This window comes from Phyllobates terribilis, unplaced genomic scaffold, assembly GCF_046119375.1.
Source record: "Phyllobates terribilis strain yellow unplaced genomic scaffold, ASM4611937v1 Scaffold_7__3_contigs__length_470593459, whole genome shotgun sequence".
NCBI classification, from domain to species: domain Eukaryota; kingdom Metazoa; phylum Chordata; class Amphibia; order Anura; family Dendrobatidae; genus Phyllobates; species Phyllobates terribilis.
The window spans coordinates 342485704-342557792 of NW_027362767.1; the positions used below are offsets into that span (position 1 = coordinate 342485704).

The 72089-nt window shown below is 40.6% G+C and overlaps 1 protein-coding gene and 1 long non-coding RNA gene across 8 annotated transcripts; one reads left to right on the top strand and one right to left on the bottom strand.

The window, feature by feature from the left end:
- Positions 1-9280: 9280 nt before the first annotated feature.
- LOC141154809 (uncharacterized) lies at positions 9281-38784 on the bottom strand. Its single transcript, XR_012247482.1, has 3 exons — positions 38368-38784; positions 37718-37802; positions 9281-9969 (listed from the first exon to the last, which is right to left on the bottom strand). It is a non-coding gene; the product is annotated as an uncharacterized lncRNA (long non-coding RNA).
- Positions 38696-45653, top strand: SLITRK4 (SLIT and NTRK like family member 4). Of its 7 annotated transcripts, XM_073641237.1 has the most exons (4): positions 38697-38939; positions 39077-39592; positions 39947-40083; positions 41921-45652. In XM_073641237.1, the coding sequence occupies exon 4, from the start codon at positions 41921-41923 to the stop codon at positions 44474-44476; it is 2556 nt and encodes an 851-aa protein (XP_073497338.1). In that variant the 5' UTR covers positions 38697-38939; positions 39077-39592; positions 39947-40083; the 3' UTR covers positions 44477-45652. The 7 variants fall into 7 exon arrangements, with proteins under 7 accessions (XP_073497340.1, XP_073497341.1, XP_073497338.1 ...); XM_073641239.1 differs by lacking the exon at positions 39947-40083 and having other exon boundaries at positions 38696-38939; positions 41921-45653; XM_073641233.1 differs by having other exon boundaries at positions 39077-40083.
- The last annotated feature ends 26436 nt before the right edge of the window (positions 45654-72089 follow it).

Consider the following 72089-nt stretch of genomic DNA (forward strand, 5'->3'; position numbering starts at 1 on the left):
ACAGTTGTTGTAGAGATGTGTCTGCTGCTAGAACCCTGTGTGGCATTGGCCTGGTCTCTAATCTGAGCTGCTGTTAACCTGCAATTTCTAAGGCTGGTGACTCGGATAAACGTATCCTCAGAAGCAGAGATGACTCTTTGTCTTCCTTTCCTGGGGCGGTCCTCATGTGAGCCAGTTTTTTTGTAGCGCTTGATGGTTTTTGCAACTGCACTTGGGGACACTTTCAAAGTTTGCCCAATTTTTCGAATTGCTTGACCTACATTTCTTAAAGTAATGATGGCCACTCATTTTTCTTTACTTAGCTGCTTTTTTCTTGCCATGATACAAATTATAACAGTCTATTCAGTAGGACTATCAGCGGTGTATCCAGCTGACTTCTGCACAACACAACTGATGGTCCCAACCCCATTTATAAGGCAAGAAATTCCACTTATTAAACCAGACAGTGCACACCTGTGAAGTGAAAACCATTTCCAGTGACTTCTTCTTGAAGCTCATCAAGAGAATGCCAAGAGTGTGCAAAGTAGTCATCAAAGCAAAAGGTGGCTACTTTGAAGATCCAAGAATATAAGACATAATTTCAGTTGTTTCACACTTTTTCGTTAAGTATATAATTCCACATGTGTTATTTCATAGTTTTCATGCCTTCAATGAGAATGTACAATTTTCATAGTCATGAAAATATAGAAAAATCTTTAAATGAGAAGGTGTGTCCAAACTTTTGGTCTGTACTGTACGTTGGGATCTCTCTTTTTATACACCCTAAAATCGTGTTTGCTTTTGTAGATGCTGCTTGACATTGAGTACTGCTGTTCATCTTACTTGTAATCAGAATACACAAGTCCTCTCCTGTTCTGTAGTCCCGAGTATACTCCCATTTAATATATATGCAGCAATAGGATTACTCCGTCCTAGGTGCATTACTCTGTATTTATCTACATTAAACCTCATTTGCCAAGTGTTTGTCCATTCAGACATCTTATCCAGATCCTTTTTCAATATTGTAATGTAAAAATCAGATTTTAATATCCTACATAGTTTGGTGTCATCAGCAAAGACAGACACTTTACTCTCAATCCCATCCAGAAGGTCATTAATAAAGAGGTTGAAAAGAAGCGGTTCTAGCATAGATCCCTGCGGCCCCTACTGCTGACTATATCCCATTTAGAGAACGTACCATTTATAACGACTCTCTGTTTCCTGTCATTTATCCAATTCCTTACCCATCTGCATATAGTTTCCCCAAGTCCATGCTTCTGTAGCTTCACTATAAGGCTGTTATGTGGTACAGTATCAAATGTCTTTACAAAGTCCAGATAAATCACATCAGCCACAATACCAACATCCAGATTTCCACTTATTTCCTCATTGAAACCAACCTGTTGCTTAGATACAACCTATTATTCATGAATCCGTGCTGATTATTATTTATTATTTTATTCTCTGCGATATAACTCTGCAGGTCATCTCTTATAACACCCTCAAAAACTTTGCACACTACTGATGTCAGACTTACCGGACGGTAGTTAACTGGATCCAACTTCTTACCTTTCTTAAATATTTGTACCACATCAGCAATCCTCCAATCCTGTGGCACCACCCCTGTTACAAAAAAATCTAAGAATATGAGATACAGTGGTCTGTCAAATACTGAGCACAATTCCCTCAGTAGCCGTGGATGAATGCCATCTGAGCCGGGGGATTTGTCAATGTTTAATTTGCTCAGACGTAGGCGTACTTCTCTTTGTGTTAAACTAGTTATATCAGGTGGTGAACTTTGATTTTTGCCCTGTTGAAAGATCCCTGGAAAAGACGGTTCATTGGTGAACATGGATGAAGAGTGCCTGTTTAATATCTCAGCCTTTTCATTGTCCTCTATAATTATCTTGTTATTATCATCTTTTAAGGGGCCGATGCCATCTGATTTTTTCTTTTTGGCATTGATATATTTATAAAATATTTGGGAATTTAGTTTAATATCGCTGGTGATTTGATTCTCTATAGCTAACTTTGCTAGCTTGATTTCTTTTTTACATTTTTTATTTAGATCTTTATACTCCAGAAATGCTATTTCTGTATTTTTGGCCTTCAAAATTTTGAATGCCCTTTGTTTTTGTCTTATTAAACTTTGTACTGTCTTATTTATCTATAATGGTTTCTCTTTATTCCTGGACATTTTATTACCAGAGGGTATAATTTTTCTACTGGATTCTAGTAGTATTTCCTTAAACATGCCCCATTTATGTTCGGTATCCCCAGTTACCATGACATGGTCCCAGTTTACACGATTAAGCTCTTCCCTTAATTAGTTGAAATCAGCTTTCCTAAATCTCAAGGTTTTTGCATTTCCCCTTTTGAATGTTTGATTGAAAATTATCATATTATGGTCACTGTATCCCAAATGCTCCTGGACCTGAAGATCTGAAATTGTATTTGGTCTATTTGACAATACCAAATGCAGCAGATTACCTCCTCTGGTTGGTTCATCTAAACTCTGAGCTAGGCAATTGTCTTGAATTGTGGATAAGAACGTGTACCTTTTAGCACAACCAGAAGATTCTTTGTCCCATTGAATATCTGAAAAGTTAAAAAAACCCATAATAAGGACCATATTACTAATTGCTGCATTTTTAATTTGCTGCAGCATTTTATCCTCTACCAGTTCTGCTATATTAGGAGGCTTGTAACAAACTCCAATTAGAAGCTTTCCATTATTGCCATCCCCATATACATTTACTCATACTGACATTATCACAGCTCCTCCCAATGTCGTCATTGAGCACAGGTTTTAGGTTGGATTTAATGAAAATACACACTCATGCACATATACACAGATTTAGTATAAATAAAATATAGATTGGAGGGCTTCTTGAAGCCACTCAACTTTTTTCTGAGTGAAAAGTTCCTTAACTGTCATGAATTCTGTATCATTGATAGACCGAAAATAGTCAACAGTCAAATTCCAAAATTTCTCACGCAGCCATTAATATTTTTCACAACAATAAAATTGTTTAGGAGGATTTCCCTAGCTTAAAATAAGCAGTGCCAAAAAGAGGACCCTCACTGTGCCACCCTTTGTGGCTTTACTTCTGGAACATAATGAAGAATATGCTACAAAATCAGATTTTTCTTTTGTTCCCATATTGTTCTCTTGAGAAAGAGAGGTAACTAAAGCCTGTGTGCTTTAAAGATACACTCTTCTGAAAAAGCACAGTAAAATAGTAAGAATTTCAAAGACACACGTTCATCTAGTTCAACCTATTTTCTTCTAACGTTGAAATAGAAAAGTAAAAATACCTTCAGCATTTTTTGTCTCTCCTCAGAGAGTCATCAAGAGACTGAAGAAAGAATTCAGCCACTCTATGGCTAGCGTCATCTATACAAAGATAATTGGAAATTCTCTACAGGTGCTGAAGGGTTACACAGCTTGTTTTCTCTTGTTCTGTCATTGGGATACCATGAGTGCAACCTGCGCAACTGGCATAGAGGCCAAAGAAGTAAGGGAGCCCATTTCTACCTCCAAAGCAGGTTCTGCAATCTGAGAATCTATTGCACTGAAGAGAGCCAATACGATATTCTTGCATAGGAGGCCTTATTTTTCTTTGTCCGCCTTTGATCCAAGTGATATCAAAAGTCGATTTAAATGATAAAAAGATTTGAAAAAGAAAGTATCCATAATATTTCTAAAATGAGGTGTGCTATCTATGCACTGCATTAATTTTACTACCAGAACTTAAACTTCCATGGGTCTGCTCATACCTAGAAAAGGAACCTCTGGTCACGGGCAGGCACAAAAGCCATATATGCTATTGAAGCTGGCTCTGTCTTGTTCTCAAAATGGACAAGACTAGTGCAATTTGTTTTACACATGAATTGTCAGTCCACATTGACTTGCATATTAACATATATCAGCCAGTTATCTGTCAATGTGCAGTCCATTGTGCACATTTGGACTGAACGTAGTCTTAGGCTGTGTGCCCACGTAGCATTTTACAAGCGTTTATGCTGCGCAATTTCCGCAGCATAAACGCTTGGGAAACGCTTGGTAATCCACCCCCCATGGTCCCCAATGACAAGCCGCAGTTTGAATGCCCATGTTGCGGATATTTCCGCAGCGTTTATGCTGCGCTCAAAAATCCGCAGCATGTCCATTAATTTTGCGGACACGCAGCGTAATCGCCGCCATTGACTTGCATTGAAACGCATAATATCCGTGTCAGTACATTTGTACACACGGATATTATGCGTTTCTATGTGCGGATGGTACCCAAGTCTGGAGGAGAGAAGACTCTCATCCAGACCTGGGTACCATAGAAAACTGTAAAAAATGAATTTAAAATAAAAAATAAAGTTTATACTCACCTACCGATGTCTTCCCGGTGTTTTGTCTGCTCCGGGACGGTGTTTTGCAATATTCGCGTTGATGTGAAGGACCTGCCATGACGTCACTGAGTCATGTGACCCATCATATGGCTCAATGACGTCACCACAGGTCCTTCACACTACCACAAGCAGTGCAAGACACCGGACGGAGCAGCAAAACACCGGGAAGACATCGGAAGGTGAGTATAAACTTTTTTTTTTTTTTCGCCCTTCTTTTTCTTTTTTTTAACTAACTTGGTCACACTACTATGAATCCATGCCGGTTGCATGGATTTATTTAGTGTGAACAAGTTGTCAAGTACTTTTCCAAGTGATGCTAAAATCGCTTGGAAAAGCGCTTGATAACCCGCATGCAGAAATGCATGCAAAGACGCTTCACAAACGCTTCTACCTGGCGGGAAAAGCGCATGTAAAATCAGCATGTGTTTTTACTGCGAGGGAGAAGCGTAAAAAATATGCTTTATTTCCGCAAACTGGGCACATAGCCTTAGACTACGTTCTGATGAGCGTCTTTTCAGTCCGAGTGCTATCCGAACATTTTTCTGCATTGATAAATGATCCATGGGTAAAAGAAATGCAAAATGAGCTAAACGTGTCTGGTTTTCTCATGTTGACCAATAGAGACCACATAAACACTATTGATTTGCTTTTCATATAAACTAATCAATTGAAAAAGTTGCACAGGCAAATTATTTTTCTTTTAATTCTGCACATTCAGATGGATGTCAAACAGTTGTCAAAAACAGATAACCACACTACTTTTGGATTCGTACATACAGAACACCATATGCAGTGACTGGCAAAAGTATTCACCCCCCTTGGCTTTTTACCTATTTTGTTACATTACAACCTGTGTTTAAATATTTTTGCTATCCGATATGCGTGTGATACATCAGCACTAAATAGTCTAAATAGCCATGACATGCTACTACATGGGGGTTAATATTCTATACTGACATTTGGCGATGCTTCCACCTTGATTTGGACATTTTATCCAGGGGATGCATGAGGCACTTTATCAATAATGTCACTGATGTCCTGTTGAGGAGCATGCACAAGGCACTTTATCAAGAATGCCATCACAATCTCCATAAGCTAAATGACCTATTGGTTATGCATTTTGCACTTTAGGAAGTTATATAGTATGTGGCTCCTAATAAGCCGATTCTTAGGAGAAATGCATAGAGTATTAAATGCTTTGTACTTTTTTTGAGCTTACATTTCCTGTACTGTGTGTAGGATTAGCACCATACACCGTTTGTGTTTTTTCTACCTTCAGCATACCTGGTGTGATGCATTAGTAGTTTTTTTTTACATATTATATGGGATTTTTTTTTAGGATTATTAGCCTTACTATTGTTTGCATCTTATGTGCACAAAAATACAACCTTTCAAGTTTATCACACTTTGATGACTTTTTCAGCACTCTGCTATAATGATATCCTGTTACAAACTATGTACATATAGGCTATAATCTCTAATGCGGTTGAATCAGCTATATTGGTGGTACAGTGCGGTAGGTCTGTGTTAGCATTTGGTTATTAGTTACATATCCAGCTGGTGTGGGTTGTGACCGCAGGGCAATCTGTCAGACCTTGATTGAAACAAATCCTGAAAATCACATTGTCTGATTTGGAAAGAAATTATTTTCAGTGGAGGCTTCTTGCAATATCTTTTTGCTATTTTTTTTCATATTTAACAATAAAGTGTATCTTTAATCATTAAGCTGGAATCTATTCCCATCTAGCAGCTTGGTTATTATTGCTGTAATAGATATAGGTGTTTTATTGAATAGTGAACTGTTTAGCATAATTTTTTCTTGCACATACATGATTACCGGTAATTATACATTGTCTGTACATGTACATTGCACTTTTCTTTTTTTACTGAATACTAATCAACGTGACTTTAAGGGTACAGTCCATTCAAACTTACATCAGATAGCCACCACTTTTACATGGCTCTATTGGTTATCATGCCTGTTACTGGTTGTTTCCCAGTGCCAATTTTTGGCCTAGGAAAGAAGTTCTAGCTCAATGTGTGCAATCTAGAAAGTTTTTATTTGTTTTGTTTAGTGTTTTTTGTTACTAAAGAAACATTTACATTGTTTAAATATAGGACGTGTAACTGATTATTTGAATGTGTTTTTTGTCGTTTTTATTTGATTTGTCCATACTAGATACCATTGTAACTTTTATATATTTTTATGTTTGCTGACACTTCACTTGGTCAGCACATACTTGTATGCAATCCATCTTGTCTCCTCCTGCTGTGTCTGTCACCTCCCTTATGTGTCTTATTTATCTTCAAATCTTTATTATATGTAATACAAAATAATAATAAAGGAGATCTTACTTTTTTGCAAGTATAATTTGTGTTTATATACCATTTCTGTACAGGTTGCTCTTCGCTTTTTTGTTTATACCCAATTTATATACAGTGTATATATATTGTAGGGCGGCGGTGTTCACACCGTGCAGTAACTGAGGCAGTGACCCAAGCAAGACCAACATAAGCAGCTTTTATTCAGCAAAACTTACAGGTAAACAGAAAGTCCTCCAGTTCTCAGCCGGGTTAACACAAGTTCATAACAACGGTTGCCGGGGGCAACGGCCGCGCCGACCCGCTCAGAGCCTAATGGGTGCAAAACCTTACCAGGCGTGGGTTCAGGTGCTCACACGCCCGCCCAGCTTTCCTACTATGTTTCTAGCAGGTCCCAACACTGAACAACACTAATCCTTAGTGCAGGGTTTTTAAAACCCCTTCAGGACCCAGCCTATTTTGACCCTAAAGACCTTGGCATTTTTGTCAATTCTGACCAGTGTCCCTTTACAAAGTAAAAACTCTGGAACACTTCAACGGATCCTAGCGATTCTGAGTTTATTTTTTCGTGACATATTGGGCTTTATGTTAGTATTAAATTTAGGTCGATAATATTCGCGTTTATTTGTGAAAAAATCAAAAATATGGCCAAAATTTTGAACATATTTGAGCCGATTTTCCATTCAATTTGTTAGCGGACACCATGTCGCGTTTGGAGAGCCCTTGTGTGCCTAAACATTGGAGCTCCCCCACAAGTGACCCCATTTTGGAAACTAGACCCCCCAAGGAACCTATCTAGATACATAGTGAGCACTTGGAACCCCCAGGTGCTTCACAAATTGATTCATAAAAATGAAAGAGTATTTTTTTTTCCACACAAATTTTCTTTTTTCATTTTTACGGATTAATTTGTGAAGCACCTTGGGGTTCAAAATGCTCACCACCCATCTATATAAGTTCCCTGGGGGGGTCTAATTTCCAAAATAGGGTCACTTGTGGGGGAGCTCCAATGTTTAGGCACACAGGGGCTCTCCAAACACGACATGGTGTCCGCTAACAAATTGGAACCATGTCGCGTTTGGAGAGCCCCTGTGTGCCTAAACATTGGAGCTCCCCCACAAGTGACCCCATTTTGGAAACTTGACCCCCCCACGGAACTTATCTAGATGCATAGTGAGCACCCCCAGGTGCTTCACAAATTGTGTAGTGTATGTCAGGTTGGTGTGCGGTGTGGTATAGTGTAGTGTATACACCACACACACACAACCTCACATACACTACAACACACACACCAACCTGACATAGCCTCCTCAGATGAGTACGCCCTAGACTGGGATGAGCGGGACGGGCAGGACATTTTGTGTGCTGTGTGCGTGTGTAAAAAAAAAAAAAAATCAAAACTTTATTATAGTGTGAGTGTACATGTGTGTGTGTGTGAGTGCTTGGTGTAACCTTCTGCAGTCACGTGTGGGGGCGGTCAGGCGTAGGGGACAGTCAGGCGTAGGGGACGGTCAGGCATAGGGGTAGCAGGAGGGGACGCGCTCAGGCACACGATGCACACTCAGGCACACGGGGCGCATGAGGGGGCGGTCAGGCATAGGAGGGGGCTGAGGAGATGGAGGAGCCAGCAGCAGCAGTTTGATTTCAGTTTGTAATAACCTGCTAATGCTTATAATTTCAAAAATGACCATTTTTTTTGTTCTTTATTAAAATGAAAAGGTTGAAAACTCTGCTGTGCATAATAATTTGGAACATGCATTTTGAGTGCAGTTTGAGTGTTTTATTTTTTAAAAAATATACTGTTATCATTGGCAGTTTTTACAAAAACCTTTCAATTGTACTCTAATTGTTATTTGACTGGAAAATTACAATGACTGCAATTCATATAGGTAATTTGGGAAAATCTGAGAAAATATTATTTGCATAATAATTTGGAACACAGTGTAGTTGTTTGCACCTGCCCTACTGGTCATTTATTTTACACTTTAGGCCTACCTCTTTCTGCCTTCTTGTTGGTTCTCCTTGTAACTTCCACCACAGCTTTCTTCTTCTGCAAAGCACATTCACTAGGCTCTGAATACCTTCAGCCAATTCACAAAGGTCTGAAATTTGTTTTATCTGTAATGCAAATTCTATAGATACTAAATGTTTTCTCAGTTACACACATTACTCTAATCTCTGCCCAAACTTCGGGCAGCATGAATCAGAGCCTTGCTGCTCAATGCCGGACCGGTAATTTTATCCTCTGAAATACTCTTGTGTTTCAGAGAAAATATACTATGGGAAAGACCTGCCAATCATCTGTTGCTCGGGGAGTAGCACTGAACTAGTCTGGTCCCTGGTTATGGTCCACAGCTGCATCTTTAAAGTACATTTTCTCTGAAACACTCGAAATATACCGAGCTGCGATCTTGCAGTTTTGGCAGCATAAATCAGGAGACAGGTCCTATTTAAGCACACATGAATTGCAAAAGCTGTAACTAGGCCAGTGTAGAATAAAATACAATGTACAGAGAAAAAGATACACTAGGGGATGGAAACATACCAACTTATTTTTGACAAACAAGAAGACCCGTTTCTCTCATTCTACAAGTTTTATTGCAATTTAAGGTATTAAATGAAACCTATCAAGTGATTATTGTTGCTCGGACAACAGTGACTTGAAGCACAGACAAGATCCTTAAAGGGAATCTGTCAGCAGCTTTTTGCTATGTAATCTGAGGACAGCAGGAGGTAGGGGATGAGACACAGATTTCAGCTTTATTAAGCTATGTGCTGTTGTTTTCATATAATTAATGTTTTATCACCAGGAGATTATCACTGCCTGGTGGTAAGTTGTCCGACCCAATTCTCTTATAAGCAGCTCATTGTCAGTAGACAATGTACATAGAGAACCTCTTTTGGGTGGGGTTAGCATTCTGAGCTCTGCTACATGTTTTATCTACAAACTCTGATTGTATCACAACGGCTGCACCCAGTAAACTAAGTGACATATCGCTGGAATCAGGGTCTCTTTTCCTACATTTCGCTGCTCTCAGATGAGGTAGCAAAATCTTGATGACAGATTCCCTTTAACCCCTTTACCACCCAAGGTGGTTTACACATTAATGACCTGGCCAATTTTTACAATTCTGACCACTGTTACTTTATGATGTAATTACTCTGGAATGCTTCAACGGATCCCCCTGATTCTGAGATTGTTTTTTCGTGACACATTGTACTTCATGATAGTGGCAACATTTCTTTGATAACTCTTGCGTTTATCTGTTAAAAAAACGGAAATTTGGTGAACATTTTGCAATTTTCAAACTTTGAATTTCCATGCTCTTAAATCAGAGAGATAGGTCACACAAAATAATTAATAAATAACATTTCCCACTTGTGTACTCTACATCAGCACAATTTTGGAACCCAAATTTTTTTTGGTTAGGAAGTTATAAGGGTTAAAAGTTGACCAGCGATTTCTCATTTTTCCAACAAAATTTACAAAACCATTTTTTTAGGGACCACATCACATTTAAAGCGACTTTGAGGGGCTTCAAAAGTGACACCGTTCGAAAAACTGCACCCCTCAAGGTACTGAAAACCACATTCAAGAAGTTTATTAACCCTTCAGGTTAAATTAAAATTTATTTATTTTCGCAAGAGTAACAGGATGAAATGGACCCCATAATTTGTTGTGCAATTCCTCCTGAGCACACCAATACCCCATATGTGGGGGAAAATCACTGTTTGGGTGCACAGCAGGGTTTCCAAAGAGAAGGAGCACCATTTGACTTTTTGAATTTAAAATTTGCTTGAATAATTAGTGTGCGCCATGTTGCGTTTGGAGAATCCCTGATGTGCCTAAACAATGGAAACCCCCCACAAATGACACCATTTTGGCAACTAGACCACACAGTGAACTTATCTAGATGTGATGTGAGCACCCTGAACCCCCAGGTGCTTCACAGAAGTTTATAACATTGAGCCATAAAAATAAAATTTTCACATTTTTCCCACAAAAATATTTTTCAGCCGTCAATTTTGCATTTTCATAAGGGTAACAGGAGAAATTGCGCCAAGTTATTTGTTGTGCAATTTCTCCTGAGTAAGCTTATACTCCATATGTGGGAGAAAAACACTATTTAGGCACACGGCAGGGTTCGAAAGGGAAGGAGCGCCTTTTGACTTTTTGAATATAAAATTTGCTTGAATAATTAGTGGATGCCATGTTGCGTTTGGAGAGCCCCTGATGTGCCTAAACAATGGAAACCCCCCACAAGTGACACCATTTTGGAAACTAGATCCCTCAGGAAACTTATCTAGATGTATGGTGAGCATAGTGAACCCCCAGGTGCTTCACAGAAGTTTCTAACGTTGAGCCGTGAAAATAAAAAAATCAAACTTTTTCCACAAAAATTATGTTTTAGCCTCAAATTTTTTATTTGCACAACGGTAAGAGGAGAAAATGGACCGCAAAAACTTTTGTGCAATTTCCCCTGAGTATGCTGATACCCTACATGTGGGGAAAATACACTGTTTGGGCGCACAGCAGGGTTCAAAGGGGAAGGAGCACGGTGTGACTTTTTGAACTCAAAATTGGCTGGAATTGAGAGCGGATGCCATGTCTCGTTTTGAGAGCCCCTGATGTGCCTAAATAGTGGAAACCCCCCACAATTGACTACATTTTGGAAGCTAGACCCCTCAAGGATTTATCAAGGGGTATAGTGAACATTTTGAACCCAGAGGTACGACACAGAATTTGATAACATTAGGTCATCATATTGAATAAGTTGTCATTGCAAGTGTTCACTATATGAGTTTGCATCGGGTACTCAGGTATGCACCATGTATCGCGGGAGCTCAAATGACATGCTAGAGTCCCCACCCTGCATGTTTCACAGTTGTCAGACACCCCAAAAAAACATGCGGGGATCGCTCGTGCATGGCAGGCGATCCCTGCTAGGTTTTTTTGGCTGCGAAGCATATGGGACGGAGACTCTATCATGTCACTCGAGCACCTGGGATATTTGGTGCATACCTGAGCACCTGATGCAAACTCAAGTAGCGAGCACTTGCGCTCAACACTAGTCGCCATATCGTCATCATTTATTTTTTCTTTACTTTAGAAAAAATCCCAAACCCCATCACAACACTAACCCTAGCACAACCCCAACCCTAGCACAACCCCAACCCTAGCACAACCCCAACCCTACCACATCCCCAACCCTAGCACAACCCTAACCCTAGCATAACACTACCTTTAGTCCAACCGTAACCCTAGTGTTCATTTTTTACGCCGTTCCTCGTGTGGTATAAGTGATTAGACGACTTTATTCTACGGGTCAGTGCGATTACATCGATACCAGATTTATAGCGGCTTTTATTATTGACAGCTGTCACACACTAAAAGACATTTTTTTTTGCAAAGACTAGTTTTTGCATCGCTATATTTTGAGAGGTATAATCTTTCCATATTTTGGCTGACAGAGTCATGTGATGGCTTGTTTTTTGCGGGAAAAGTTGACATTTTTATTGGTACAATTTTCAGGCATGTGACATTTTTTGATCGCTTTCTATTCTGATTTTTGGGAGGCAGAATAAACAAAAAACAACAATTCAGGAATTGTTTTTTGTTTTTTTATGCCGTTCTGCATGTGGTAATATTGATAAGGCAGCTTTATTCTTCGGGTCAGTACGTTTACACTGGTACCACATTCATATTGTTTTTCTATGTTTTGGTGTTTTTACACAATAAAAACTATTTTATAGAAAAAATAATATTTTTTGCATTGCTTTATTCTGAGAGCTGTAACTGTTTTATTTTTCTACTGATGGAGCTGTGTGGCAGCTTGTTTTTAGCGGGACAAGATGATGTTTTCAGCGATACCATTTTTATTTATATTTGTCTTTTTGATCGCGTGTTATACCATTTTTTGTTTGGCGGTATGATGATAAAGCATCGTTTTTTGCCTTTTTTTTACCGTGTTCACTAAAGGGACAAGTGGGATACTTTTATAAATCAGGTCATTCCAGACGCGGCGATACCAAATATGTGTACTTTTATTTTATTTTTTTTTCAAAATAATATTTATTGATGGGTACATTACATTTTTATTTTTGGGGGAATATTTTTTTGATTTCTTTTTTATATTTTTCAAATTTTTTTTTTACTTTTTTATTTTCTAACACATTTTTTACTTTTTTACTTTGTCCCACTATGGGACTTTCACTTTTTTAACTCTGATCGCCAGGATAGCATAGGGATGGAGCATCATCCAGTGCTATACAGGATGTCAGCACAGCAGAGGCAGAAGATACTTTGATCGTGCACTGCACATGATCAAAGTATCTTCCAGTTGTCTCGTGACCCGGATGTTGTCATGACGACATCTCGGTCACCATGACCACCATGGGACCCGACCTCAGTCAGCGCGGGATGCCGGGGAAGAGGTGAGTACCAGGGCTTACCTCCGGAATGTTGCAATCGACTTCGATCGCAGCATTCTGGGGGTTAATGTGCCGAAAGTGGTGCGGCACCGCTCCCAGCACATAGTACTGGGTGTCAGCTATGACAATCAGCTGACACCAGGCGGCGATCATGCCCGCACAGCTCTTAAAGCACAGGGCGCAGGTACGTATTAGTACATCCTGGGCTTTAAAGGGGTTAATTGCAGATATATGTTTTGCTCTGAACCATTGCTTAACCCCTTTTTGCAAAGTGACTGGGGTCCACAAGTGTGGAAGAGGCTCAGGACCTTAGCTCCCTTCGCACTACATAGTCAGCATTTTCGTATAACAGCAGTGTCTGGAGCTGAGCTCTGATTGCTGATATTAACCATTTTAACACCGCTATCAATCTGTGATAGCAGCATTTAAAGGGAGATGGTTGCCATTGCTCGATCAGTGCTCAGGATCAGTATTTGTACCAGCAGTAGGACTGCCATTGATCAGCAGGCTATCTCCTATCCCATGAATAAGTGATAACTTATAAAGATGGGAATAATAACGCTTTAATAGCATTGCTCGCTACAGTCTTTGTACCATTCAGGATATATTGGGTTCTGTTTGCACAGAGATAATACTCTGCATAAAATATTATCCTAAAGAAGACCTCCATTCATACAGAGTCTGATGGTGAATGATCTACCAGATATGCGATAATTTCCTAAAATGGGAATAATCCTTTAAAAATGCAACCATGACATTATCATAAGATACAGAACCAATGTGAATTGTGAGTGTCTGACTCCTTCCCGCATTTGACCACTCAGAAACACATTGTGACCCTTATATTTTGCATGTACATGTACAGTCTGAGCAATAAAACCACAGTAGTTTCACAGAAAATCATAGATACATAAGAGTATTACATATGCAAATTACTGAATGTTATTGGTTTGTTTGAAAATGATTTGTTCCAGTTGGAAAATAAAATATTTTGTGATTCTTGTTCTTATAACATAGTGTTTCTTCTCTGCAGAATCATCCTCTGCACTCCAGCTTTGATCATATCCCTAGTCTGCAGCTAATGGAGAGTAACTGATGTAAAATATTTAGTACCAAATTGAGCTACAGCGAATATTACTGGTAATTATTCACAGTTAAAATCTCTGTACTAATACCTTTGTGCAAAAGATTTTGCTGACAGCCCATAGTTTATGGAGTCCATTAAATCAGAAACAAGTGAGGGTGATTGAGGGGATCAATACAGGCATAGTGTCAGTATTGCAATAAACAATGCTGATTGTCTCAGGTCATACATGCAATCTAAATATACTGCAGAAGCCTTAATAATGTGGACTAATGTACAGCAATGAGGGAAACTACCAGCTATTCATTCTTTACGTCACACAAGTTCAGGGCTGTAAAGAGTTACATTATATTCTCAGCTTACAGAAGCTGCCAATGACACATACATAAAGAAGAGAGTGGGGGTGGGCACACGTAAAGAGCAAATTGCCTATATGCCGTAGCATTTGATATGGAGAAACGTAGAAATTCTACTTACTGACTAATTCTTTTTTTTTAAGACATCAACTATCAATACCACCATTTGTTTGTTTTTGTTAAAAAGGGTATGGTTAAAAAATGATATATAACATAAAATAATATGCATGACATTAAAGGGGTTGTCCATTGTTAAGCTAGAAGTCGGCATTGACTGTAAGTGACTGCAGACTTGTGAATCCTCACATCATGTGCATGGCGCGCTGTCAGGATTCTCCTGTGTCGGCACCCGGAAAGAAAGATCATTTGAATGCATGTATGCAATTCGCATACTTCCAGGCACATTCCGACTAGACTGTGTCTGGCCTCGCTCAAGATATTTGCATTGAGCGAGTCTGCGCCCATATAGTCTTCTTGTGACCGCAAGTAAGTAAATCACAAACTTGCGGTCACGTTCCCACTGCTTCCGGCACTGGCACTGGAGAAACCTCACAGTGTGCAGTGTACGCAATGTGAGGATTCGCAAGTCTGCAGTCACACAGAGTGATTGCAGACTTGTAACTTAAAACAGGACAAACCCTTTAAGTAACTACATATAATGAAAAACATTGTGTTTACACTTGACATAGATTTAAAAACAGCAGACATCATTTCACAGTGTCATGGTTAGGCCATGGCCCCACTATCAGTATTTGGTCAGTATTTTTTCTCAGGAGTGAGAGACCAAACCAGGAGTGGGTGATAAATGCAGAATTGGTGACTTATTTCTATTATACTTTTTCTCTAATTGTTCCTCACCTGGTTTTAACTCCCACTCCTGAGAAAAAAATACTGACCGAATACTGACCAAATACTGATAGAGGAGCCATGGCCTTAATGGGGTTATCAAGGACTATTTTATTCTTTCTCGTGGGGCTAAGAACAGACAGGCAGGTAATTGCTAACTGCCTACCTACTGCTGGCTGAGAGCCGTCATTTGACCTCATATCAACAGAGCAGCTCTTCCACTTCTGGGTTGCTTTATCGACAGGGTGCGACTGCCAACACCATGTGGATTGACAACTGGATCCCTGCAGTCAGGAGGGAGCCGGTTGTAAATCGGCATGACATCGGCAGTGATGCCCCATCGATAGAGCAGTCCGGAAGAGAAGCAGCTGCTTCCATGACATCTTCAAAAATTGTAGCATTGCCGGCAGGAGTGGTCCATGACTGCTCTGAGCTGGCAGAGATTGACGCCAAACAGAACAGACAGATTGTTGTCAATTACCTTCCTGTAAGTTCTTAGACCTATAAGAAATAAACAAAATAGTCCTGGATAACCCCTTTTATGAGATGGAAAGAAGCCTGTGGACCACTCTGCTTTTCTCTTCTATATAGGGGTGGCAAGGAGTACAGAAAACTCCTGTTTTGGTGTGCAGTGGGTGCTATTGTATAAGAAGTAATAGGTTATTTTTTAATGTGGATATTTCCTTTCTATATTGAAGGCTTAGGAAAATAAGGACCCATGGGCCACTTCCAGTCCATTGGCTGTCCCACAGATAGAGACAACCAAAGGATGGAAATCAGACGTAGCAAAGCTGTGGTACTAGCAGCGACACAGTCTGACTGGATGCAGTGTGCACTTGGCCTGCTAGATATCTGGACCTTGGATACAGGTCACGTACAAAGTTGTGACTCTGACCTATGTGCTTCTGGACACGTCTTTCTGATATACTACATGTTCATCACTCTTTGCTGCCCTCCTGAAATGAGTTGGTGGCTGCATAACGCTTCGTGAGAGATGCACTGTTTTTGCAAGGACTATAGTATGTGAATATAGGCCTGGTGTTAGGTGAAGTGAAGGTTGTAAGAGTTTGGGCTCGATGGAGAACGGAAGTCTAATACAAAGTTACCCCAGTGACATTTTGGTGGGATAATTACTGCGGCAGCTAATATTGATTAGTTACTACTTTGTATTAGGCTTATTCTAACATCTCTTTTTATCAGTACTATCTAATCAAAATCTTATAATTTTCTTTTTCTAAAGCAATAAAATTAATATGGAGTAGAATTAAAGTGGTGGTCCATTATCTATAAAGCCTTTTATACATATATATCTTTAAGCTCTTTGCACTTTTGTAATTAGCTTTGTTATTATATTCCATATACTTCTCCCTATCCTGCTATTTCCTATGTACAGAGCCTTGTGAAAGTATTTGGCCCCCTTGAACTTTTCTAACTTTTGCCACATTTCTGGCTTCAAACATAAAGATATAAAATTCTAATTTTTTGGGGAAGAATCAACAACAAGTGAGACACAATTGTGAAGTGGAACTAAATTTATTAGATATTTTAAACTTTTTAAAAAAATTAAAATCTGAAAAGTGGGGCGTGCAATATTATTCGGCCCCTTTACTTTCAGTGCAACAAATTCACTCCAGAAGTTCAGTGAGGATCTCTGAATGATCCAATGTTGTCCTAAATGACTAGTAATGATAAATAGAATCCACCTGTATGTAATCAAGTCTTCGTATAAATGCACCTGCTCTGTGATAGTCTCAGGGTTCTGTTTCAAGTGCAGAGAACATCATGAAGACCAAGGAACACATCAGGCAGGTCCGAGATACTGTTGTGGTGAAGTTTAAAGCTGGATTAGGATGCAAAAAGATTTCCCAAGTTTTAAACATCTCAAGGAGCACTGTGCAAGCGATCATATTGAAATGGAAGGAGTATCAGACCACTGCAAATCTACCAAGACCAGCCTGTCCCTCTAAACTTTCATCTCGAAAAAGGAGAAGACTGATCAGAGATGCAGCCAAAAGGCCCATGATCACTCTGGATGAACTGCAGAGATCTACAACTGAGGTGGGAGAGTCTGTCAACAGGACAACAATCAGTCGTACACTTCACAAATCTGGCCTTTATGGAAGAGTGGCAAGAAGAAAGCCATTTCTCAAAGATATCCATAAAAAGTCTTGTTTGAAGTTTGCCACAAGCCACCTGGGAGACACACCAAACATGTGGAATAAGGTGCTCTGGTCAGATGAAACCAAAATTGAACTTTTTGGCCACAATGCAAAACGATATGTTTGGATTAAAAGCAACACAGCTCATCACCCTCAAAACACCATCCCCACTGTCAAACATGGTGGTGGCAACATCATGGTTTGGGCCTGCTTTTCATCAGCAGGGACAGGGATGATGGTTAAAATTGATGGGAAGTTGGACGGAGCCAAATACAGGACCTTTCTGGAAGAAAACCTGTTGTAGTCTGCAAAAGACCTAAGACTGGGACAGAGATTTATCTTCCAACAAGACAATGATCCCAAGCATAAAGCAAAATCTACAATGAAATGATTCAAAAATAAACGTATCCAGGTGTTAGAATGGCCAAGTCAAAGTCCAGACCGGAATCCAATCGAGAATCTGTGGAAAGAGCTGAAAACTGCTGTTCACAAACGCTCTCCATCCAACCTCACTGAGCTCGAGCTGTTTTGCAAGGAAGAATGGGCAAGAATTTCAGCCTGTCGATGTGCAAAAATGATAGAGACATACCCCAAGCGACTTGCTGCTGTAATCGCAGCAAAAGGTGGCACTGCAAAGTATTAGCTCAAGGGGGCCGAATAATATTGCACGCCCCACTTTTCAGTTTTTAATTTTTTAAAAAAGTTTAAAATATCCAATAAATTTCGTTCCACTTCACGATTGTGTCCGACTTGTTGTTGATTCTTCCCCAAAAAATTTGAATTTTATATCTTTATGTTTGAAGCCAGTAATGTGGCAAAAGGTAGAAAATTTCAAGGGGGCCAAATACTTTCACAAGGCACTGAATATGTGTTTTTTTACTTTACTCTGTGATATTTAGCTGGACAGGAATCTCAAATGGGACGTCACAGGTAGTGTTGAGCCACCCCCGTAGTGTTCGAGTTCGGTTCGGTTCGTCGAACACCCGTGTGTTCGCCGAACTGTTCGTCGAACTGTTCGTCGAACACCTTCGAACACCGTTAAAACCAATGGCAGGCAAACAAAAACACATAGAAACACATAGAAAACACCTTCAAAGGTGTCCAAAAGCTGACAAACTGCTCAGAAGACATAACTAACACATGGAAAAGTGACAAGTACATATAGTCATGCGAAAATAAAAGAGGTGGAGGAGTAAAAGGAGGGGGAGACACAGATATAGGCATGTCATGCCCTTCTAAAATCCAAAAAGTGAGAAGCCGACACGGCCAGCCCGCTCCTGCCCGTGCCACCTCCGTGTCGCCGGGTTTGTGCCAGAGCCGCGGTGAACCCTGATGGCCAGCCCCCCTCTCCCAATACTGGTGCCTGTCCGCTGGTGGGTCGAGCGAGCCCCCCTGTGGTGGAGGCAGCTCTAAGCTTTTTAATTTAAATTGTCTCTCTAATTTGAATGAATACACTTTAAATCCATTTACAAGGATCTATTGGAGGGCAATTCTCATGCCAGCAGCCGCGTAATTCCAGCTCCAGTAGCGTCCACTAAAGCTGCTGCAGTTAAAAAGCTTTTATAAGGATCGAGTTCGGCTGTCCACCGCAAGGCATCCTACTGCCAGTCCCAGCCCCTATGCCTTGGGGTGCCTCCTGATGCTCTTCACTGAGTATCCCGTGGTCCCGAAGCATTTCCTTTGAAAAAATTAAGTATCTAAACTACAGGTGGTGTAGCTTGCTTAACAGCCGGGATAATCCGCTGACTAGCAGACACTGCTACTAGGCACAAAGTATTTCCTGGGCTAGATGCAGTTAAAAATTTGTAATTAGATACTCTCATTGGATGCTGAGAAAGCATTCCATAGAGTCTCCTGGCACGCCATATATGATTCTCTTAAAAAGCTTGGGGTAGGGGTCTAGGGGACCCTTTTATAGCCAAAATCACGGCCCTGTATCACAATACGTCACCTAGGCTGAAGATAAATGGAACTGTAGCACCCTGAGGGCTCGGTTGCTACAGAGGTATTGCACCTCACCCAGAGGTGTGATATCTCACTCTCAGGTAAGGATGGAGTGTGGATCAGGACCCGACACCTGCATGCATTACACCACATTGCCGTGGGGCAGGGCGACCAATATGCCTCTGAGATGGGCACGACAGTCCCTGTCCCTGGCTGGAGTGGGGGGAGGGAACACTGAGGAAGGGAAACCCTGTAGTGCAGGAGCAGGGAGGAAGCAGTTCCTGGGTGCATTGAGAAGGGAGTATAAAAGGTGGGCACCATCTTAGTTCAGTGCAGAGAAGTCTGATCAGAAGTGGCAGGGAGCAGGGGCTCTGCATGAGCTCTGCTCCGGAGGCGGGCCTAGTAACAGAGGCCCAGGCCTGGAAGAGGGAGAAGGAAGGAAGAGGAGCGGAGAAGGCTCCAGGAACGAGGAATGAAGGGATCCCAGGGGTGCGGACGGGCGAGTCGCCACCGCACGCCCGAATCCACCTGCGTGGAGTGGTCAGGCCAAAGGGGGAGACTGGTCCCCGAAACTAGTGGAGGCAGGAAACGACCCTCAGCTAGAAACCGGAGGCTGTGACATTTTATGTGGCGCAGCCCCTCGCTACACCCGCTAGGAAGGCACCACATAGGGTCAGGGAAACTGGCGCCAAGTTTACCAAGAGGAGGCCCGAAGCAGCCGGACAGAAGGGTTGGTAAGAAAGGCCAGACAAAGGACACACAAAGGGGGTCCTGTGAAGTGCTCCAAAGTTATCTGGGAGTTGTCTGAGCCCCTCACCTGGTGAGCACAGTACGACGTGGGCAGCCGTTACATGCAGACGTGGTCTGGATAATAAGAACTGTGAGTAAAGGCCCTGGACTGCATCACTGACTCCGTGTCGTTACTGCTTCTGCCCTGCACCATCACCCCCATCCTCCGCATACACTGCCCTGAGGCTATACTCCTCCCGTGGGGAGTTATGCTACGCTCTGCTGCACCCACAACACCAGCCTCAGCGGTCTGCCCTGCAGCGGCGGTTCACTCTGACCGCAATCCACGGGTGGCGTAGTCGGACATTTAAACATCAAAACCACATAAATAGTTCCGCCACTGGTTTGACCACCCTGAGCCACGGCACCGGGTCGCCGCCACGAAGACTACAACCACCAGCATCCACCAAAAAGGGTCCGGCTCCGGGTGTCCCGAGGCCCAGGGGGTGCATCAGAACATTTTCATCACCTTTCACAATCACCAATGGGACAAGGCAGGGATGTCCTCTGTCCCCTCTCTTATACATCCTAGTGACGGAGCACCTGCTCTCATCAATTCGCCATAACCCCAATATTAGGTGGATTGAGGTGGGAGGCACCGAGTACAAGTGCTCTCTATTTGCTGATGATGTCCTAGTATATATCACTCAATCACATATATCCATCCATGCTGTTATGGCTGAAATAGATCACTTTGTTACATGGTCAAATTTTAAAATCAATGCAGCGAAGTCTGAGGCCCTTGATGTCTCCCTCCCCAAATCCATATAGGATTCCATCCAGTCCAACTTACCCTGTGAGGGCCAGGCAAAGGGAATAAAATACTTAGGAATTCCTATTCATAGAGACCTCTCCCATCTATGTTATCTTAATTTTGGGCCCTTTATTGAACAACTCCATACAGACCACGGTTGGCAAGTTAGAACTGTAAGATTCACTACGTGAACCACTGGTGTTTTGTGGAAAAGCACATGTACACTGCGTTCCAAATTATTATGCAAAAAGTGTTTAGGAGTGATAAGGGAAGACTTTGTTTGTTTGTCAGTTAAACTCATTGATGGTGATGTGTGTCAGGGCTCTTTATATCACTGTAAGCAATTGCAGACACATGTGCTAATTAGTTTGGCAGGTGTGTCCAATGAAAGGCAAAACTACTTAAGAAGGCTGTCTCACATTATTAAGCAGCCTACATTTTCTGCCAAAATGGGAAAGAAAAAGGATGTGTCGGCTGCTGAGAAGCAACAAATTGTGGAGTGTTTAGGTCAAGGCATGACTACAATCAACATTGTGCGATGATCAGGATGAAGTGTCTTGGCAATCAAGAAGTATGTAGCTGTTTCACAGTACACACGTGTGCGTGCTGATAAGGGCAAATTGAGGACTCTTTCCTACAGGCAATTACGTCAGGTTGAAAGAGCAGCGGCAAAAAAGCCTTGTCATAGCAGCAGACAAGTTTTTGAAGCTGCTGGTGCCTCCAACGTCCCCCGAACAACAAGATGCAGGGTCCTTCATAGGTTTGCAGCTGTGCATACGCCATCCTGTCGACCTCCTCTATCCACTTCACACAAGCAGAAACGGCTCCAGTGGGCCAAACATTACATGAAGACTGATTTCAAAACTGTTTTGTTCAAGGATGAGTGCCGTGCAGCGCTCGATGGTCCAGATGGATGGAGTGGAGGATGGCTGGTTGATGGACACCCCACGCAAACACGGCTACAGCGCCAACAAGGAGGAGGTGGAGTAATGTTTTGGGCTGGAATCATGGGGAGAGAGATTGTCGGCCCCTTTAGGATCCCTGAAGTCGCTAAAGATGAACTCCATAATGTATGTGGATTTTCTCAAACAGCACTTCCTGCCATGGTTCAAGAAGAAGAACCGTGTATTTCACAGCAAGATCATTTTTCTGCATGATAATGCACCATCTCATGCTGCACATAAAACATCTGCATCTCTGGCTGATATGGGCATAAAAGGGGACAAACTTATGGTGTGACCCCCATGCTCCCCTGACCTCTACCCCATTCAGAACCTTTGGAGCATCATTAAAAGGAGTGTCTATGATGGCGGGAGGCAGTTCACATCTAAGCAACAGCTCTGGGAGGGTATTCTGTCCTCATGCAAAACAATTGAAGCAGAAACAATCCAAAACCTGACAAATTCAATGGACGAGAGAGTTCAGAAGCTCCTTTCGAACAAGGGGTCCTATGTGAAAATGTAACATCACCTAGAATAAAGTTTTGAGTTGAAAACTGTTTGATTTCAGTTTCTAACAACATGCTAATGCTTATAATTTCAAAAATGACCATTTTTTTGGTCTTTATTAAAATGAAAAGGTTGATCGAAAAGTTTGGGGGATCTAAGAGTGTGGCAACCCAGTAGTCATGATTACTTCGAATTCTGACAATATGAGGGTCATGCTGCAGGTAGTGCAGCAAGAAGGCACTTATGTGTCTTGCGCATCTCGGAGCCAGAAAATTATTTTCCGGGCTAGATGCAGCTAAAAATTATTATTACTTTTAAATCTCTTGAACCTTTAGTATAGATGGCCTAATAGGATCAGTGCTGCACACTGCTACAAAGCCCAAATTATTTTCCAGTCAAGATACAGATAAACATGATTAGTAATTTTAAATCTGGTGGAGCTTATTATAGATGGCCTAATAGAATCAGTGCTGCACACTGCTACAAAGCCCAAATTATTTTCCAGCCAAGATACAGATAAACATGATTAGTAATTTGAAAGCTTAAAACGGTTGGTAGGGTGATTTTAACCAATCATCAAGCTTTTACTCTCCCCAGGATGACACAGGGGTAGAAAAGTCGTTTCGGATCCATGATTTGTTCATCTTTATGAACGTGAGTCTGTCTACATTATCAGTGGAGAGCCGCGTGCGCTTATCTGTCAGCACACCACCAGCAGCGCTGAACACACGTTCAGACAGAACACTGGCTGCGGGGCATGACAAGATCTCCAAGGCGTAAGTGACCAGCTCCGGCCATTTATCCAGATTGGAAGCCCAAAAAGAGCAAGGGTCCAGTGACAATATTTACTTGGAGATACTCCTGTACCATCGTCTCTAGGCGTTGACTATGTGTCAGACTTCTTGTCTCCTGTGGCCTTGCAAAGGATGGGCTAAAAAAGTGGTGAAATGATTCCGCAAAATTGATGTTACCAGCAGATACTGTGGTTCTGTTACGGTTTGAGTGCTGAACACTTGACGGTCCCACGGTTGGCAAGTTGGAACTGTGAGATTCACTACGTGCACCACTGGTATTTTGTGGAAAAGCACATGTAAGATTCTGCAGCAGTCTCTGCTGATACTTCTGCATGCGTGCATCCCTTTCTATGGCAGGAATAATTTCTGCAAATGTACTTTTGTACCGGGGATCTAACAGTGTTGCAACCCAGTAGTCAGGATTATTTGTAATTCTCACAATTCGAGGGTCATGTTGCAGGTAGTGCAGCAAGAAGGCACTCATGTGTGTTGCGCATCCAGGAGCACCAAGTCCCTGTTGTGTTGGTGGCAAGGTAACAATCATGCTTCCTTCCTCTGTCCTCTCCCCCCAAAGTCACACAACAGAAATGTGATCAAGGTCTCCCTCATCTGATGAGTCTTCCATCAGTTCGTCCTCCACTTCTTCCTGGGCTCCTGCACCTTCCTCACTAGTTTGGCTGCTACCATGCGCCCTGGTAAAACCATCTCCCCCACCCTCACATGCCTGCCGCCTTGGTGATGCCGACCGTCTGGACCTTGCAGATTTTAGCCCTTCCGCATACAACTCCTCCTCCTCTACTTCCTCCACCTCCTCTTGTGCCACCACCTGACTCCGAATTCTGTTTAACATGTGCTCCAGCATGTAAATCACCGGAATAGTCATGCTGATAATGGCATCGTCAGCACTAAACATCTTCGTCGCCATTTCAAAACTGTGCAGAAGGGTGCATAGGTCCCTGATCTGAGACCACAACTCCAGCGTGATTTGCCCCACCTCTGAATCTCGTTGGCCCAGGCTATACGTCAGAACGTATTGCACCAGGGCTTGTCGGTGCTGCCACAGTCGCTGCAACATGTGCAGAGTTGAATTCCACCGGGTAGGCACATCGCATTTTAGCCGGTGAAGTGGCAGGCCCAACGACTTCTGTAGAGATGTAAGTCGCTGAGCTGCGGGATGCGAACGGCGGAAGTGAGCACACAGCGACCGTGCCCTCTGCAGAAGGCCATCTAGTCTGGGATAGTGGGCTAAAAATTGCTGGACAACCAGGTTCAACACGTGAGCCATACAAGGCACGTGTGTGACATTGCCCCGGCAAAGGGCCGCACCCAGGTTTGCAGCATTGTCGCACACGGCCTTCCCTGGTTTCAGGTCCAGTGGAGACAACCATTCATGAAATTGGTTCTCCAGAGCTGACCACAACTAATCAGCTGCGTGACTCACATTTCCCAGACATTTCAATGTAAAAACTGCCTGATGACGTTGAGCCCTACTGCCAGCATAGTAAGGAGGTGTGCAGGATCCCTTCTGCACAGTTAGAAAGCTTTTGGCATGACCAGACAGGCTTTGGGTGAAGGTGGAAGACCGAGAGGAGGTTGAGGAGGCAGAAGCAGTGGAGGAACTTTGACATAAAGAGGATTGACGCACAACTTGTGGGGACGGCAAGACTTGGACAGCAGCCCCTTGTCCTGCTGTCACCATAGTTACCCAGTGCCCAGTCAGCGACATGTAACGCCCCTGTCCATGCCTACTCGTCCAAGTGTCTGTGGTGAAATGCACCCTGTCACACACAGAGTTTCTCAAAGAAGCGGTGATGTTGTGTGCGACATGCTGGTGGAGCGCAGGCACACCTTTCTTTGAGAAGTAGTGCCGACTGGGCATCTGGTACTGGGGCACTGCGACGGACATAAGGTCTCGAAAATCCTCTGTGTCCACCAGGCGGAAAGGCAGCATTTCTGTAGCCAAGAGCTTGCAGATGGTGAAATTCAACCTCTTAGCTTTCTCATGTCTAGGAGGAAATGGTCTTTTACTTGTCCACATCTGAGGGACCGAGGGCTGGCTATTGTGCTTAGACGGGGTTGATAAGGGTGTCCCCGGCAAACTGCCGGTCTGTGAGGAAGATGCAGGCGGACATGTTAGGTTGCCTTGATCCAAAGGTGGTGCTATCGATGTCGGACAGCGCTCAACACCAGCTGGTGTTACCACCTCCAAAGAAAATGATGACCTGCCAATCACGCTGGCTGTTGCGGGTAAAGAGGTGGCAGGTCTGCGCCCCAAAACAGGTGTGACTGCTGTCCCCCCAGTCACAGAGGATGAAGAGGCCGCAGATGCACAAGATATGGCAGACGGTGGTTGGCCCGGCCGGCTAGGCCGCATTGTAGCACACTGAGCTTCCCACTGCAACTTATGCTTCATGTCCATGTGCCGGTTCATGCATGAAGTACTCAAACTATGTATTTTTTGGCCTCTACTTAGCTTTTGCTGACAAATGTTACAGATAACACGAGTTGGGTCATCTTTATCGATCTGAAAAAATGCCCAGGCTATGCAAGGCTTAGCACCCATGCGACCTGAAGAGCCACCATGACTTGTGATGAGAGGCAGAGTTGTGTTTGAGGATGCAGTTGTTGACGTGCTTCCAGTACTACGTCTCTGTCCAGGAAGGCGCAACCTGACCTCGTCGTCACTAGCATCTTCCTCCACCTCCTCTGCTGACCTCATCTCTTGGCTGACTGTGGGTTGACAGTAACTGGGATCTCCAACCTCATCATCATCACCCTGTGCGTTATCACACCCGTCGTCCTCAGAGCCAACCTGTTCCTGCCCTTACAAAAAACTAAAGTTGTCGCTCCAATCAGGTATTTGAGTCTTTTCATCGTCTTCCTCATTGTCTCCACCAACAGGAGTTACAGTTTGGGAATGAGGGTCTACATTATGGTCAGAACCTTCTGCGTCTGGTCCTGGATCCGACTCATAAAGATTCTGGGCATCAGTGCAGATCATTTCCTCGTCTGGATTCACAGAAGCGCTGGAGTCGACCTCTGATTCCCAGGCTAAAGTATGAGTAAACAGCTCTGCAGACTCAACCATCTGTTCTATCTCATACTCAGACGGGCAGCTGGAGATTTGGGAGCTGTGAGGAAGCAAGTGCGATTGGGGTGACACCTTTGAGGACTGGAGTATTTGTGATGTTGAAGTTGATGTGGAGGAGAGCCCACTTAAAGGAGCACTTGATATCCGTTGAAGCACCTGCTGTTTTTGTGCCTCATCTGGAATTTGTAGCGATTGGCGTGGCCGTAAGAAAGGGATCTTATCACATTGTCCGCTAAAAGAAGTAGACATTTTAGTTTGGCTGGAAGATGGTCTTTCTTCTGCAGATGTTACTGTTGCTTTAACACCTACCCCACGGACACAACCTTTTTTCCCCTTTCCAACAGCAGCAGGCCTTTTTCCACTCATTTTGGTGGTTAACTAATTCACAACTCTGGAGTTGTTTGCACAAAAAAACAATGGATGGGAACCGAGCAGAGCTGAGTGGCCAAACTGTGGTATTAGGCCAAAACTATTGGCTGGGTTAGATGCAGAAAAAAATTATATTCAATTTGCAACCTGATGGAGGTCTGTATAGATGGATTAATAGAACAAGTCCCACACACAGCTAGAAGCCCAATATTTTTTCAGAGGTAGATGCAGAAAAAAATATATTCAGTTTGCAACCTGATGGAGGTCAGTATAGATGGACTAATACAACAAGTCCCACACACAGCTAGAAGCCCAATATTTTTTCAGAGGTAGATGCAGAAAAAAATATATTCAGTTTGCAACCTGATGGAGGTCAATATAGATGGATTAATAGAACAAGTCCCACACACAGCTAGAAGCCCAATATTTTTTCAGAGGTAGATGCAGAGAAAAATATATTCAGTTTGCAACCTGATGGAGGTCTGTATAGATGGATTAATAGAACAAGTCCCACACACAGCTAGAAGCCCAATATTTTTTCAGAGGTAGATGCAGAAAAAAATATATTCAGTTTGCAACCTGATGGAGGTCTGTATAGATGGATTAATAGAACAAGTCCCACACACAGCTAGAAGCCCAATATTTTTTCAGAGCTAGATGCAGAAAAAAATTATATTCAATTTGCAACCTGATGGAGGTCAGTATAGATGGACTAATAGAATGATGCTATGCCCAAAAGATTTTACTTCACTAGGTGCAGTAAAAAAATTGGTCTTCTATACACAGGTGGTATATCTTGCAACACAGATAGGCTACTCCACTGACTAACACACTCTGCAATAGGCCAAAAAGGATTAGCTTTGCTAGATTCAGCCAAATGCTGTGAAAAAAACTTGCACAGCACTGGCACAGACCTGCCTGGCAAAAACTGATAGGAACTGATGTAACCTAGTCCTGAAAAGGACTCCAATTACAATTAGTCTTTACTCCCACAATCTATCTATTTAAGAGCACAGACCTGCCTGATAAAAGTCGTAGGAAATGCTGTAACCTAGTCCTTAAAAGGACTGCAATCACAACTATTCCCTACTCCCAAGCTATCTGTAGATTTGTGCGAAAATTGGCTTGAAATTAACAAGGTATAGTGCACACAGCAACAGCGGTGCCGTCTAACACGCAGCTGCAGCAGTGAGAAAATGGTGGCGACGGGGAAAATGGCTTGGTCTTATAGGGCAAGGACATGTGACATACACTGCCAATGACACATGCCCTTGCTTGTGTGAAAAAAAGCACTTCGCTCCGTGTGTGCGCTGCTGATAAGCTGACAGATTGCACCTCCCCACTGCAAATGCGGGAAAGAGAAAAAAAAATGGAGATCTTCATTGTTCCTGCAGAGATCCATCCCCTGCCCCTCCCCCCACCCCGCTGTACACTCAAACTGCGTATTAACATTAATTTTCATCATTACTGAGAAAAAATCCAGTTATGATTTTGGTGCACGAACAGTTATCGAACATAACCTCGAACAGCCGAATTTTTCTCAAATTGTTCGTGTTCGCCGAACGGCTCGAACACCGCCCAAAACAGCTCGAATTTGAGATTGGCGAACAGTTCGAGTAGAACAACGCTCATCTCTAGTCACAGGATGCTGGGGCTGCACTCTCTCCTCACAGTGTCCATCACCCCTCCAGGGCCAGTACGTCATCAGGGGGCAGCGCTGCGGTCATTCATACTGCTTCTATCACCAATCTCTGATGACGATTCGTTTTAGGGACAGAGACTACGGTGTTAGAAGAAGTGACTGTGATGCTGACGATAATTGAAGATGTGGTCGCTTCTCGATCACCTCTACTGAACCAGGATCTCATTGGGGGTTTTATAGGTATCGGACAACCCTTTCAAGTTCGTCTTACAAAATAATCCCAGTTCCTTACTTGGGCCCTCAGGAAAATTAATTGTTCACCCCTACTCTATTGTATCATTATTTAATTAATCTTGCATGGACAGGGCTAACATATTCTACAATTTTGTACATAGCTGGCTATCATATACAGCTGTCTTCTTTTTCAATAGGCCTATCTGTATCATATACAGAAAAGGTGGTAATAGCACAAAATGCCCAGAAACGCTCTGACCTGCTTCTTTGATAGCAGTTGTGTCCAATTCTGGATTGCGTCAACCTTATTAGCTTGGGGTTTTATCACGCCCCAGAATACAAAATATCCCAAGTTCTTGGCATCTTCCATCCCCATGGCATATTTCTCTGAGTTGATGGTGAACCCCGCCTTCTTTAAAGCATCATATATCACCTGGACTTTGCCTAGATGGCTTACCCAATCCTGGCTGAAGATCACGATGTCATCCGTGTAGTCCACTGTGTATTTTTTGTGGGGAGCTAGGATTCGGTCCATGACTCCCTGGAAGGTGACTGGAGCTTTTTGCAACCCAAATGCCATCATGACATACTGGAAATAACCATCTGGGCTTGAAAAACCTGTCTTCTTCTTGGCATCTTTGATAGAGGAATCTACCAATACCCTTTTGTGAGTTCCAGAGTGGTAAAATACCTGACTGGCACTAGCCCCTTAATTAGCTTGTCAGCACAGGGCACTGGATATGTGTCAAATTCTGAGACTTCATTCTTGTTCCGGTAGTCATTGCAGAACCGCATTCTTCATCTGGTTTAGGCACCAAAACTATGCGACAGGACCAGCAGCTCTTGGACTCTTCAATGACTTCTAGGTTTAAAATCCGCTTCACCTCATTCGAGATTACCTCTTGGCCTGCTTCAGGAACACTATATGGCTTCAATTTCTCCTGGACAAGAGGCTCTGAGAGGACTTCTTGTTCCACGACTTGAATACAACCCGGCAACTCTGACAACAGCTCTCTGTTCCGATGAAGCAATTCTCAGCACTGCTTCTTCTGGGCCCATGACAGTGTTTCTGGCACCTTGACACAATTCACATCATCTTTGGACTTAGCCACCAAGCATGGAGCTTCTACAAGCTCCCTATATAGCCATGGCCTGATCAGATTGACGTGGTACACGTGGTAAGGCTTCCTTCTCCCCGGTTGTTGGACTTTATAGTTGACATCGCTAATCTTTTCGATCACTTCGCAGGAAGCCCTGCTATACGGCAAGAAATTTACTCCCCACTGTGGGTACCAATACTAGTACCCATTTTCCAGAGCTGAACTGTTTTACCATTGCCGACCCTGTTTAACCCTGATACACTCTTGGCTATGCCTGTAGGAGGTAATCTCTCACAGTGTACATCACTTCAGCAACATGCTCATGTCGTGATGCGACATGCTCCATCACGCTCCTGTAGGATGTAGACTTTGCTTCCTAGGTCTCCTTTGCTATATTCATGAGGCCAGAGGGGTGTCGGCCATACAAAAGCTCAAAAGGGAAAAAACCCGTAGAGATCTGATGAACTTCTCTGATGAAAAATAGCAGATACAGCAGTAGACAGTCCAAGTCTCGGCCGTCCTTCTCTACAATCTTCTTTAGCATGGCCTTCAAGGTTTTATTAAATCCTTCCATGAGACCATCCATCTGTGGGTGCTACAACTATGTCCTGAGTTTTCTGATCTGCAGGTTTTTGCACAAGTCGCTCATTACTTTTGACATAAACGAAGTCCCTTTCTGGAAAAGATATGGACAAGCTCTCAGACGATACCGCCTTTGGGTACCGTTTAATTTAATTGACTACTACTAGGGCATACTGGTGCCCTCTGGCGGGCTTGATCAGAGACTCACTAAATCCATTTCTATGCGATCAAGCAAGACTTAAATGATGGGTAGAGGCCTTAAGGCACTACGAAAGTGAGTGACTGGGGAGGTTATTTGGCAGTTGGGACAGGACCTACAATAATTCTCGATCTCTCTGTGACAGACAGGCCAGTAGAACCTCTGAAGGATACGTTCCTGGATTTTGTCTACCCCGAAGTGGCCACCTAAGACATGAGTATGGCTCATGTCTAATACACTGCGTCTTTTGGTCCCAATACCAGCAACTGCTTGATCACCGCACGCCTCTGCTTGGTGACACATTATAATAATTCCCCATTGATAGCAAAATAAGGATATCGGGTATTGGCCACAGCTCTTGAGCAACCACATTTAGTACAGTTACATTATCAAATGCTCCTTTAAAAGTTAGGTCCCTGAGTTGGGTGGTCCCAAAGTTTCCACCAGACACCTCCAGCTCTGGGATGTTGGCTTTAGGGGATGCTGCCTCATCCTGATTGCCAACCAAAACACAAAAAAGAAACCCATCATACTCGAGTTTTCTTTCAGGGTGACCTGTCTGTCGCCTGAGTAACCAGACAAGCCAACTTTCCCCCACAAGTCCCAAAGTAAGGCAAAGTCCTGCCCTATTGTCACAGAGTGTAATAAGTCCTTGACTATTCAACCATAGAGTATATATATATATATATATATATATATATATATATATATATATATATAAATATACAGTGCTGGCCAAAAGTATTGGCACCCCTGCAATTCTGTCAGATAATACTCAGTTTCTTCCTGAAATTGATTGCAATCACAAATTATTTGATATTATTCTCTTCATTTAATTTGTCTTCAATGAAAAAAACACAAAAAGAATTGTCCTAAAGCCAAATTGGATATAATTCCACACCAAACCTAAAAAATGGGGTGGACAAAAGTATTGGAACCCTTTGAAAAATCATGTGATGCTTCTCTAATTCGTGTAATTAACATCACCTGTAACTTACCTGTGGCACCTAACAGGTGTTGGCAATAACTAAATCACACTTGCAGCCAGTTAACATGGATTAAAGTTGACTCAACCTCTGTCCTGTGTCCTTGTGTGTACCACATTGAGCATGGAGAAAAGAAAGAAGACCAAACAAATGTCTGAGGACTTGAGAAACCAAATTGTGAGGAAGCATGAGCAATCTCAAGGCTACAAGTCCATCTCCAAAGAACTGAATGTTCCTGTGTCTTCCGTGCGCAGTGTCATCAAGAAGTTTAAAGCCCATGGCACTGTGGCTAACCTCTCTAGATGTGGACGGAAAAGAAAAATTGACGAGAGATTTCAACGCAAGATTGTGCGGATGGTGGATAAAGAACCTTGACTAACATCCAAACAAGTTCAAGCTGCACTGCAGTCCGAGGGTACAACAGTGTCAACCCGTACTATCCGTCGAAGTCTGAATGTAAAGAGACTGTATGGTAGGATACCCAGGAAGACCCCACTTCTTACCCCGAGACATAAAAAAGCCAGGCTAGAGTTTGCCAAAACTTACCTGAGAAAGCCTAAAACGTTTTGGAAGAATGTTCTCTGGTCAGATGAGACAAAAGTAGAGCTTTTTGGGAAAAAGCATCAACATAGAGTGTATAGGAAAAAAAGAGAGGCATTCAAAGAAAAGAACACGGTCCCTATAGTCAAACATGGCGGAGGTTCCCTGATGTTTTGGGGTTGCTTTGCTGCCTCTGGCACTGGACTGATTGACCGTGTGCATGGCATTATGAAGTCTGGAGACTACCAACAAATTTTGCAGCATAATGTAGGACCCAGTGTGAGAAAGCTGGGTCTCCCTCAGAGGTCATGGGTCTTCCAGCAGGACAATGACCCAAAACACACTTCCAAAAGCACTATAAAATGGTTTGAGAGAAAGCACTGGAGACTTCTAAGGTGGCCAGCAATGAGTCCAGACATAAATCCCATAGAACACCTGTGGAGAGATCTCAAAATGGCAGTTTGGAGAAGACACCCTTTAAATATCAGGGACCTGGAGCAGTTTGCCAAAGAAGAATGGTCTACAATTCCAGCAGAGCATTGTAAGAAACTCATTGATGGTTACCGGAAGCGGTTGTTCTCAGTTATTTTGGCTAAAGGTTGTGCAACCAAGTATTAGGCTGAGGGTGCCAATACTTTTGTCCGGCCCTTTTTTGGAGTTTTGTGTGAAATGATCAATGATTTGATTTTTGCTTCATTCTCTTTTGTGTTTTTTCCTTGCAAGCAAATTAAATGTAGAGAATAATACCAAAGAATTTGTGATTGGAATCATTTTCAGGAAGAAACTGAGTATTATCTGACAGAATTGCAGGGGTGCCAATACTTTTGCCAGCACTGTACATATATACATATATATACATACAAACAAAACAATACAGCAGCTCACTGTAAACAATAAGTTGTACGCAAACATTGAATATATGAAATTTGGACTACATTATTTTAATATGGAATATAATTATAAAAATGTAAGTACTTGGCATATAGATTGGCCAATTCATGAGAGCCAATCCATCAACCACGGCAAGGTGACCTTTCTTTGATGGTATTCTAAACGTGATGTTTATCAAATATGCCTCTACAGGGCTATAATCCTACAAATTTTAACACTAGGACTACTGGACTCGTGACCCCGCCTAGAACTACTGAAAGGAGTCATTTTGACTTCTTGCTTGTTTTCGTTTATTTTTAGAGTTTCATTTGTGGTTATTTATTAATAATTATATTTTTTGTAATGTATTATTATTGTGAGATCCAACAGTAATGCTTTTGATTGTTTTTTTCTGCTTTTCTTATTTTTCTACAGAAAATAACAATAATTATAATAGACGTTTTTCAAACATTTTTTTTTATTCAAGTGCACACATATAAACAACAACTGAAGAAAAAGCAGAGAAAATGTAGGTGGAGGAGCATAAAAATGAAAATATGGCGCAGAATTCACCTTCTAAACATTTGGTGTTTCGCATTTTAGGCATTGCCTTTGATTTATGGCAGTACATTGCCCACACAAAGACTTACCACAAGTCTTACAATTTCCGACAGATCTATTTTTCTTGCACTTTTCTTTGATCTGGCAAAATTTTGTTTGAACCATCACTTCTGAGCATGTAGAAACTTGGGACGTGGAACCCTTTTCCCTATCTGTGACATAAGGACCACTCAACTCTCTCACAAGCGTTTGCAAAAATGCCTTGCGTGACATTTTTTGGTGGGTAATCTCCTTGAATATTATCCATGCATTTATACCCGCAAAGTCTAAGGCATTTTCAAATGCATGAACAGGCCATCTCCTTGTGCATGTTCGTGTGGTATATTTTCGTGCCATCTGATCCACTACATCTACTCCATATTTTGTTTCATTGTAAAACTTTACAGTTTCTGGAGTTTTTTTAGCGGAATCAGACGCAACAACAACATCTGGATGGACGGAACTCAAAATGACAACATTTTTGTTGGGCTTTCCTTGATATACTGTAAGTGTAAAATTGTCTTCATTTCTAAACACTTTAGTGTTGTACAATTCCTCTTTCATGGATTTTATTTCTTTAGGCACTTCTCGCCTTATCTTGTTCAGTGTTCCCACGATGGTTGTTCCTTTGCTTTTTAGCTGTTTAGCTAATTTTACTGAAGTAAAATAATTATCGGTTGTAACATTGCGACCTTTTTTCAAAAACGGGTCCAATAACTTCATTACCACATGGTCAGCTAAACGGTCCTCAGCACGGCGTGTGTCATCTTTGCCTAGATAAGGGAAGCCATTTGCCAGATATTTGCTCCTCTTATCAACAGCTAGCCAATATTTGTGGCCATATTTATCTGGTTTGGAAGGCATGTACTGCGTGAATGGACACCTAGTTTTGCTTGGGAAAAGTTGCTCATCCACCATTATGTATGGGCCAGGTTTGTAACACGCAATACAATTTTCATTAAACCTGTCCCACACAGTAGAAAATAGAGCAAACTTGTCCGTTTGCAGTCTCTCCGATCGAGTAGATTTCTCATCAAATCTGAGAAACCTCATAATTTCAACAAAGCGGTCCCTAGACATTGTCGCTTTGCAAAACGGTATTCCCCAGTCATTACACCAAATACTGCTAATCGAGTGACGGTTCGTGCCAGATATTCCACGAGCATAGAATATCGCAATGAATGCATCTAGCTCCTCATCAGATAGAGTTTGTTCAGCATTACACAGTAATACAAGCAGGTAAAACACAAGGAAAATGTGAAAAGTTGACATGTAAATTGAACTACATCTATATGAACATCAGGGTAAATAAGACAGAGTGAAAAAATTATGCACAAAACTTTATAGCAACATTTAGTGACAAAAGGACCTCAAAATATAGTAGGGAGTCAAAATGACTCCCTTCAGTAGTTCTTGGTAAATTTTGAAAAAAACGCGCAAATTTTTCACCAAAATTATTTATTCTCACAAAATCTTTTTTCACATCATATTTGAGGAAAAGTCACCGAGTTTCAAGCCGGAATTCTGAAAAATGTAGTCATAGAAGAGAAATAAAAAACGAAAGGAGTCAAAATGACTCCATCAGTAGTTCTAGTGTTAAGAGCAGTTAGGCACAATAATATAGGTACATTATATATGTGGATTACGCCACAAATTGTGGTTTTAGCAATCCACCGAAAAGTAAAGAACCACTCCAAAATGACATTTACATTGGGGTCAAGTTATGGGAGATACAGACAAGCACCTATAACAAATAGAATAGATATAAAAAAGGGGATAGCGCCAGAGTACCTAATTTTTTTGGATCAAGAGGTCCTAGTCTTTGTTGTTTCCAGTGCGGACACTGTCTCGTCTGCTCCAATGTCCTTCTCAGTACCACCTTCCACTCTGCTGATGGTAATAAACATTTTCAAATCAATCAACCTTTATCCTGTAGCAGTACGAATGTGATATACTATGTGACTTGTGACTGCCCTAAGTTTTATGTGGGTTTTACTTCTAGAGAACTAAGAGTCTGGGTGCGGGAACATGTGAAGGACATTGGCGGGCCGAGACAGTGGCTGAGACAGTGGCAGAAATTTCAAAATTAAAAACTGTTCTCCATCATTTTAGAAGCCATCACAATTGCAACCCTCAATCCTTTATGATACGAGGCATTGATGTTGTCCATGGTTGATTAAAGGTGGTAATATCAAAAAATTTCTCTCCCAATGAGAAACTAAATGGATTGTGACACTTGGCACACAATGATTCCAGGTGGACTAAACAAAACAGTTTTGCGTCCTTTCTATATATATTTTCAATTTTTGTACTTTCCCCCCTTTTTTAACTTTAAGTGTTTTTATTTCTTGTTTTTCATTTCATTATCTTTGTTTCCTGCAGACCATTAATATAGGATTGATTTATTGTTTCCTTTGGAGTCTCTTTGGATCCATCTACACAATTTAATGGATGAGGACATCCTGAAGCACCAATGCTGGCACTCATCACGAAAGCACAGCAATATGGACAGTTAGAGTATGTGCACACGATCAGTATTTGCTGCGGATTGTCCAATCCGCAGAGGCCAGGTGTTACAGCATAGTGGATGGGATTTGCAGAAATCCCATGTCCACTATGCGTCTCCGTACACCTGCGGAAACTGACATGCGCCGCGTCTTTACAGACCGCAGCATGTCAATTTCTCCTGCGTGTCCGCATGCGGGCTTTCCCCATAGATCTAACCTCTATGGGGAAAGTCCGCATGTGGAAAAAAGAAAGCCTCCACTCATTAGCATATTGAGCGGAAGCCGCTGATGGCTTCTCAGCAGCGTTGAGGCCGCAGGCGGTGAGACATCATATGCACATACCGCTATACAGCTTAATTTATATCTATGTGCTTGTGAAGCTTTTTATATATATATATATATATATATATATATAAATATATTATTTTATAGGAGGCACCTTTTGGCAAGTATGGCCTGGTCACTATCATTTATATACTTACGAAAATTAATATTTCTTAAAGATATGAATTTTTCATTGTTTGTGCTGCTCTTCTTAAGGAATGTGAGTCAAACCAGAAAAACAGAATACTTTTTAAATCGCCTGGTGTCATTGATTGTCATTTCTGTGCCTCATTCCTCAAACTAAAGGTGCAAATAGAGGGCAACTCAGAGGCTTTTACTAGATACTTACAACATTTGTGTACACATATATACTGAATTGGATTGTATTCAACACAAATGTTTTAAGTATCCAGTATCCATTTGCACCTTTATTTTGAGGAATGAGGCACAGAAATGAGAACCAATGACACCAGGCAATTTAAAAAGTATTCTGGTTTTCTGGTTTGACTCACACTCCTTAAGGAGAGCAGCACAAACAATGAAAAATTCATAGCTTTAAGAAATATTAATTTTCGTACGTAAATAAATGATAGTGACCAGGCCATACTTGCCAAAGGGTGCCTCCTATAAAATAATAAAGCAGATGATTATTTTAACACTGCTGCCTGCAGGGGGAGCCAGCACAATGCTCTCTCTAATAGTGGGTATGAAGAAGAGGGATGAGTAGAAGGAATTAGTTTGATGTAAGACTGACTCCATGTCCCTTATGTATAGTACAATATTCTAAGAAAGAGCTGCACTAGAATCTTACCTGGGGCTTAGCAGTCAGATGTTATCAGAGTGTTTGGTAGAAATCCAGCAGTCATCGTGCTTTGCTTATAAAGCTACTGTCATACATGGATATATTCAGGCAATGCAGATTGTGCTCAGTATTTAACATAGATCACGATGCAATGGCTGTGAGATGCAATCCAGTTAACCCTTCTCAGTCATCAGAGAGCGTGAGACGCAGGCAGGGTGACCAACAACTGCATATCTCATCTACTTAAATCCCTTTTTTATGATTATATCTATACCCCGCCTTAGTTCCGTTCCTATCTGCCTTAACCATTTCACCTCCATAAGACACTTAAACCATCACTTTCCTAAGCCAATTTTAAAACTAAGTGCTTTGTCTCTAGAGGTTAAATCTCAATCTCTGCAATAACCTTTTAGTATTTAACCTCTACGTCGCCCCCCCCCCCCCCACATACATTCTCTTGCCAACACATTTGCTTTTTCTTCCTGACTCCAAGCCTTTAATGCCAGCTTCCCTATAATTCACCTTCTCCAGTGCTTAACCCCTCCAAAGTCAGCCCTTACCACAATTCTTCAGAAGGAGTATTCATTGCTTCATCACCTGCCATCCCACAGCGTACAGGATTCTCTTAAGGCTCGACTGTAAAACCTTTAGTGGGGAGTGAACATATTTACTTGCAGTGCCAGTGTACATAAAAATTTTCTATTAGCATTAGAAAGATATTTACCGGCTAGAATAATCCTTAATGGAGGTTATTATTGTGTTATTTGTAGCAGGAAGAAAGGGGTAAATGTAACTATTATTTGCTAATAGAACAGAAGACACAAAAACATCAAATATTTACAGTAAATACATAATATCCTCTCTATCCTTATCCTAAGACAAGCTGCAATAATGCTTAGATCTATATGCATATTCTCCCCATAGTATTTCCTGTATTCTAGCAGAATTGGCACAATGTTAGTATTCAGGCTGGATAAGAGCTTGTTGCAGAGCTGGCAGGCTCAACTATTTAAATATTGCATCAATTCCTTTGCATTTACAGCAATGCCAGGAGGATGAGTGCTAAGGTGCCATGTTTTGGCAAGGTTTGCAGGCTCACATTACAGATATTAGTAAAAAGCCGGTGAAAGACATATTTGTATTTTGCAGAGAGCTGCACCTATTATATCATTATAAATATTGAGGAGGAAGAAAAAAAAGCCAAAAATACCTTTGCCCATCATTGTTCTGCACATAGCTCCATTGGATGCAATGTGATCCCCAAACACCTGCCTGACCAAGCACAGCAGGGGGAGTCCCAGTCCAGCTCTGCAGCTCGATCCCAATAAACTCAACAGCAAAATGACATCAATAATGAATGATCTGAACACTCAATCTTGATCCAGTGGATCCATAAAGGTGTTTTTTTTTCTTTCTACCCAGCAGGGGCTGCAGTTCTGCGTTTTATGCATTATGCATTTTCCAATTCTGCTCTAGGAGACTCACCCTCTTAAGCAAGATTTCAAAATCACCTGCAGTTTGCTCTATGTGGGCTTGTATTTATTTATTGAAAGGGATCGATTGATATGTGTTGAGATTGTGGTCCTGTGTGAGAGCATATACTGTGTGTGTGTGACAGAAAAGAAAAAGAGAGGGGGAGAGGGGGAGAAGAAGAGGAGGGGGTGATAGAGAGGCAGTGAGAGAGAGAGAGAGCTTGAGGAGCAGGGAGAAGTCCACATCTCTTGGAGACAATCACAAAATGCAGAACATTTTCATTTCCTTACATGGATCCGGATTTTAAAGGTAAGAAAACAAAATAGAATGAGGACATTTCTTCTGCTTAGGCTTTCTAGAATGATTTCACATAGGCATAGCAAGGCTTGCTGGGTTTTACTTAGACTACAGCATCATTAAAATAAGGTGATGTTCTTCTTTTCCAGCCAGGCAGCTCCAGCTTTTCCCTCAACTGGATTCTTCATCAAATATGTGTGCTAATACTTGCATTATTTTCCATTGCTGGATTAATACAGATTAGGGAATTAAAATATCCTTAAAAGAAAATCGAAGCAAAAAAAAAAAACCCTGATAACCATGCAAGGACTTTCTAGATCCTCCTGCAAAAGGATTGTCAGCATGCATTTAGGAAAGTCCCTCATATGTAGCTCATTGTAGTGTATGTGACTGCTATCATTTCTTGGTTCCTTGGCTTCCTCCTAAAGGCATTTCTTGTTTGGATCTAGAAGCTGAAAGGGTTACTTCATGGATTTTCTTTGTGACTGATCGTTGGAAAAAGGGATCTGTCCTCCATCGGCAGCGAATGATCTCCCACTCCCTCCCCCCCTCCTCTTTTAACCACCAGACACATCCAGCAGCTATCTGACTTGAGAGACCCTTTCTATAAGCCTGACATTCGCCACCAGCAAATATTATCCCATGGAAACACAGAAGACTAGAAAGTAAGAGCTTTTTTTTTTTTTTAACCTAGTGGGAGTCTCTTTGATGCAGATCTTATGACCCTCTCTTGCAATCCCATGCCCTCTGATCACACTGTGGACTCCCCTTTGCAGCCCAGACACAGGAGAGACACAGCAAGTTGGACCTGCCCCAGACCCTTGCATCCTCCAGCATCCACTCACATCATGGGTACCACTTAATTCATTCAAGGCTACCTGTTCCTGATTAGGAGGCTACAGAGACTAGAGAAGGATAGATTGCTTGCTATTGTCTCATGTATCACTGGCAGGAACGGAATTGTTTCAGGAGCATTTTATTACCTGCATGATCTTCTCATGGGTATCCCTCTCCCACAGCCCTGGAACATCTTCTGGAGGAGATATCTGATTGAGGACAAGAGCACCCAGCAGGAGCAGAGACCATGCTGCGGCAAAGCATTGCAGTACTAATCAGTACTATCACAAACCTCAGGCATTTGCCACTGATATCATAGGTACTGCTGTCTAACACTGACCTATCCTTCTGCATGTGTTGTCTTTCTCTCTGTGCATTCTCCTTCTCTTTCCATCTTATCTGAGCGAAAATGTGAAAGCAGCATGTGCTATCTGTGAAAACTGGGAGTTATAACTATTTAGCAGGTTGCTGTGGTGTAAATGGTGGAGAGCTGATGCACTGCTAACATGCATGTATGAGTTGGCTGGGTGATAGCCGAGGTGGTGCATGCACAATATACAGATAGTTCAGACTCATGAATGTGAAATATACTGGAAGATGAGGAATGATAGAACGTGTAAACCGTAACTGCGATGTATGTGTATATATGGAGATTAGTTCTAGTTGGGATCATGGATGTGGAATATTGTGATCACTTCGATGGGCAGAATTTATTAAGATCATAGATGATTTGGAGATTTAGGATGCAAGCTGATAAAAAAAAGTAATAGCAAAGATACATGTACGTCGATCAAATTGATATTTGGGGAGAAAATCGTAAAAGCTTAGATATATGTAAGCAGATGAACTCCTGCGTAATTAATATAGTGATAGCTGGGTTACATGTATGTCGTGATGATTGGGTACATACATACAATGATAAGCTATAGGGGTAGCTTAGATGTCGGATAATTGGATACATGTATATGGAATGTCTCAGATCAGTATAAATGGTAGATTCGTGTTTGTTAAAGATAGGCTTATCGGAGAATGAGGAGAGATACATGTATGTGGACTACATTAATATCTGTAGTGCGTGTATGTAGACGGTAGCCCAGATGTACATAGAACAATTGGCATCATGTATGTAGATAGAGTGTTGATGGAAGGTTTGCAGAGTATATAAAAACTTGGATGCACATATTTTAAATAAGCTAATAGTTGATATTGTGTTTATAGAATATAGAGAACATAGTAATGTAGTTGATATCATGTATGTAGAATATAGTAATATAGTTGATGTTGTGTATGTAGAATACAGTAATATAGTTGATATCATGTATGTAGAATATAATAATATAGTCAATATCATGTAGGTAGAATACAGTAATATAGTTGATATCATGTATGTAGAATATAATAATATAGTCAATATCATGTAGGTAGAATATAGTAATATAGTTGATATCAGGTATGTAGAATATAGTAATATAGTTGATTTCATGTATGTAGAATATAGTAATAGCCGAGTTGTATGTATATCCCATTTAATGATGGCAAAATCATGTCTTCTTTAATGTTGCTGTTGCCAACATGGATATGCAGACTATAAGGAATTCCACTTGAAAGTTTAGCCAGTTTACGGACCTATATCCAGTATGACACAATCTCTAGCACTCTTACCTCTGCATGACAGCATAATATTTACCAGCAGGCTTAAAGACTAGCTATAATCATTTTCTGAAACCGTTGGCTTTGTGATGTGTGTTTGGAAATAGTTAATGTCTATTCTGTATTACTGATTGTGTTTGATATTGTGTTACAATGCCTTATATACACACATGCCCATCATTACACACAATAGTGTTGGCTAACCTCACAATAAGTACATTGTATTAACTACGATATGTCGTGTCATGTAGAGTACTGAGAGTACATACTATACCCATGCTTATATACTATGGTATGGGTACTAGGTGTGGGAGGGATAGGAGAGAATACTTCCATATTTCCATTAAGGGATAAAACATATATCTAATGCAGCATAGTGGGTATTTTATGTGCCTACACTCATGCCTGTACTGATACATACACATTACACATGCACACAGTCACACGTATCTGTTTTATTTATATACAGACTGGTTGTATTAAGACAGTGTCTTTCTGTTTATTAGATGATTTACCCCAGCAGTCTGAGATCCTATTGTCACTGCCTGAAGATGTTTCTGTGGCTTTTCCTCTTCCTCTCCACCCCAATCTCCTCCACCAACCCGGACTCAGAACTCACCCAGGAGATTTGCAATGTCTGCTCTTGTCTATCAGTAGAAAATGTCCTATATGTCAACTGTGAAAAAGTGGCAGTGTACAGACCCAACCAGCTGAAGCCCCCGCAGTCCAATTTCTATCACTTGAACTTTCAGAATAATCTTTTGATCATTCTGTACCCTAATACGTTCCTTAATTTTACTCATGCTGTATCCCTGCAACTGGGCAATAACAAACTGCAGAATATCGAGGGAGGAGCTTTCATGGGTCTCAGTGCATTAAAACAGTTGCACTTGAACAATAATGAATTAAAGATCCTGAGGGCTGACACTTTCCTAGGCATAGAGAACTTGGAGTATCTCCAGGCTGACTACAATTTAATCAAGTATATTGAGCGGGGAGCCTTCAATAAGCTACACAAGCTGAAAGTCCTCATTTTAAATGACAATCTCATTGCTGCACTGCCTGACAATATATTTAGGTTTGCCTCCTTAACTCATTTGGACATTAGAGGAAATAGAATCCAGAAGATGCCCTACATAGGTGTCCTGGAGCACATTGGGAGGGTTGTGGAGCTGCAGCTGGAAGATAACCCTTGGAATTGTACGTGTGATTTGCTGCCTCTAAAAGCTTGGCTGGAAAACATGCCATACAATATCTACATCGGAGAGGCAATTTGTGAGACGCCTAGTGATCTATATGGAAGATTATTAAAAGAGACTAATAAACAAGAGCTATGCTCTATGGGCACTGGTAGTGACTTTGACGTACGGATATTGCCTCCATCCATGGAGACAACATTCACCACTCCCGGGGGACATACTGCACAAACATCACAAAATCGTCTGGTCACAAAACCTCCAAAAACAACCAACCCATCCAAAAACTCTGGCATCGTATCTGGCAAATCTGTATCCAACCACAGCCTCAGCCAGATTGTATCATATCAGACCAGAGTGCCCCCCTTATCACCTTGTCCATCTCCATGTGTTTGTAAAACCCATCCTTCTGATCTGGGATTAAGTGTTAACTGTCAGGAAAGGAATGTATATTCATTAGCTGAGCTGGTACCTAAACCCATAAATGCAAAGAAACTTCACGTCAATGGGAATTACATCAAACAAGTAGAACAAACAGACTTTGCAGAATTTGAAGGTCTGGATCTACTTCATTTAGGAAGCAATCAATTAACAACTATTCAAGGAAATGTCTTCTGTAATCTCACTAACCTAAGGAGGCTTTATCTGAATGGAAACCAAATTGAACGCCTCAGCCCCGAGATTTTTGCTGGTTTGCACAATCTGCAGTACCTCTACCTGGAATACAATGTAATAAGAGAAATATTGGGGGGGACCTTTGAATCCATGCCAAATCTTCAGCTGCTGTATTTAAATAACAACCTTCTAAGAAGCCTGCCAGCTTATATTTTTTCCGGAGTACCCCTGGCAAGGCTTAACATAAGAAATAATCATTTCATGTACTTGCCTGTAAGTGGCGTTCTTGACCAACTCAAATCTCTCACACAGATTGATCTGGAAGGAAACCCGTGGGACTGCACTTGTGATTTAGTTGCTTTGAAACTGTGGCTGGAAAAACTCACTGAAGGTATTGTCATGAAGGAGGTCAAATGTGAGACACCGGTGCAGTTTGCAAATATTGAGCTGAGATCACTGAAAAATGAAATTTTGTGCCCCAAACTGATTAACAAGCCACCCACGCAGTACACCAGCCCTATTCCCCCAATCACTTTTACAACTCCATTGGGTCCCATGAAAAGCCCCCCAGGTGGACCCGTCCCTTTATCTATTTTAATACTTAGTATTTTAGTAGTGCTTATATTAACTGTATTTGTTGCATTTTGCCTCCTTGTTTTTGTCTTGAGACGTAATAAAAAACCCACAGTTAAGCATGAAGGCATTGGGAATCAGGAGTGCAGTTCTATGCAGCTCCAACTAAGGAAGCATGACCAGAAAGCCCTTAAGATGGATGGTATATCTGCAGAAACCTTTTTTCCACAGACCATTGAACAGATGAGTAAGAGTCACACTTGTGGCATAAGGGATGCTGAAATGGGATTTCCATTTTCTGATCACCAAGGGCAAAAAGGGGTCCTCAGGATCATGACTGACAAAGACAGAGATTCATTGCATGGGGATTCTAAAAAAAGACTTAGCACAATCGATGAACTGGATGAATTTTTCCCAGGAAGAGACTCCAATTTATTTATCCAGAATTTTTTAGAAAGTAAAAAAGAATACAATAGCATAGGAGTCAGTGGCTTTGAAATACACTATCCTGAAAAGCTACAAGATAAAAAATGCAAGAAATCTTTAATAGGTGGAAACCACAGTAAAATTGTAGTAGAGCAGAGAAAGAGTGAATATTTTGAACTCAAAGCCAAACTTCAAGGCACACCCGATTACTTACAAGTGCTTGAAGAACAAACTGCATTGAGCAAAATGTAGGTCAGAGTAATCCTTAATAGAGACAATAATTCAATGATGAAAAGTGCCTTTGTAGACTTAAACTTCCAAATATATAGGCATAGATGCAGGTGATTTCAGGAGTGTCCAGTTGCTTATGGTTGCATATGTTGAAGAAATTTCTTTGTAGGTTCTAATTTTTCAGAACATCTCCTTTCTGGATCTCTAGGATTGCACCAGACACTATTGCCAAAGGGATACTTTGCTCTTATTATGACATAATTATCCTCATCCCGAGAGGCATCTCCTGTATATTTTGTACCCAAATGCAAAACTTCTATTCCCCCGTGATTGGTAATTGCAACAAAAACTGTTTCCAGTTGAAGGTATCTCTACTTTTAAGATTACTTTCTAATGGATAAGGCTGGTGGAAATGTTTGGGTTAATGTCTAAAATTTAAACAGTAATCTCAGACGAGTCAAAGCATGCAAAGGAACGCCAGTATCTTTAAGAAAATAGAGTCAAATTTCCGATAATCTTTAACTAGGTAAAAGAGGTAAAAAGTCATGTGCATAAACCATGCTTTACAATTCTACAAAAAAAGAGAAATTCAGTCACTTGAACCATTACTTGTCTACACCTTAAAAAAAGAATATGAATATATTTCACGATTATTTAACAATATTTTTTTTTCTTCTGCAAAATGTGAATCGAGTGAAAGCTTCTATATAAGAAAACAGAATTATCATTATTTGCAATCTGGTCGGTTGCATTGATTTTCTGGATATGCTTGCTATGTGAGCGGGGTATAAAATATTTTTTTAAATAGAAAACAAATTCATATACATGAAATACTTTGTATACTAAATAGAAAAAAAAATCTATGTACTCCTTAATATGTATTTAAATGCCTGACTTGTTTCTGTGATCACAATGCATTAATCTTTAAAAGTTAAACATTGAGATATACCAAACCGATACAGGAAATGATTGATGTGTAAACATGACTTGATATAATGTGATCAGGTACAAAAATAAAGGTTGTCCACCGACATTTTTGTGACTCGTTTGACTTATCGGTCATAGCTTTGGAGTTTAGCGCCACACTCAATTTACACAGTTGTATAAGTCAGATTTGGAGCTATTACGTAATAGATGGAGCAAAAGGAGACATGATAGTGATCCAATGTATCACTTTTGTTATTAGGTGGTTTTATGTGGTTAAATAGGGTGTGCACCTTTTTTTCTGTGTATTTATTATACTTCTGGGATCAAGTGTGCAATTTGTGAAAATTGTCTTTTGGAATGCAAATTGGTATGAATATTAAGACTAAATCCCAGTCTCCAATAATACAGTAATTGCCATGCACTGCATTAGAGTATTTGCTGTTCTATCTCTGTTGTGAGTCTCAGATGGTTGGTTAAGATTATGGGAATTTTGATTGTTGGGCTGCAGCGTTAGCTGTGTACATTTTTTATGCAGATTGCTGAAATGTACAGTAAAGACTAATATCAGCATATGCTTCACATACACCTCTGGGTCTCCATCTGTCATGATATACCTGTGCTAGCATGCCTTTCCATGTGATAAGACTTCAGTGTTTGGTATATCAGGAGGTGAATATTAACATTTCAATGGTATGCTTGAATTTCTAGTCCTATTACAGTCTTGAAACCGTTGTGTTATTATCTAGTTCCTATTAAATATCACAGTTTTTTTAAGCAAACATCACTGTCTAAAAAGGAATTTTTATAAGCACTTCTTTATGATAATTCATCATGTAGTATTGAAAGTCAAGATCGGTGTAAAGTAAATGCCCAATTTACTGAAATGGATATCAAATCCAAAATTACATCACAATACCTGGTCACAATACTAATGCAGGTACAAAATATTGATAAAACAATCGCACACCTACCGATCATGGAGGGAATGATTGCCCTATATTATAAATATACATAGATAAGGTTTGTTTGGGCACCAGTCATACAGGTACATGTAGTTCGCCATGCCGGCTTATAGCTTATAGTCTATAGGTCACACCCTTACTATTGGATAAGGCAGACAGCCCATCACTCCGTGAGAACGATTGACAAGGATGGACACCTATACATATTGCATGTAATCTTGGACTGGCCAACTGGAAAATAGGAGAATCCTCCGGTGGGCCATCACCCTCTTATATGTGCAGTACTTGGCACAATATACTTGAATCACTATGTACAGACAAAGACAGCATTTTATTCATCTAACAATCTACCCAGTTCATTATTATATAAATTTGTGATTGAGGATGATGTCACATTTACATGTAGCTGAAAAGTGGGCCCCTGGAGTTTTTTACTGGTGGGCCCTTGGCAAACCAGTCTGACATAGATTGTATGTATATATATATTTGTAGTATTGGGCAACCCTCTCTCCACGAATAGCAAGTGTGTGTTTGTTTTATCAGTATTGTGAACCTATATTGCATCCACTTTTTATCATGGGGGCTTGCTTCATCCTGTAGCACTTCAGTATTGTGACAAGGTATTGTTAACTAAAGTAATTGTCCACCATCAAAAATCAGTTATTGACTGTTAAGGTTTCATTTCCACATATCTCGTAGTCTCTCTTTTTTTTTCTTTGGTGGCAGAGGAAAGCTGATGCAAGAAAAAATCCTATAGGTTGCTATGGGATTGCTCATATTCATCTGGTGGATCAGTATTTGCACCAGACCCTTCAAGGAACAAGATCAGAAAATGATTCCAGCGATCAGTCACTCACTGGGCTGCTTGCTGCAGTTTTGATAACATCATTGTTTTCATGGTTGCAGATCTACCTTGGCCTCATCACTGATTAACAGTATTTTTGTACACTCTGCATAGTCAAAAATTAGTGGTCGGGGTTATGCAGAGGTCATGAATATGCAGAACTACATTGAGGCAGGTTTTTAGTCCTCTACTGATAATCTGCTGATAAAATAGTGATTTTATCAAAACTGCACTAATCGGCCCAGTTAAAGGGCATTTGCCCTGCAAGATAATCGTGAACGAGCATTGTTTACCGATAATCTTGCTATGTAAACAGGCTGCCCATCACCTGAAGAATGAGAAAAATGCTTGTTCATCGAGTAAAATTATCTTTTATGCAGTATAAAAGGTTTTCGTTCTCGGCGGTGCATCCTCCTGTGTAACCAGGATTTGTCCTGTCGAAACTAATGGCAGTCTATGCTCATTGAGCTTGTATAGATTGCACTGCGTGCAAAGTCTGCTTTGGTCGACTGTGTAAACAAGCAGTCAAAGAATCATCTTATTGTGCCTTCTGTTCGTGTGTGTAAATGACCCCTAAGTGGCACATTGCTGGAATCAGGATTTCTGTGTCTACATCATGCCGCTCTCAGATGAGGTAGCAAAAGACCTTTGACAGATTCCCTTTCATTCTAATTCTAAATAGGGAACTTGGAGCTCTATTTTAAGAAAAAATAAAGCTATGGTTATTGTAAAGATATATTATAGGGGTTCTCCAGCTAAAAAATCTATTATTGTGTATAAAACAGCAATTTATACAACTTTGTCTTATACTTTCAAGGCTCTACCAATATCACCACTGTCAGCTCTTGACCTGAGCTTCACTCCTTTTCCCTCTTGGGTTTGACACAAAGGAGAACTTCCCGTATCAGCACAAAACCAGTGATGTATCTGCAGGAGGTTTAGGAGGTTAGTCTTCTGAACACGTATCTCTGGTCACGTGCCAGCACAGGAATCTTTCTCCTTTGTCAAATCCAAGCTGGGAGGTGACCTGCTGAGTCCATGGAGGGGCACAGACAGTGGGACATCACTAAAGCTTTCATAATGAAAGTTCTGTATAAGAGTCAGTTGTAAATATTGTAATCTATTTTTTCAGCTGGAAAACACCTTTAATAAAATTAAAAAGTACTAGTTACTGGACCTAAAAATAACAAGTTCTTAAAAGTTAGAAATAATTCTTAATTATAGTTGTAATTTTATATGCATGAATCATCTCCCCCAAAAAAGGTTACTCTGTGCTAATACTTATTTTCAGCACATATTACAGCTTATTGTTAGGGCTCGTGCAGACCACCGTAGTTTTGGTCCGAGTGTGATCCGTCAAAACATTGGATCGCACTCAGACAAATGTTATTCAATGGGTCTGCGCACATGTCTGTTTTCTTGATCGGACTGAGTGGTCTAAGGAAAAATATTGCAGTGTGCACGATTTGCCTCCAAGGATTGGTTCGCACTTGGCCATTCAAGTCTATGGTTCTGTGAAAGAAATCGGACCACAATCGGATGACCTCCGAGTGCTATTCGATTTCCACAGACTGACAGAATGGAGAAGATGGAGAATTTTTTTTTTTTTTAATATTATTCTCAAAATCCGAGAAAAATGTATCGGAGAGCGGTTAGCATAATTGGACCGTTTTTCTCAGATGCGGAGAATGCGGTCGCGAGACTCTAGCCTTACATTCACAACCTTTCAGGCTTCAGAGCTGAAATCTTGACTAATGAGTAATTAGGATAATAAGGAAATATTATCTTTATGAAAGAAACTGTAATTTAATGAAGAAAGAACTAACTGTCCTTATGCTGTTATGGTTTTTCTTATAATAAGCTTCTCAAGAGTTTACATTGACAACGAGCAGATGTATGAATACAGCTTTGGCTGCGATATTGACTGTAACTCCATATTTGAATATTACTCAACTTTTTCTGTATATTAAATTCTACCTATTTTAACTGAGAAAAGACATTTAAAGGGCATCATACAATGTAATATAACCCCTCTATCCTGTAATCACTCTTTCAGAATTACAGAAAATGAAAGGAGTTTTCAACTACTCGGACAACCCCTTCTCAATCCGTATGTTTCCCCCAGTAAAATGATAACATTTATACTCACCACCGGTGCAAGTGTTGTTACATCGCTGTCGGCACCGCCTCTTGTGGGGATTGTGTGACATAATCCCTGCAGCCAATCAGTGCTGGCTTCACTCTCCCCTTTTTTGGACTAATCAACACATCTGAAGGAAGTTAGAGAGCAGCCAAAGCTCTGTCTTCTTATGCATGTGTTGTTTTGTCCAAAATAGTAGAGAGTTGATTGGCAGCAGAGATTGCATGACATAACAATGTCACTCAATCCCTGGCAATGTGAACAGTAATTGTTTTGCTGGGGGGAAAGATATGGCTTGAGAAGGGGTTGTTCGTGTAGTTTTTCTACATTCATGTATTTTTTTTCTAAGTCTGAGTTCCTTACCAAAGATCTTAAATAGGTTTTCTGAGAATATTAATATTTTTCAAGTTAGCACTGGTTGAAAATAACAAAGTCAGCAATTACATGCCTCTCCACCGCTGTCCCTTGCTATGTTGACATTGCAGTGGTGACATCTCAACTACAGCACATATGACATATCACGTAGCTCAATGATGCCAATGGAGATAGCACAAGTCACTATGATTGCCTGCAGCTGTCATGTGCACCGTAATTGTGACGTTACAACTGCAGCACGCCAAATATGTCAGCACCAGATGTGGAGAGGTGCTGCTGGAGCAGATGAAGGTCAGTAACTGCTGAGTTTATTTTCACTGAACGCACGCCTATGCATACAAAAAAAAATCTAAATATACCTGGAAATCGCCATATCATGCTATTGCAGTGCGCTACAGGATGTAGAGGTAGAGGCAAATTATATTTACATGATGCAAAAGAATACTCGCGCTGTTCGAGTATTGGCCGAGAACTATTGTATTCTGTATAAAATGTCTAGTTTCTTTTTTGCATGGAATGAGGACTGCAACGTTATTTTATTTATATTTTGTTGCATCCCAGAAAGCGAATATTAAAAAACAAGGCTGCATTTATAATTCACTTGCTCTGCAATAAAAAATAGAAAAGGGAGGACATTATTTTTACCCAGCTTTAACTACAGAACATTGTCTGGTGTGCACTATATGCCTGGTAGAAGATTGTGTGGCTCTGTAATTACTTTTCTTTTAAATGATGCAAGCGGAATGGGAGCTGTTACTAAGATACTGTCTGGGTATAAACCAGTTGTGAATTTAAGATGAGTTATACAGAAATCTACAGTTATGTGAGATGGATTAATTGTGTTGTTGCCATGTCACAATGGGCTGCAAGCTTCACTGCTTCAATTTTAGTGAACACTTTCCATGGATTCTCTACTGGGCGCCATCATATAAAATGCATTAACATTATATCTCTCGTCTCTCCACTTGTTCTTTAACCTTGCACTTTTGACCTACGTCCTGTCTTTTTTGCTACTTTTACAACTTCTGCACAGATCTATGTGTATAAATACTTTTGCACATTTATGACTTAGAGTTATGGGAATTTGCTATGTACGTGGTTGGGATCTTCATTTTCGGTGACATTTCTGCATTGCAAATGTTATATTTAAATGCTACATCTATCTTTTTGTGACCAATTCTGCCATTATCCCAACGCATTTAAATGAAAAAATGTAACAAGCATGCAAATAGTATTTGGCCTTGATTCATCAAAGCTTTTCTGCCAGAATTTTGGCATAAAAAGCTTTGACAAGTCGCCAAATGTTGGCGTTGAAATTTTGCAACCTTTGTCATTTTCATATTATTTTCACTCAGCAAAAACAAAGTGAGCAGAACTGGACGAGATGTGTGCATGGCAACCACAGAACGTCAAACTTATGATGAGCGGCCGCATTCCTTATGCCACAAATCTTACTCCAATCACTGACAAGAATAACATTTGTGGCAAGGAGCACACAAAGGTGTACACTACTCTCCAGACATGACAGATTCATTAAGAGGCATTTGTCTGTTAAGGCATCAGGAGTGTCTGACTCTAGCATTCCCACTCATCAAGATCGACATGAAAAACACCGGTCTTGAAGAATTGGGGGCTTTGTGTCTACAGATCATACACAGACCTATGTGTCTCCCAGGGAACAGACAGCAAACAAATCCTGTGTAGTCTGATTTTGTAGTCATATATACAGGAAGAACTTGGCACTCAAATATAAAAAATTTCAAGGTGATTTAAATGAGAGTTGTAATCCTCAGTGAGAACATAACGTTTCAGTCGGTGCATAGACCTTCGTCAGATGATGCAGGCTTCCACTGGCGCCACTCCTATAGTGGAATCTCCACTACTCTACTGCGCTGTGTGCTTCTAAAGCCTTCCATAAGCAACCCTTATATTTGGGGCAGCACGGTGGCTCAATGGTTAGCATTGCAGCCTTGCAGCACTGGGGTCCTGGGTTCAAATTCCACCAAGGACAACATCTGCAAGGAGTTTGTCTGTTCTCCCCATGTTTGCATGGATTCCTCCAGGTTCTCTGGTTTCCTCCCATACTCCAAAGACATACTGATAGAGAAGGTAGATTGTGAGCCCCAATGGGGACAGTGCCAATAATGTCTGTAAAGCACTGTAGAATTAATGGCGCTATATAAATGAGTAAAATAAAATTGTTCTCTGCTGGCAATCAGTGCATCTGTGGAAGGTCTATGCAAAGACTGAAATGTTATGTTCACACAGTGGATTGCAACTCTCAATTAAATCACCTTATAAAAAAATGGAAAGTTTGTGGTCTGTATCCACAGTGCCAGCTGATGAAGAAACGTCAAATGCCAAAGATAATGTAAAACAGCAGTTTTTTTTCTACGCGTTTAGAAGTGTAACCCTCTTCTTCTTCAGGAAACAAAAACCATATGCATATACAGGCTTCACAAAGATTTATATAGATTGTGAACCATGCATATGCATGTCTTTTGCTTCCTGAAGAAGAAGTGGGCTACACTTCGAAACGCGTAGAAAAATTTTAAAAAATGGCTATTTTACATTATCCTTGGCATTTGACGTTTTTTCATCAGCTGGCACCGTGGATACAGATCACAAACTTTCCATTTTTTTATATTTTTCAGGTGAAATCACCCGTGCATCTGGAGCAGCTGTATAACCTGGGATCAGGTCGGCATATTTTAATACCATCCTTGATATTTATTACCGGGTAAGACCCTATCTTTTCTCCTCAGCTGTTTGTATAATTAAATCATCTTGAAATTCCATTTTTGAATGCCAGTTCTTCCTACATATATTACTACAGACTGGGCTCCTACTTGTGCACCTATACACAGGAGCACCGTGTTCTTTTATCACATAACAAAGTAGTCACACTTTATTCTATATATCCTCTATTTAATACTATTCATTATGTAGCTTAGCAAACAAAAAAATAGATCACAAAGGGATGGGCGTTTGGCTACTGGAACTGACAATACACTCTTTTACTATAAAAATGCTTGAAGAAGAAGAAGAATATGACTGCATGTATTATTGCAGTCATATTATATAGCACTGTGTACTTACAACTGCTCATTCTGCCTTTCTACCCAGCTAATTTTTCTCTTTTCCATTAGGTCTTTGGCATCATGTTATTAAAGTCAGACTCGTATGTGTGGAATCCATGTTTTTCACTGATACCGCATGTATCTATTATAATCTATGGTGCTGTGTACATGTCTATGACTTTACACAGACCAATTGTCCGTGCAAAACACACGGAGACATGTCCATTTTTTTACGGCAGCACAGATGACAAGGGCCCATGTAAGTCTATGGGTCTGTGAAAAACACGTACAGCACATAGATGGCATCCGTGTGTCATCCATGTGTTGTCCATGTTAAACTTTGCAAAGTTTAGGAAAAAAATTGTAATTTATTTCTTTATGCATACCAGGAAAACACTGTTGACACACTGTTTGTATAAACGGACACACGGATGACACACCAATTACACACTGATGGAAAACACTGATGACACCGGTACCGGTATTTCACTTATGTGCTTTATATATGGACGTGTGAAGGAGGCCTAAGCTCTAAGTAGAAACATTAAGTCTCTTTTTCCTGCGTGAGTCAGCATTAAAGCTACAATTTTACTCACTGCAAATTCCCTGGCAGGATGGAGGAGCAGAGCAGCTGGGTCACGAGTCAAAGAGGGGGGATGACTCATGACTCATGTAGGGAAAAGAGGCTTCTGGTTTCTACATAGAGTTTAGAAGGATTCAGCTACTCTGTTTTAATCATCTGATGTAATTAATATAACAGAAAAGAGGAGAATTAGCTGGGTAGAAAGGCAAAATGAGCAATTGTAAGTACACAGCGCTATATAATGTGATGACTGCAATATATTAGGAGGTTAAAAACTTCGATGGGAGGAGGAGGAGGAGTGCTTCTTTAACATTTTTAAATTAAGTACATTTGGAAAGTTGCCATTTTTTCCACTTTGGCTGTATTAAGACAAAAAATATATAAAAAAAATGTGTTGCACAGGAAGACATATATTTTTTCACATGGTAGATTAAATTATTGTGTATTTGATGTTAAGTGGAATTCGTGTGGCAGTGACAATTTTACTGTGTCCAGGGAAACTTGCAGTCGGTAATCATTTTCCGAGCAGTTGTGTTATCCTGACATTTGGTTGCATATAAATAAAGTCTCATCCATGAAACTGGTGAACATAATAAGATCAGTGCTGGCTGTACCAGATTCCAGCTCTATATTTTTCCAGTGCTTAGGAAGAAGAAACAAAGAAATTATTTGCTGCTAAAGGCAACACTGGCAGAATTTCTTACAATTTTTATGCACGATGGTCAGTACATTTGTATGAATATAACTGAATTTTTCCATCCCCTACAATTATTCTTTGAAGGTGTTACCTCACTTCACATATTGATGTCATACGCCTTGAATCTGGCCGCCATATGCAGTCACTGACAGACTGAATGCTACAATTCCTAACAATAACAGGAGCAAAGTGTTAGTGCTGCTGAGTGGAGATGGGCACATTTATTAGAGTGGAATTGAATTTTACTCAAATTTTACAGTAAGCCATTTTCTACAGAATGTGGATTCTTGTAAATAGTTTTGCACATATTCAGCAAGATGGAGTAACTGTGGAGGTCTGGCAAAAAGGTTAAAAAAAACTAATACCTCACCACCCACATGTTTCAGCACCCTCGCTGCCTCAGGTGCCCTGTGTCCGCCTTCTGGTTCTCACAGCCGTGTGCAGGACTTTTGGCCATGACAAGACTTGGGAAGACACTGCAGGCCTTCCGAGGCCTGGTCCTGGCCGGAAGCTGTGTTCTAGAGTGAAGACACATATGCGGAAAGAAGAGGCTCTGAGGAACAGATAGACAGGCAGTAGACACTGGAGACAGGGGGAGTACCGGGAAAGGTTGGCAGTGAGATGAGTATTAGTTTTTAAATATTTTCTACAAGCTTCATTTATTATGCCCTGAGGTCTAAAAATGGAGCAAATTTCAGGGTAAAATTCATGCAATTTGGTGAATTTGAATATCAGCAGATCTGCTTATCTCTAGTGGTGGATCTTTTTTTAGAGGTTACATGACTATAATATATTGAAAATGTGTCCTTCAAAATGGTCAGATGAAGCTGAGAAGAGAAACAGAAGAGAAAAAAAGGCATAATGCTTTCTTAACTTTCTTCTTTTTGATTGGCAAGGGAGACTAATGTCAGCAATTTGAAAGCACTCAGTATTTAGTGAGACAACCTCTTTAGGTCCAGGCAGAGCCATATCTAGGCTTTCCTTCACTCTGTTCCAACCATGTATCTAAACACCCCTTCCCAAGCAAAGTGGCTTATTGGAGACACCCAGCACTCAGGACAGATCACCAGTTCACCGGTTGCATCTCCTCAGCTAAATGCCTATGTTCTGTTCACCTACTGATAAGTCCCACCTCAATAATTCTATATATTCTGTTATACCACTGTAACAATTTAAATATCCATATCCATACCTTTATTCCCATTCTAAAGATTAAATTGAACTGATAATAAAGTGGGGTATGGGTTATAACCAGAGAAATCAACATGAAGTTCTGCCAGTACTAATAATACTGTTGTAGAACTTAGTTTTGGAAAATGTACAGATGTCGTCTTCCTTTCCTTTCCTCTTGGCTCAACGTATCCTAAGATGCGTAGCACTACATGATCAACTTTGAAAAAAAAACATAATTTTGCAATACTTTTGTCATGAGATATCTGCTCTACATGTGTATATGTTTGACCTCCAAGTGATTGTGATATGAATTGCAGTCTATCAGGAGTTTTGCTAGCATATCAGTGAGTTGCACTCAATTTTCTTTTTTTTTTGGTAAGAAATTCAAAATTCAAGAAAAGGTAAAGGTGATCATATCTGTAATTGGCTTAAACAGAATCTGTCACTATATTTTTGCTATTTAATCTGAGAACAGTATAATAAAGAGGCTGAGACCCCGATTCCAGCAATGTATCACTTACTGGGCTGCTTGCTGTAGTTTTGATAAAATCACTGTTGCATCAGCAGGAGATTATCACTAAAGGCCTAGTAAACCTTCTGCCACATAGTCAAGTCACTGATTGGCAGCTTTCTGCCTATGCACAGTTTAGACAGAAAGCTGACAATCAGTGATATGGGCAAAGTTATACAGAGCTCAACATTCAGAGAACTCAGATTTGCAGTGGAGAAACCAGGAATTTTATTAAAATAAAAGCATACAGCACAGTAAATGATATTACGCTGCAATCAGGGACTCTGCCCCTACATTATGCTGCTTTTAGTTATGGAAGCAAAATCTTTTAGACAGATTCCTTTTAAGTTTGTCAATTAGCACACATCACTGTCAAATTACTTTCGTCACCATCTATTTTTTTGCAGAAGATTGCATTTACAGTAAGCTACTGCATAATTAAAATGTAAAAAAGCAAACTCTGCTCTATAGCTACTCGATCTTATACTACATTTAAAAATAGAAAATTGAAACACGAATACAAGTACCACATGTACAATTTATAAACTCTCTTATGTAGTCTTTGCTGTTTTATTTCCCTTTTAAAAATAAAGGTGACAATATTTCAAAATGTCGTATACATGGCATTTAACAAAGGAAATCTTTATGCATTAGTGAACCTTGCCATTGGTAAAGAGGACCGGCCATCTCTCCTGACATGTCTGTTTCAGTAAATAATTGCATTCACTAAAAATAAACATTGAAGGTGATGTGTCCACCCTATTTATTTCTATTATAGTCCCACAGTGTGATCTAAAACAAAGAAAGAAAAATCTATCCTCTGCTTGCAATTTCCCTGCCTGGGTTTCCTCGCTACCTTTTATAACGGGGACATTTATCATGTATAGGATGGCTGAAAACAATCAGTGGTGGCAGCGGTCACCAAGGATGTACAAAAATCATCTTATTATTAATCCTTTGCACAGAGGTCCCACTACATATTTTGTAAACTCCTTTATCTCTTGTGGATCAAAACATATTGTATACATGATATTTTGCCAATGTGGGTTTTTCTATATTGGGAAAACCATTCGCCCACTATTTAGACGGATAAGGGAGCATTTTCACTCTCTTGAAACGAAAAAAGATTTATAATGCATCTAACTAATTGTCACGGTGCAAACCCTAAGGTACTGAAATCTGCTGGAATCGAGCAGGTTCACTACCCTATAAGAGGTCGTAACTAGTCATGAGCGAGTATGTTTTGATAACCCGTTCGCCGATTATGCTCGGGCGAGCAACAAGTAGTTACAGCTGCTCGGTGTTATGTTTGAATCACTCCCCTCTCGTGTGCATGATTTGCGACTGTTTGACAGCTTTAATACATGTGAGGAATGTCTATTTCTTACACATTCCTCAAATGTATTAAAGCTGTCAAACAGTTGCAAATCATGCACACAGGAATGATTCAAACATAACACCGAGCAGCAGTAAATACTCGGTGCTCGCCCGAGCATACTCGGCGAAAGGGTTAACAAAACATACTCGCTCATCACTAATGCTCACGGGAGTGATTCAAACATAACACCGAGCAGCTGTAACTACTCGGTGCTCGCCCGAGCATGCTCGGCGAAAGGGTTAACAGAACATACTCGCTCATCACTAGTGGTAACCATAACATGTTATTGCTACAAAAGGAGGCTAAACGGATTTCTCGTTTAATTGCTAACAGCCTTTTGCGATTAAATGATCGTTCAGATTTTTCTATGTTTTTAAATAATGTGACTTAGACTACCTAGCCACCTAAGTCTCTCTCATCTCCCCACACTACCTGCTAGTTACTGATTTTATGGATATCATGAAATAAAGGACAATTGTTTTATCGGTACAGTGAGTGCAGCTTTTCATGTTTCTTCTATTGATTGCCTTTAATTCTATCTAAAAAGCTTTCCACCACCAATACTGTAATTGCCAAAACTGTGCCTAAAAAACAGGTTGTCTGCCCTTTCTGCCATATAGGTAGTACAGGTTTTTCTTATTTGTGATGAATCTCTTCTTTTCTTAGCCCAAGGTCTACTGGTACATAATATATAAGAGATGGAGAAAACACTTCAGTCAAAATATGAGCGTCTATTCAGATCTTGTAACATTTCATCTTCAGTGAGCCTTTTCTAATAACTGAGATGCTTGAGGACGGCTCACTGAAGCTGCAATCTGACATTAGGTGAATAAAGATTCAAATTTTGAAGTGTGGTCTCCATTTCCTATATTCCAGTTTTATAAAATGCATTCTTATTTTTTTACACTACGGTGGGCTCTGGGTTAGAAAGAGGGGTGAGCAACACCAAGGTTACGTTCACACGTTCAGTATTCGGTCAGTATTTTACCTCAGTATTTGTAAGCCCAAACCAGGGTGATAAATACAGAAGTGGTGACGTGTTTCTATAATACTTTTCCTCTGATTGTTCCACTCCTGGTTTTAGCTTAGGAATACTTATGTGAAATACTGACCAAATACTGATTGTGTGAACGTGGCCTTGAGACGTTGCGTTTTTGATGCAGCGAAAATACACAGAGTCAAAAACTCACCAAAAACTCATCGTGGGCACATAGCCTATAAAAGCTTACCATATAATGTTTATCCCCTTAATAAAATGTGGCAGAAATGTCAGTGACATATTAAGTGCAGCTGTATATAGCCGTCCTAAGAGTTGAGCCTGCTCTATACTGGACAGCAAAAAAGAAGCAAGACAAAAATATATCTCATACCCTACCATAATTATATATAAATGTAAAGCAAAGTTGCATAATAAATATAGGGTACTTAGTGAACTATTTTTGATCAAAAAAAGTATACAAGCCGTCCCACCAGCGGCAAGGTGACCCTAAATTGGGACGGTACCTATACTGCCTATATTAAAAACCTTACTGTATATCAAAGTTGAAGTAATGCATATAAAAGGGTAGACAAATAGGACCGGGTCCCAACTCCAGACCACCTAGGCCCGTGGTAAGCTACATATATACCAATCAGCTCAACAAAGGGCATGCCACACCCTTAAATTGCACAGAATGCAAACAAGTCAAAAAACCAGACAATGTGAACTGAGGTCTAAGATGGCAGACATACAAGAAACAGAGGCATGTTCACACTAGCAAAAAAGAAGCAAGACAAAAATATATCTCATACCCTACCATAATTATATATAAATGTAAAGCAAAGTTGCATAATAAATATAGGGTACTTAGTGAACTATTTTTGATCAAAAAAAGTATACAAGCCGTCCCACCAGCGGCAAGGTGACCCTAAATTGGGACGGTACCTATACTGCCTATATTAAAAACCTTACTGTATATCAAAGTTGAAGTAATGCATATAAAAGGGTAGACAAATAGGACCGGGTCCCAACTCCAGACCACCTAGGCCCGTGGTAAGCTACATATATACCAATCAGCTCAACAAAGGGCATGCCACACCCTTAAATTGCACAGAATGCAAACAAGTCAAAAAACCAGACAATGTGAACTGAGGTCTAAGATGGCAGACATACAAGAAACAGAGGCATGTTCACACTAGCAAAAAAGAAGCAAGACAAAAATATATCTCATACCCTACCATAATTATATATAAATGTAAAGCAAAGTTGCATAATAAATATAGGGTACTTAGTGAACTATTTTTGATCAAAAAAAGTATACAAGCCGTCCCACCAGCGGCAAGGTGACCCTAAATTGGGACGGTACCTATACTGCCTATATTAAAAACCTTACTGTATATCAAAGTTGAAGTAATGCATATAAAAGGGTAGACAAATAGGACCGGGTCCCAACTCCAGACCACCTAGGCCCGTGGTAAGCTACATATATACCAATCAGCTCAACAAAGGGCATGCCACACCCTTAAATTGCACAGAATGCAAACAAGTCAAAAAACCAGACAATGTGAACTGAGGTCTAAGATGGCAGACATACAAGAAACAGAGGCATGTTCACACTAGCAAAAAAGAAGCAAGACAAAAATATATCTCATACCCTACCATAATTATATATAAATGTAAAGCAAAGTTGCATAATAAATATAGGGTACTTAGTGAACTATTTTTGATCAAAAAAAGTATACAAGCCGTCCCACCAGCGGCAAGGTGACCCTAAATTGGGACGGTACCTATACTGCCTATATTAAAAACCTTACTGTATATCAAAGTTGAAGTAATGCATATAAAAGGGTAGACAAATAGGACCGGGTCCCAACTCCAGACCACCTAGGCCCGTGGTAAGCTACATATATACCAATCAGCTCAACAAAGGGCATGCCACACCCTTAAATTGCACAGAATGCAAACAAGTCAAAAAACCAGACAATGTGAACTGAGGTCTAAGATGGCAGACATACAAGAAACAGAGGCATGTTCACACTAGCAAAAAAGAAGCAAGACAAAAATATATCTCATACCCTACCATAATTATATATAAATGTAAAGCAAAGTTGCATAATAAATATAGGGTACTTAGTGAACTATTTTTGATCAAAAAAAGTATACAAGCCGTCCCACCAGCGGCAAGGTGACCCTAAATTGGGACGGTACCTATACTGCCTATATTAAAAACCTTACTGTATATCAAAGTTGAAGTAATGCATATAAAAGTGTAGACAAATAGGACCGGGTCCCAACTCCAGACCACCTAGGCCCGTGGTAAGCTACATATATACCAATCAGCTCAACAAAGGGCATGCCACACCCTTAAATTGCACAGAATGCAAACAAGTCAAAAAACCAGACAATGTGAACTGAGGTCTAAGATGGCAGACATACAAGAAACAGAGGCATGTTCACACTAGCAAAAAAGAAGCAAGACAAAAATATATCTCATACCCTACCATAATTATATATAAATGTAAAGCAAAGTTGCATAATAAATATAGGGTACTTAGTGAACTATTTTTGATCAAAAAAAGTATACAAGCCGTCCCACCAGCGGCAAGGTGACCCTAAATTGGGACGGTACCTATACTGCCTATATTAAAAACCTTACTGTATATCAAAGTTGAAGTAATGCATATAAAAGGGTAGACAAATAGGACCGGGTCCCAACTCCAGACCACCTAGGCCCGTGGTAAGCTACATATATACCAATCAGCTCAACAAAGGGCATGCCACACCCTTAAATTGCACAGAATGCAAACAAGTCAAAAAACCAGACAATGTGAACTGAGGTCTAAGATGGCAGACATACAAGAAACAGAGGCATGTTCACACTAGCAAAAAAGAAGCAAGACAAAAATATATCTCATACCCTACCATAATTATATATAAATGTAAAGCAAAGTTGCATAATAAATATAGGGTACTTAGTGAACTATTTTTGATCAAAAAAAGTATACAAGCCGTCCCACCAGCGGCAAGGTGACCCTAAATTGGGACGGTACCTATACTGCCTATATTAAAAACCTTACTGTATATCAAAGTTGAAGTAATGCATATAAAAGGGTAGACAAATAGGACCGGGTCCCAACTCCAGACCACCTAGGCCCGTGGTAAGCTACATATATACCAATCAGCTCAACAAAGGGCATGCCACACCCTTAAATTGCACTGAATGCAAACAAGTCAAAAAACCAGACAATGTGAACTGAGGTCTAAGATGGCAGACATACAAGAAACAGAGGCATGTTCACACTAGCAAAAAAGAAGCAAGACAAAAATATATCTCATACCCTACCAAAATTATATATAAATGTAAAGCAAAGTTGCATAATAAATATAGGGTACTTAGTGAACTATTTTTGATCAAAAAAAGTATACAAGCCGTCCCACCAGCGGCAAGGTGACCCTAAATTGGGACGGTACCTATACTGCCTATATTAAAAACCTTACTGTATATCAAAGTTGAAGTAATGCATATAAAAGGGTAGACAAATAGGACCGGGTCCCAACTCCAGACCACCTAGGCCCGTGGTAAGCTACATATATACCAATCAGCTCAACAAAGGGCATGCCACACCCTTAAATTGCACAGAATGCAAACAAGTCAAAAAACCAGACAATGTGAACTGAGGTCTAAGATGGCAGACATACAAGAAACAGAGGCATGTTCACACTAGCAAAAAAGAAGCAAGACAAAAATATATCTCATACCCTACCATAATTATATATAAATGTAAAGCAAAGTTGCATAATAAATATAGGGTACTTAGTGAACTATTTTTGATCAAAAAAAGTATACAAGCCGTCCCACCAGCGGCAAGGTGACCCTAAATTGGGACGGTACCTATACTGCCTATATTAAAAACCTTACTGTATATCAAAGTTGAAGTAATGCATATAAAAGGGTAGACAAATAGGACCGGGTCCCAACTCCAGACCACCTAGGCCCGTGGTAAGCTACATATATACCAATCAGCTCAACAAAGGGCATGCCACACCCTTAAATTGCACAGAATGCAAACAAGTCAAAAAACCAGACAATGTGAACTGAGGTCTAAGATGGCAGACATACAAGAAACAGAGGCATGTTCACACTAGCAAAAAAGAAGCAAGACAAAAATATATCTCATACCCTACCATAATTATATATAAATGTAAAGCAAAGTTGCATAATAAATATAGGGTACTTAGTGAACTATTTTTGATCAAAAAAAGTATACAAGCCGTCCCACCAGCGGCAAGGTGACCCTAAATTGGGACGGTACCTATACTGCCTATATTAAAAACCTTACTGTATATCAAAGTTGAAGTAATGCATATAAAAGGGTAGACAAATAGGACCGGGTCCCAACTCCAGACCACCTAGGCCCGTGGTAAGCTACATATATACCAATCAGCTCAACAAAGGGCATGCCACACCCTTAAATTGCACAGAATGCAAACAAGTCAAAAAACCAGACAATGTGAACTGAGGTCTAAGATGGCAGACATACAAGAAACAGAGGCATGTTCACACTAGCAAAAAAGAAGCAAGACAAAAATATATCTCATACCCTACCATAATTATATATAAATGTAAAGCAAAGTTGCATAATAAATATAGGGTACTTAGTGAACTATTTTTGATCAAAAAAAGTATACAAGCCGTCCCACCAGCGGCAAGGTGACCCTAAATTGGGACGGTACCTATACTGCCTATATTAAAAACCTTACTGTATATCAAAGTTGAAGTAATGCATATAAAAGGGTAGACAAATAGGACCGGGTCCCAACTCCAGACCACCTAGGCCCGTGGTAAGCTACATATATACCAATCAGCTCAACAAAGGGCATGCCACACCCTTAAATTGCACAGAATGCAAACAAGTCAAAAAACTAGACAATGTGAACTGAGGTCTAAGATGGCAGACATACAAGAAACAGAGGCATGTTCACACTAGCAAAAAAGAAGCAAGACAAAAATATATCTCATATCCTACCATAATTATATATAAATGTAAAGCAAAGTTGCATAATAAATATAGGGTACTTAGTGAACTATTTTTGATCAAAAAAAGTATACAAGCCGTCCCACCAGCGGCAAGGTGACCCTAAATTGGGACGGTACCTATACTGCCTATATTAAAAACCTTACTGTATATCAAAGTTGAAGTAATGCATATAAAAGGGTAGACAAATAGGACCGGGTCCCAACTCCAGACCACCTAGGCCCGTGGTAAGCTACATATATACCAATCAGCTCAACAAAGGGCATGCCACACCCTTAAATTGCACAGAATGCAAACAAGTCAAAAAACCAGACAATGTGAACTGAGGTCTAAGATGGCAGACATACAAGAAACAGAGGCATGTTCACACTAGCAAAAAAGAAGCAAGACAAAAATATATCTCATACCCTACCATAATTATATATAAATGTAAAGCAAAGTTGCATAATAAATATAGGGTACTTAGTGAACTATTTTTGATCAAAAAAAGTATACAAGCCGTCCCACCAGCGGCAAGGTGACCCTAAATTGGGACGGTACCTATACTGCCTATATTAAAAACCTTACTGTATATCAAAGTTGAAGTAATGCATATAAAAGGGTAGACAAATAGGACCGGGTCCCAACTCCAGACCACCTAGGCCCGTGGTAAGCTACATATATACCAATCAGCTCAACAAAGGGCATGCCACACCCTTAAATTGCACAGAATGCAAACAAGTCAAAAAACCAGACAATGTGAACTGAGGTCTAAGATGGCAGACATACAAGAAACAGAGGCATGTTCACACTAGCAAAAAAGAAGCAAGACAAAAATATATCTCATACCCTACCATAATTATATATAAATGTAAAGCAAAGTTGCATAATAAATATAGGGTACTTAGTGAACTATTATTGATCAAAAAAAGTATACAAGCCGTCCCACCAGCGGCAAGGTGACCCTAAATTGGGACGGTACCTATACTGCCTATATTAAAAACCTTACTGTATATCAAAGTTGAAGTAATGCATATAAAAGGGTAGACAAATAGGACCGGGTCCCAACTCCAGACCACCTAGGCCCGTGGTAAGCTACATATATACCAATCAGCTCAACAAAGGGCATGCCACACCCTTAAATTGCACAGAATGCAAACAAGTCAAAAAACCAGACAATGTGAACTGAGGTCTAAGATGGCAGACATACAAGAAACAGAGGCATGTTCACACTAGCAAAAAAGAAGCAAGACAAAAATATATCTCATACCCTACCATAATTATATATAAATGTAAAGCAAAGTTGCATAATAAATATAGGGTACTTAGTGAACTATTTTTGATCAAAAAAAGTATACAAGCCGTCCCACCAGCGGCAAGGTGACCCTAAATTGGGACGGTACCTATACTGCCTATATTAAAAACCTTACTGTATATCAAAGTTGAAGTAATGCATATAAAAGGGTAGACAAATAGGACCGGGTCCCAACTCCAGACCACCTAGGCCCGTGGTAAGCTACATATATACCAATCAGCTCAACAAAGGGCATGCCACACCCTTAAATTGCACAGAATGCAAACAAGTCAAAAAACCAGACAATGTGAACTGAGGTCTAAGATGGCAGACATACAAGAAACAGAGGCATGTTCACACTAGCAAAAAAGAAGCAAGACAAAAATATATCTCATACCCTACCATAATTATATATAAATGTAAAGCAAAGTTGCATAATAAATATGCTGGACAGGTACCAATTCTTACACATAACTCTACTTGCAACCGTTGGCGTTTTCCCAGAGCTGTGTTATGCGAGTCAAGCTAACTTTTGCTAAAGTCACAAAGTGGGGTGAAATTTTGTCAGGTCATTTTTATCACATAATGAATGCCATAAAACAAAACCCATCAAAGCATCATACAATTGCAGAGTTTTAACAACATTTTACACTACTTGTAACAGTAACCTGTCTCACAAAAATACCAGCTTCAATATGGCTATGTAAATGAAAAAAATAAATAAAAAAGTTACTGCTCTTAAAAACTAAGGAATGAAAATGGAAAAATAAAAATTGACTGTAAATACAATATCCTAGTTTCCGTGCACAATATGTGAGCCTGTAAATCACCTCCCAGAGTCCATATAGCATAGAACACTGCAAATGGTCACACGGACAGATCCCCATAATGGAACTAAGAATAGTAAAAAATAAAATATCCAAAGTAAAAAAAAAAATTGCAAAATGTTTTATTAGTTTAAATATGACTCTTGTAGCAAGGTGATAAAAACGGGTAGCAGGGTGGCTCAGAGGTTAATTTTGTCGTTTTTACGTTCTCCCTGACTATGTATGGGTTACCTATCACATTCCAAAGCTACACTGATAGGGAATGTAGATTGTGAGCCCCAATGGGGACAGTGATAATGATGTCTGTAAAGCGCTGTGGAATTAATGGCGCTGTATAAGTGAGTAGAAATAAATAACACAAATGTTGCTGCATTATTTAGGTCCAGAATAGCTGCATTAATAACCTCCACATAAAAATGTCTATTAGTACAACGCCTCTGTTCCTATCAGACAATTGTAGTATTTGCACAGGATTTGAATATTCTCCGTATGTCCCTTGCGATTTTAGGAGGGTTTTCTAATTTCATCCAAGACGATTTGATTAACTTGCTTTGGGTTTCTATGAAATGTGCCCTACTATAAATATACATGACATAGGTAAATCATAGGTAAATTAGATTATAAGTCCCAGTGGAGACTGATATGAAACTGATGTAGATGCATTCTCTTGGCAGCGCTGCTGAATAAGCTTGTGCTGTCCCAATTACAAGTAGTACATCAAGCTAAAGTAATGTAATTGTGATTGCTGGAGTTTGTTGTAATTTGCTCATTTTTCACATAAAGTTAAAAATATGCATCCCAAGGGTATCATGAGGCACAAGAAAAAGGGTTTATATTGGTGGAAATAAGATGTTAGTGATAGGTTAGCTGTGAATTAGAGGAAATCTCATTTGCAAATTGCTTCTTCAGAGAGGAACTCTAGCGCCACCTACAGGAAATGACAATCCTAAAAGTCAATATTGGCCCTTTAATGAGCCTTGTCACATGATAAAAGCCAAAATTGTCGCCAGTGCAAAGTATGAGATCTTATTTGGCTTGGTGAGAGGCTTCTGACTGGGATCTAAGGGCTAATGTTTCTCCTTGTAGAGAGTGACATGCCTGGCCCGGCATGCCAGTGTAAGGAGGCTTATATGCCATGCAATTCTCCTCTGAAAATTAAATATGCAAATTGCCTCTTCAGAGAGAAGGAGGACTTGAACTCTAGTGCCACCTAATGGAAGTTCCTAGAGGAACATTGAAGAGCGTATAAGCCTCCTTAAACTGACATGCCAAGCCAGGTCTGTCTCTCTCCGCAAGAAAATATATTATCCCTTAGATCCCATTGGAGAAAATCTAACATTAACTTTAAACACTCCAAACAGAAAGCATAGTGGTGTACATCTAAACAATACAAGTTCATCGATACCTGTATGGTCCGAAAGCATTGCTCCAGCACTCAGAGACCTTATTCTGAAAGTATATGCCAATGATTCTGGAAGCATATTGTGGGCATGTCCACAGGTTCCAGTTGAATCAGTCTTCTTCATTACTCCTCACCTAGCTCCAGCTTCCTCTACTTGATTGACAGTTACACCATCTGCTGACCAAACAGAAGAGGAAGGCGGAGTGGTCAATCAAGGACAGAACAGTGGGCACAGGAAACAGAGCAATAGATAGTAGAGCAAATCTTCTACTGTACTTTTTAAGATAATGAAATTGGTAACCAAAGTAGGAAATAAAATGGAAACGCTAGGCTATTCTTTACAATTATTTTCTTTTAGGAATAATAAAAATGTTAAAACATTAAATATTGGCTTGTTATTCCTACAAACCATGCCTGTTCTGCACTAATGTTCAGTTTTTGTGCAATAGCAAATAGGAAATGTGTTTATTTTATTTCATTATTACAGTTGTAAATTGTGTACTCATAAAAGTTTTGGCAGGAGATATAGGATTTTTTTGTCGCAACGACTTCATTGCATTGTGCCCCCTGAGCAGGACAATGGAGAAGAAGGAAGGAGCTGCTCCTCATTAGAGCTAGAAAAGGTAAGAGAAATAGTCTTTTTTTTTATTGGCATGCATAAAGCACTGTGGTGGCCACAAAGGGAAGACAATATACAGTATGGTGGTCTCAGAGGGGAAAATTTACTGTTCATGTACCAGAACAGCTAAAATATGGAACATATTTATTGTGTGGAGGCAAGAAAGGTGGACATTATTCTGTGTGTGGGCCAGAGAGGGTGACATTATTACTGTATTAGAGCTACAGAGGTAGGCGATTATGCTGTATGGGGGGGCCACAAAGAGGGACACTAAACTTTATTTTGATGATTACTATATTGGGGCCAGAATGGTGAACATTATTGCTATATTTGGGCCAGAATGATGAATATTACTACTATATTGGGGTCAGAATGGAGGAGATTATCATTATGTTGGACTCAGATTGGGGTTCACTATACTCTATGAGGGTCACATGATGGCCATTACACTGTATGGTGGCCAGAATGGGGAACAATATTACTGTATAAGGGCCAGAATGGGGGTATTAATAATATCCCTCATTATGACACCATACATTAATAATGCATTCGTTATGAATAGTTACTTTTTGGGGCCACAATTTTAGATGTTCAATCAGTATCAAGATATAAAAAATGGATCCTGCTACTGTGCAGAAAAGGTTTGTAATACTTCTGTAGTGGTGAAGGGGGTCATTACAGTTCTACTTCAGTACAAAGACATCCATTAGTATTGTAAGGACACTCAAAGAGAAATCTTACTATTGTATAGGGACCGCAAAAGGGCACATATGCACTATTACTATATGGGGCACATTGGGAAGTACATTTTTACTGTGAGAAAGGTCACAAATGGTGACATCACTTTTGTAATATATTTTTCTTGGGGGCATACTATTTTCACTTTGCAAAATGTAGATTTATTTGTAATTCACATCAGCACGAATGCAGCAAAATGGCAGCCAATGTCCTCCATTTTTTGCAACCTTAAAGAGCCATCAGAAGGTTAAAAAATTACTAACCATCACTAATCTTGTCCTCGCTGCATGCTCTGATCACACTCGCTTGCACTAAAATCAAAGCCCTGAGGAAGCACATGACAGTTCTGCGCATGTGCACGTAAGGTCACGACGAATATTGTGACATCATAACATCATCACAATCTGCACAGTTGTGCAGAACCCTCCAGGATGTCCTAAGAGCTGGGAGTCCCAGTCAAGTTTAAGAAACCCTAGAATTTGAGCACGAGTGGAAGTAATCAGAAGATGGGGAGAAGACCAGACAGATGATAGTGAGGAGCAGAGGAGCTAGAGAGGTGAGTGGTAAGATGTGTATAAGGATGTACTTTTTAATTTTATACATCTTACTTTTAGTGATGAGCGAGTATGTTCTGTTAACCCTTTCTCCGAGTAGACTCGGCCGAGCACCGAGTATTTATAGAATGCTCGGGCTTTAAGTTTTCGTCGCTCCGTGAACATGATTTGCAACTGTTTGACAGATTTAAAACATGTGAGGAATGCTGGAAAAACAAGCATTCCTCACATGAATTAAATCTGTCAAACAGTCGCAAATCATGTTCACGGAGCGACGAAAACTTAAAGCCCGAGCATTCTATAAATACTCAGTGCTCGGCCGAGTCTACTCGGAGAAAGGGTTAACAGAACATACTCGCTCATCACTAAAAGTAAGATGTATAAAATTAAAAAGTACATCCTTATACACATCTTACCACTCACCTCTCTAGCTCCTCTGCTCCTCACTATCATCTGTCTGGTCTTCTCCCCATCTTCTGATTACTTCCACTCGTGCTCAAATTCTAGGGTTTCTTAAACTTGACTGGGACTCCCAGCTCTTAGGACACCCTGGAGGGTTCTGCACAACTGTGCAGATTGTGATGATGTTATGATGTCACAATATTCGTCGTGACCTTACGTGCACATGCGCAGAACTGTCATGTGCTTCCTCAGGGCTTTGATTTTAGTGCAAGCGAGTGTGATCAGAGCATGCAGCGAGGACAAGATTAGTGATGGTTAGTAATTTTTTACTGAACATACTAGCTCATCACTACTTACTTTTAGTATACTTTGGGGCCTGGAGAGACCAAAGAGGATAATAAGGGACATTGTTTGTGGAGAAAACTTCTATGCAAAGCAAATAATTTCCCGGGAAAATCCATGCAAATAGGTGAAAATGAATTTTGCCTGATCCACTAATCTCTAGTGATAATATTAGTGTTAGTACTGTGGTTTTTGTTAACAATCAATATGGTAATATTACTCGGTCACTATGTAATGGTGACACGTGCTCAGGTCATGGTTGGGCTTTATTTGTCCATTGTATATGCAATTATTGGTATTTTGGTCTTGGTATAGTGAGTTTTGCTCTGTGAATTAGTAAAGTAAATTGTGCTATGTATGGAGATAAATTGTTCTCTTATCAATAAGGAAAAGATTATTTATTTCCATTACCTATTAATAACTGGAAGTTTAAACTCTCCGCCACTGTCCTGTGATATACTATTGCAAAGTAGCAGAAATGAGCTTAAGGGCTCATATTCATTTGAAAAACAGACAAGTGCAATCAGCTAAAAATTCGGATTGCACTCTGTCTAATGTTATTCAATGATTCCCTGCTCATCTGCAATTTTTTTCTCAGCTCAGATCGGACTGAGAAAAAAATCGCAGCATGCTGCGTGTGGCCACGTATATCAGACGAGACTCACCAATGTAAGTCAATGGGTGAGATAAAAAAAATTGCATTGCACATGGACCATGCATGTTCCGTCCAATTTTTACGCACCCATCTCCTAGAAAACCGACATTTCATCATCCCAGTACAGTAAATTCACAGTGTGACCCGTCAGAATAGAATAGATTGAATAAATATATATATAGAATAGATAGATACTGTATTTTCCGGACTATAAGACGCACTTTTTTTCCTCCAAAATTTTGGAGGAAAGTGGGGGGTGCGTCTTATAGTCCGAATACTATCTCCCTGTACATACTGTGTCTCTGCATGGTAGGAGGTCTGGGGGAGCAGCAGCGGGGGATCAGCGGGGCACAGGGCGTGGGGAGCAGGGAAAATTCATTTTCCTTAACAGCCGGCACACTGTACCGCAGCGCGGCTCCTGCTGCACCCTGCTGTCTGAGCGCCCGCTATTAAAGCTCATGAATATTCACTACAACCCACTCCCATGGGTTGTAGTGAATATCCATGGTCTTTAATAGCAGGCACACTGATCGCAGAGCGCAGCAGGAGCCGCGCTGCGGTATAGTGTGCGTGCTCTCACACTGTGTGAGGGCACATGGCAGGGACGCCATGCGCGCCCTGCCATGCGTGACTCACACAGTGAGAGTGTCGGCAGCAGAGTGGGACAGTGCTGCAGTAGAGAGGAGGTGAGTATGATTGTTTATTTTTTTTTGTGGGCAGCAGGATGGGGGCTCAAGGGGTGCCAAGCATACCAGGATGGGGGCTCAAGGGGTTCCAAGCATACCAGGATGGGGGCTCAAGGGGTGCCATGCATACCAGGATGGGAGCTCAAGGGGAGCCATTCATACCAGGATGGGGGAATCAAGGGGTGCCATGAATACCAGGATGGGTGATCAAGGGGTGCCATGCATACCAGGATGGGGGCTCAAGGGGTGCCATGCATACCAGGATGAGGGCTCAAGGGGTGCCATGCTTACCAGGATGGGGGCTCAAGAGTTACATAGTTACATAGTTACATAGATTGTTACATAGTTTATAAGGCCGAAAAAAGACAAGCGTCCATCCAGTTCAGCCTATTTCTTGTGCACTGCAGCGATTCCGCAGCATTGATCCAGGAGAAGGCAAAAAAAAAAAAACATGCGGTATAGGCCAATTTACATCATTGAGATAAAATTCACTTCCCGACACCAATCTTGCAGTCAGATTAAATCCCTCGATTAATTAACTATCACAAAGCATAAGATGTTATTTTATTGTTCTCAAGAAAGGCGTCCAGGCCTCTCTTGAACTCATTAAGTGAGTTGGACATCACCACTTCCTCTCCTAGAGAGTTCCTGAGTCTCACGGCTCTGACCGTAAAGAATCCCCTTCTATGCTGGTGCAGGAACCTCCTTTCCTCCAGACGCATAGTGTGCCCCCTCGTCTTTGTCACCATCCTTGGTATAAACAGGTCATGGGTGAGATCTCTGTACTGCCCCCTGATGTATTTATACATGTTTATGAGGTCTCCCCTAAGCCTTATCTCTTCCAACGTATATAGGCCTAATTTTGACAACCTCTCTGCGTATTCTAGTCCCTCCATTCCCTTTATTACCTTAGTCGCCCTCCTTTGTACCCTCTCTAGCTCCAATATGTCTTTCCTGAGCACCGGAGCCCAGAACTGTGCACAATATTCTAAGTGCGGCCTTACCAGCGCTTTATACAGAGGAAGAACAATGTTCTCATCATATGCCCCTATTCCTCTTCTGATGCATGCCATGATTCTATTTGCCTTCGCAGCTGCTGCCTGACACTGGGCACTCCAATTTAATTTGCTATTAACCAAGACGCCCAGGTCCTTCTCCATGTTAGATTTCCCCAACGGTTTCCCATTTAATATGTATGGGTGACTGCTGTTTTTCTTTCCCATGTGCATGACCTTACATTTATCGGCATTGAACCCCATTTGCCATTTTTTGGCCCAACTCCCCAATTTATCTAAATCCTCCTGTGCCCTATCCTCATCTGTATTAACTTCTTTACAAAGTTTAGTATCATCTGCAAATATTGCTATTTTACTATGCAACCCTTCCAGTAGATCATTAATAAATATATTAAATAATATAGGGCCCAAGACCCTTGAGGCACCCCGCTAGTA

Coding starts and splice junctions, on each gene's coding strand:
- SLITRK4 (XM_073641239.1), top strand. CDS start 41,921: ATGATTTACCCCAGCAGTCTGAGATCCTATTGTCACTGCCTGAAGATG.